Source organism: Capsicum annuum, chromosome 7 (assembly GCF_002878395.1).
Source record: "Capsicum annuum cultivar UCD-10X-F1 chromosome 7, UCD10Xv1.1, whole genome shotgun sequence".
Taxonomy (NCBI): domain Eukaryota; kingdom Viridiplantae; phylum Streptophyta; class Magnoliopsida; order Solanales; family Solanaceae; genus Capsicum; species Capsicum annuum.
In genome coordinates this window covers 21,860,391-21,932,479 of record NC_061117.1, presented here as the reverse complement: position 1 = coordinate 21,932,479, position 72,089 = coordinate 21,860,391, and positions in this window count along the sequence as shown.

The window sequence follows — 72,089 nt, the reverse complement described above, 5'->3', positions numbered from 1 at the left end:
CTGGCACGACAGAAATAGTAAAATAAGGGAAATTATTCCTAAAATATCTCATAGCATCCTACACATAAATGTGGCGTGCAACACACCTATGCATAAGATTCTACTAGATGTGGCTTTTTAGACTTTCTAGGACTCTATTGAACCTTAGGCTCTGATACCAAGTTTGTAATGCCCTGAATATGGTACCCAAAATGCTACACGATGCTCATGATCTCGAAGGACCACAGCTAACCCATGATTGATATTTGTACCTGAACACTGCATAATGTACTATATAAATGTGAAAATAAAGGCTGAAAGGCTATAAGGTTCAAAACATCTAATAAAACATAAATAATAATGTGGCATCACAATACCAAAATTGGATTTAATCTTTGAAAAAATCTAGTCTGAAAATACTAGTGTCTGAAAGCCTCTAAACTGTCTAATAAGGAGTTGATGGGATATGTCCCCAACTAACTCTAACTAATGAAATGTCTAAACTAAAATAATGAAATAAATAATCATATCATCCTCGAATAAGGAGGACTCACTGATTAATCAGGCTGCCAATATCTGGAATGCTACTAACGCTCTGGATCTCGTGCTTTGGAACCTATGGTTCAAGACACCATAGCGCAAGTGAAAAGTATGCATTAGTACGTTGAATGTACTAGTATGCAAGTGAGGTAAGGCTAAATGCATGAGGTTCATATACAGGAACAATACTAACTAACTGGATAACATGAACATGAAAATACATGCATAAATACGTAATAAATATAACTGGGATTGTGATAACATGATTACTGAATCTGAATACTAATAACATAAGTATATTGATAACTGAGTGACTGTATCTAACAGTCCTGATACTAATATAACTAGCTGAGTTTTGTACTGAACTGAGTAGACTGTATCTGACAATCCTGATTCTATAGAACTATCTGAGTTCTATTACTGAGAATAAGACTGTGACCATGGGAGGCAGTCATCTAACTGACATGCCCCTAATATAGCAATCTAGCGAAGTTGGGGTCCAATCTGTAACCCCAATTAGAAGGAGGGTCAATACCACGCCACTGTTAAGGGCAAACTTTGAATGATCCCTTATCTTCCAGGTACTCTAACGAGAATTGTGGGACCCTCATCTAATAGGTTAAGCCACCTCATCTACCCTCATCCAACAGGTTGGATGTCTCAACCAATGCTAGCTACGTAGTTTTGGAGTGCAAGGATTTCTTCTAAGAATCACACCCTTTACTAATAGGTGATTTCCCATCCTTGGACTCACTCGGTGTTGAATCCTACTCCCATCTGAATGAACACTAAACTGAATATATTGTACAGTACATAACTGAGTTTACTGTATTTCATTGACTGGCAAAATATTACTGAATTCTATAAAATGACTGAGTTCATGAGATTACTGAGATTCTAGACTGATACTGAGTCTACTGAGTTTTTCCTGAGTCATGAGACTGACTGAATTCTACTGATCATGTCTTGACTAAGAGTATCGTGAAAATATAACACTGGCTATAGACACATAGCTAAAATTTTAGGTACAAGTACCCCCAGGAATCGATAGCATGAAACTGACAAGACATAATACTTCTTGATTGCATAAATAAAGTTCACAATTCATAATACAATAGTTGGGGAATATCATAAAGTACTTGGTATTCATAATCTTGTACATGGAATTGAATGCATATAATCATGCCATGATTTCATACTTCTAATCTCATGGACATTTCATCAAGCAATCACAATGCATATCGAACATGGAAGTCATGTTGAACATGAGTTAATAGCATGCATTTGTTATTTAAGTCACAATTGAGTCATAATACATGGTTTCTATTCTACTGGGCATTTTATCAAACACTTTATATGCATAACTTAGGGCATAGGTAAAATCATCAAATTACATTTCATAAACAACTCAAATCATGGATTTCAACTTCCATTCTAGTGGTGCTTCTTGAAAACACATAAAGATTCCAACTTGGGAATCCTACAACAATAATCACATGAAGATAATCAACCCATATCATAAACATCATGAGTTGTAATTCAAAATGGGATTCTTAAGGTTGATAGATGAAAGGAATCCATGAATGAACACTAGACATACCTTATAAGGCTCTTTCTTAAAGATTCTTGATGAAATTCTTGGGGTTGACCTCGATTTCTTGAACTAGGGCTCTTTCCTCCTTAAGAGATAATGAGTATATTTTTTAGAGAGAGTGAGACAAATAATGGAACAATGGGTTATTTAAGGTTTAATTTTATGTTTGGGGCTAAATAGGGTGAAGGAAAATGTCTAATATGCCATTCTGATTTAAAATCCCATAATTGGCACCCGAATTTAGGCCTCACGGCGACACAGTGATAGGGACTTCGCTATACTCACCGCGACGCGGCCTAATCATGGTGAGCTACTGGAATTAATAATTGTTGAATTAAGTTTCTTTGCAATGCGATGTAGTTCTCATATATATACTTACCTCAACTCGGCCTTATCACGGTGAGCTACTGGAACTTGACATTTGCTGATTTGGTCTCCACCGCGACGCAGTGGTCTGTTCATTGGGAACATTGATACTGCAAATGCCCCAACTTCTTCACTGTGTGTCTGTTTTGGGTGTACCTTATATCGATGGAAAGATTATTAAATTTTCTACATGTTAAAAAGTTTAATTCTAAGGAATTCCACATGGAATAAACATCATTCACTAGTTTAATTCTAAGGAATTCCACATGGAATAAACATCATTCACTTTAAAATCTAATACATCACATTTTAGGGGCAAAATTTGCTTGGAAACTTTGGGGTATTACGAAGGATGACAGATACATATTGTGATCACTTAGCTTAGGTTATACTCCTTGAAAAAAGTATGACACCTCTCTTCAACGTGGGGTTTTCCCTTACGGTAACTAGACATTGGATACTATGATAGCTCACAAAGTGTATGACGGTTAGAAGAACCTCCCTAAATCTAAGTCTTATAAATAGAATAATAGAATAGCTTTTAGAAAACCAAGTGTAAAGGCTCACAAATTTACTCAAATATGGTCTTACTTAAGACATTACTTACAGAACTTCGACAGTAGTTTTCATATGATAAAAGTGAGTCCTTCCTACACTTAGCATGCATTGTTTATGAGAAAGGTATACATTCCATTATCTTTTTACTTATGCATTCACCTCCACATGCTTAGTACATTCAAAAAGTACTGATCCACATATACGTCTATGTGCTACATTGTTTAATAATGTAGTTACAGGTGCTAAATTTCAGCAACGTGAGTGATTTTGGGCATCTCCATCTATATCCTGATAGGTGGTGAGTCCTCATAGTTTAGGTTCCTAGTATTCAGACTTTCAGTTTATTTTAGTAGCCAGTTCAGTTATTTTCAGTTAGTTTGAGTTAGCTGGGGGTCTATCCTAGTGGCTCCCTAGTTGTTAGTAGTAAAGGCTTTTTTGACTATTAGATGTGTCTCAAATTTTTAGTATTGGTTATTCAGAATTTCTAGTTTACATGTTCTCAGACATTATGTTCAGCTAATCTCAGTATAGTTCAGACAAAATTTAGTATTTTTGTATTGATTATATTCTTAAATCCCTTAAATATTACCTATTTATCTTCCTGAAATAGAAGGTTTTATTCTAAAGGTTCATACAATCACTTTTTTTAACTAAACAAACTTAGGAGTTTAAAGATCAGGATTTGATGTTTCACATTCGACGTCAATCCAACATTTATTATCCTTTTCTCAACATTCTCTATCAAAGGAATGGTAAATGAAACATGGTGTTAATTAAGATATATATACTTTTTCCACTCAAGCAAATCAAACTTTCAGATTTTCTAATTAGATATAACCATTTTAAAATAACTTAGATGATAAAATAAAATTTTTTGCAAACAAGATGATAGACTTTAAGATAAAATATATGAATGATATCTTATTGATGAATGGATGTAAACTCATAAATAAACGTGATGTTTACCTAACAAATTTGAAGGATCATGCTGATAAGAATTAGTGACAATCACATCATCAGGGATGGGTGATCCATGGTTAATCTAGTCAAGAGACAAAATGAATTCATTATCAAATAATGCCTAAAGGTGGAGCTCAGCGAGCCAGAGGATGCATGGTAAATGATGAAATAGATCAAAGCTAGAAAAGCCAGTGCTTCTTTATACTTCTTTATGTTAAATAAGAGATGGAGAGTTAATGAGTCAAAGGTGCAAACAATGATAGATACTAGTATACCATATAAACATTCTATAAATTCTTCAACAACATTCTATATGGCAACAAATGCAAAAAAGAGAAGAAAAATACAAAAGGTCATTCAATAGATTTATTAGATACAACTTTTAATTGCCCTATATTTATGTTTTATTTGAGAAAAATAATCATGGAGGACATCTCTAATCTGATTCATTGACTAAAATAGATTACTATTTAACTTTAGAGTAACGGTAAATAAAAAAAGCCAAGAAAACATGTTAATGAAGACACAAAGTTGAACAAGTTGATCAACTCTTGATCATCAAAACATATTCACAGTTGCTATTACATAAAGGCAATGAACCAAAAACTCAATTCTGCAAGCAGGAGACCACAAGTCACAGTAAGCAATCAAAGATAATTAAAACTTTTAAAAATGAATTAGTAAAACTAATATTAGTTGATTCAACAAATCCCCCAATATCATTCTTCACTTCTCTCGTGACTCTTCTAAAGATCTTCTCCTACTGATATTCCCATAGAAAAGTAGAATAAGTTATGGGGTTGTGGCAAAGATTTCATGTTTACATATTTTTTCTATTAACAAACACCATTACTAGCATACCTCAAAAACTAAACCAGTTGGTATTTTCCATAGACCTTAAATATCTCGAGCAAAATGTTTCTCTTGTACAACAATAACCTAAAGCAATCATTTCTAAATGTCAGAGAAATACAAACACAAAAACAATCTGTGTAATATTATGGCATCTTATACTTAGAAAGTAGGAGTATTTATTAAAAGCTATGTACCTTATGTTTGTCGGTGATCTCAATACCACTAACTACAAATTGATGAGATGCATTTGAAGGAAATATGAAGGGATCATCAGGAAGCTAACAAGTCATCATGAGATATACTTTTTCTGGTGATGGTATTCAAAGCCATTGCTATCTAATTAGTAACTGTAGTGTTTGAGTTAAAGAAAGATATAGAATCAGAACCAAAAGGAACATGTTATAGACTTTATTCTTCATACTTCAAAAGCCAAAAAGTTAGTTAGAGTTTTTATATATAGTCTATGCCTTTACTGCAATAGGAACTAGATCATATTTATCAATCCACTAAACTTGTCGAATGACAAAGACAAATATTGAACCTTTGAGCATTTATCGATTCCCCAAAGGAATTTTACCATCAAATTCATTGTAAGAAAGTGAAAGTACAATAAGTTATAGGAGATTCGAGCATATATCGATAGGAAGGTTTCAAACAAATGATTTTTCATTAGAACTAAATAGTGTAATAGTGAAATATTGAAAACTATAAGTGGTAGAAAGACTGTTAGCTGATTTGGTCCCAAGCTCAACCAAGTCAATTTTTGAAGATTACCAATTTTATTTGGAATTTCCCTGATAAATCCCAAAACTAAACTCTCAAATTTGGAAGCATTATAAATGATCAGTTGAATAATACTTGTGAAATTGTTAAAAGCTAGATGGAAGTGTTGGATTTCTGTCAGAAAAGAGAACCATGTGGGAATATCTCCAGTAAACTTATTAGAAGTAATATTTATAAAATCCAATCTATTAAAATTAGCCAACTCTGATTGTAGAATTCCATGGAAACTGTTGTTATTGATATATATAGAAACCATAAAATAAATATTTTGTAAGTGAGGATGGATGGTACCTATCAACTCCATATAATAAATATCCAAGGATATGACTCTTTGATGGAAAGAGCCACAAGTGACTCTAATTAATTTACAAACAAAAGTAGTTGAGGTCCAATTGCTTGTCAAGATATTATAAGTATTAGAAGTAACATAGGACTTTAAAGAAAGTAGAGAAGCTTGATAAATTTTGAGAGTGACTTATGTAGTGTCCAATAATATCAAAAAATAAGGTCATATTGAAACGAAAAGAGGGAAAAAATAAGACCCTGCAAAATTTTAACCAATTTATTTTTCACCCTCCCGTGTGTGTAATGGTAAATTTTGAGTTGAATCATGATAAGTGATGTCAAAGGGTGTGTTGGGTAAGTTTCAAAATTTTTGGTAGGGGTTCGAGGTCATTTTGAGATCCCGAGGTAGTAAGGCTCTTCAATAGTGGCATGCCTGATAATGCTGAAACTACACCTCTCTTACGAGAATGTAAGCAATCGTTGTCAATATATAACTCAACTAGGTTAGGTCGAATACCACAGGGAATATGGTTTGAATTTAAGTTATTTGTGGGTTAATCAACTGATAGTTATCAATATCCTGTGAATGAGGGATTTTGGAAAGGTAACACATAATTACTTCTCAATTCATAGTTTGAAATCAATATGACAAGGAAAACCAGAGTTATGTTCACTATAGGTATTGGGATTTGACAGACACTAGTAACAGTTTAAGATTCCTGTGGTAGGTAGGAACAACAGACTATCCTTGTTGAAGTTATGTCTAAATGTTTCTCAACCTATTTAGACATTTAACCACCTAATTCTCTCAAACTTAGGGAATTTATATTTCATAGAAGGATGTTATCTCAAGTTAATTAATCTTGTTACAACATAAATTATTAAATGGAAGTTTGATACTTTCAAGTCTCTGTTAATAATTCACTTCTTACTAGGGTTTATTTCTTATCTCAAGAAAATCAACAGTAAGCAAGGCCTGTTGTTTGCAACCAATAGTCAAAGTATAAAATAATGGAATTAACAAGAAGTTTCTACCACCGTTAGAATCTTGAACACTTAGTTACGTTACAAACCCAAACCCATAGATCCCATAACTCGGGTTAAGAGAATTTAGCTACTCATAATAAAATAATCAAGACAACAAGTTGAATTCATAGTTTGATATATGACTTAAAGCAAGATAAATAGCAAAAAGTGTTTCTCAGATTTGATTCATAGTAGAAAACCCCAAAACAATTGTAATAATCTCTCCAAAAATAATTGTAAAGTTCAAGTCAGAAAACTAGAGAGAAGACATTCCCAAAACGTCAATTCCCCACCTTTGTTCTGATTAGAAAACCCTAACATATGCTTTAAATACTTCAGCCTAATTATGGAAACAAAATCATAGATCAGAGTATTTTCTCAGACAGGCGACGACGTGTGTGACGGCTTATCAGGAGTCTGGCGACTTATAAGGAATGTCATCAGATCCTCTTCACTATTTCTGCCTTAGTTTGATGATGAGATATGACGGCTTATCAGACATGTGGGAAACTTATCAGACTTATCATCAGTTTTTCACTTCAAATACCATTCCCTACCTAAGCCTAATGACGATCCCAGCAGCTTATCACCCTTCTGACGGCTTATAACAGATGTCGTCATGAATTCTAGTTGAAGCTCATTCTATGTCTAAGGCTGGCGGCAACGTTGATAGCATATCAAAAGGCTAATGACTTACCAGACAAGTTGTCAACTAGACTTCCCTCTTTACTTGCTCAGAAATTAACTATTTTACTTCCAATAGAACTCAGTGAACTCAGTCTAGTTCAATCAAATATACTCATTTTAGTGTCTATTCAGATAGGAGTAAGATTCAGCATCGAGTGAACCTAAAGATGGGAACTCACCTGCCAGCAGAGAATGTGATTCTTAGAAGAAGTCCTTGCGTTCTAGAACTACATAGCCAGCGCAGGTTGAAACATAATAACCTGTCAGTTGAGGGTTGATAAGGTGGCTTAAACTGTCAGATAAGGGTTCCATTTTTCTCATTTGAGAACCTGCTAGATGAAGGTATCTCTTCAGTGTCTTTATCAGTTGTACGATACTGGCACCCTTCCAACTAGGGTTACAGGTTGGACCCCAACTCTATATAAAAATGGGGCATGTCGGTTAGATGATTACCTCTCATAGTCTCAGTCTTAGTCTTTAGTGAAGAACTCAGATAGTTTTACAGATTTTAGGACTATCAGATATAGTTTCTCAACTTAGTACAGAACTCAGCTAGTTCCCTCAGAATTACGACTGTCAGACACAGTCACTCAGTTATCAGTTATATCAGTTATCAGTAATCTATGTTATCAGTAAAATCAGTATTGAGTCTCATGATAAACTTAGTTACAATTTATATATTCATGCATGTATTCCGGCGTAGTCATGTTTTTTTTATTCAGTCAGTTATAGTTCATGCATATGAACCTTTGTATTTAGCCTGCCTTACTTTGCATTCCAGTACATTCTTACGTACTGACCCATACTTTTATCTTGTGATATGGTATTTTATTCTATAGGTTTGGATGCTCAGGTTCCTAATCGCACTTAGCAATTCAGATATCAGTAGTTAGATTCAGTGATAAGTCCTCATAGTTCGAGGACAAGGTTATTTCATTTTTTAGTATTTCAGTACTTAGTCACATTCAATAGATGGAGTTAGTTGGGGAAATGTCTCGTTAACTCCTTATTCATACACTTTAGAGGCTTTCAGACTAGATATTTAGACTTCAGTATTTTTAGTATTTATGTTCAATTTTGGTATTGTTATACCACATTTAGTATTACTATTATTCACTTTTGAACCTTATAGCAGATTTTCACCAGATTTTCACATTTATCTCAATTATATTGTTATTATAGTATTACTATTATGCAGTGCTCATAGAAGGTACCAGTCATGGGTTAGCTAGTGGTCCTTTGGTATTGGTAGCACCATGTAGCATTTGAGTACCAGACTCTCGGAATTATAAACTTGGTATCAGAGCCTAAAGTTCAATAGTGTCCTAGAAAGTCTGAAAGTCGCATCTAGTAAAGTATTGTGCATGGGTGTTTTGTGTGCCATATTTATATATAGGAGGCTATAGGATGTTTTTGAAATAGTTTCCCTTATAACAGTATTCATGTCGTGCGAGTGAGCATGAGCTCTAGTTAAACTCTCATTCTAATCTATCCCTTCCTTTTATTCTCAAAATATGCCTTCCAAAAGGACTAACGAAAGGAGAAACAAAAATCAATCAGCACCTTAGCCCATCCAGACAGATTCTCTAGATGAACGTATCTCTCATGCAGAGTTCAGAGGTGCATTCACTACTCTTGCTAATTTATTTGCTGCTCAGAATGAACGTCCAGTTATCGTTCCAGCCAACCCAGTGGATAATTTTTCTGCAGCCAGGATTTGGGACTCCACCCAAATGAATCCTCCATCTTTAATCAAGTCTAAGTCAGATGAAGACCCTCAGGAGTATCTTGATCAGGTGTAGAAGATTAAAAATATCATAGGAGTGTTAGCTGTTATGAGTGCTGAGCTAGATGTATATCAGTTGCAGGATGTGGCTCATACATGGTTCAAATAATGGAAAATAGAGAGGGCCACGGATGCAAGGTCCATTGAGTGAAAGGAGTTTGCCACGGATTTTCTAGATAGGTTATTTTCCCTAGAGCTAAGAGAAGCTAAGGTGTTGGCTTTTATCAATCTTAGACAGGGAAACATTACAGTGAAAGATTATTCTCTTAAGTTTACCCAATTAGCTAGATACACTCCTCATGTAGTGGCAGATAGCAGAGCTAAGATGAGTAAGTTTGTTTCTAGAGTGAATGATAGTGTGATCAAGGAGTGTAGGACCGCTATGCTAATTAGTAAGATGGACCTAGCCAGGTTTATGATCCATGCTTAACATATAGAGGAGTAGAAGAATAATGAGAGAGGGAAGCAGAATAAGAAAGCTAGAACAGGTAGCTTCAATTTTAATCAGCCTAAGTCAGATGGTGGAAATCACTCTCAGTTCTACCCAAAGTCTTCAGTTCCAGCACCTTCCCCAGTCAATGCTCTAGTTCCGAAATTCAGAGATGGCAATAGGGATAGGGCATTAGGTCCTAAACCTCAGAGCATTGTTAGCAGTTCCCAAACTAATCCGCTTTATCAGACTTATGGAAAGAAGCATCAGGTTGGTTGTAGAGCTAGCAGTAATATGTGTTTTGAATTTGGAAATCTAGGCCACAGAGTCAGGGATTGTCCTCAGTTAGGTTTTCTGGGTCAATGTAACCATTCCTCAACTCAGTTCGATCGCCCAAATCAGTAGGGCGCCAATTCTAGTGCCACTAGTGACAATGTCCAAATAGACTCTGTACTCTTTAGTCTCGATAAAATTAGGAAAATTCTCTTGATGTGGTCACTGGTAAGTTACAGATCTTTTATTTGTACGTTTACACTTTGCTATATCCAGGAGCTTCTTTGTCCTTTGTTACTCCTTATATATAAGTGGATTTCAAAGTCAGTCCCAAAATACTAGAAGAGCCTTTCTCAGTCTCTACCCTAATGGGTAAATCCATTATAGCCCGACGAGTATATAGGAACTGTCCGATTATGTTATCTCAGTAAGTCACTCCAGCAGACTTAGTAAAATTAGAGATGACTAATTTTAATGTCATTCTCGGCATGGGTTGGCTTCATTCCTGTTATACCACAATCAGCTGCAAAAATAGAATTGCCCAATTTTTGTTTCTGAATAAACCCATCCTAGAGTAGAGGGGTAGTACATCAATATTCAGGGGTCAGCTTGTTTATTACCTACGGGCTAGGAAAATGATATCTAAGGGATGTGCCTATCATCTTGTTTGAGTTAGGGACTCTATTTTTAAAACTCCCAGTCTTGAATTAGTCCCTAGAGTGAATGAATACTTAGATGTATTTCCCAAATATCTCCCTAGAATTTCTCCCAAAAGGGAAATAGACATTGACATTGACCTTTTTCCAGATACTCAGCCCATATCTATTCTGCCATATAGAATGGACCAGCAGAACTCAAAGAGTTAAAAGAATAGCTGAAGGATCTCCCAGATAAGGGATTCATCAGACTAGTGTGTCCCCGTGGGGTACACCAGTTTTATTCATGTAAAAGGAAGACAGTTTTCTCATAATGTGCATAGACTACCATTAGCTCAATAAGGTCGCAATCAAGAACAAATATCCACTTCCCAGAATTGATGACTTGCTTCATGAAATCCCTCAATGATTGTATTATGAATTGTTGATTATGGTTATGTGTTGTGTTTAAAAAGTGCCATGTACTATTTATATTCATGCTATAGAGTCTTGGTAGTATTTAATATGCGATAATTTAGTTGTGTGACTAGGGCCAGTGTCAGTTTTCAAGATAATCTCATTCAATCCATGATCAAAAGAATTTCAGTCAGTCTCAGAACTGACAAAAAACTCAGTAGTATTTAGTTCAGTCCTCAGTATCTCAGTAAGTTAACAAAATTTAGTAGTATTTCTTCAGTCAACATAACTCAGTAAACTTAGTCCAATTCAATACAGTATACTCAATTCAGTTTCTATTAAAATGGGAGTAGGATTCAACCTTGAGTAAACCCAAGGATAGGAACTTACATGCCAGCAGATGGTGTGATTATTAGAAGTAGTCCTTGTGTTCTAGAACTACATAACCAGTGTAGGTTGAGACATCATAACCTATTAGGTGAGGTTTGATGAGGTGGATTAATCTATTAGATGAGGGTCCCACCATTCTCATTCAAGAACCTACCAGATGAGGGTATCTCTTTAGTGTATTTATCAGTGGCATAGTACTGACACCCTTCCAACTGGGGTTATAGGTTGGACCCTAACTCTATACAAAAAAGGGGCATGTCGGTTAGATAATTTCCTCCCACAGTCTCAGTCTCATTATTTAGTTAAGAACTTAGATAGTTATATAGATTTTAGGACTATTAGATATAGCCACTTAGCTCAGTATGAAACTCAGCTAGTTCCCTCAAAATTATGGACTGTCAAACACAATCACTTAGTTATCAGTTATATCAGCTATCAATAATCTATGTTATCAGTAAACTCAGTATTCAGTCACATGATGACTTCAGTTACAGTCAATATATTCATGCATGTATTCTCACACAGTTATATTCATGTTATTCAGTGAGTTGTAGTTTATGCATATGAACCCTTGCATTCAGCCTACCTCTTTTTCCATACCCGTACATTCTCATGTACTAACTCATACTTTTCTCTTACACTATGGTGTCTTATACCATAGGTTCGGATGCTCAGGTTCCCAATCGTACTTAGCAGTTCAGATATCATTAGTCAGAGCCAGTAGTGAGTCCTCATAGTTCGAGGACATAGTTATTTCATTTTTTTAGTATTTCAGTACTTAGTCACATTTAGTAGATTGAGTTAGTTAGGGAATGTCCCATCAACTCCTTATTCATATAGTTTAGAGGCTTTCAGACTAGATATTTAGACTTCAGTATTTTTAATATTTATGTTCAGTTTTGGTATTGTTATACCACATTCAGTATTACTATTAATCAATTTTGAACCTTATGGTAGGTTTTTGCCAGATTTCTGTATTTGTCTTAGTTACATTGTTATTATAATATTACTACTGTGTAGTGCTAACAACAGGTACCCGTCATGTGTTAGCTAGTGGTACTTCAAAATTGTTAGCACGGTGTAGCATCGGGGTACCAGACTCGAGGCATTACATTCATGAAGTCCAAAAAATCCAGAACTTATCCGAGAACACTTATTGACATTCATGATCATAAATCAATCTAAGAATTGACAATCTAAGGTTGCAAAGGTCGAAAATAAAGTCATAGAAATTTCAAGGACAAAAATGAGACTAAGTGTCTATACTTAGCTTGAAAGTTTCTAAGTCTGGGATCTCTTTTGGCATGATATACATGACTGAAATGGCTAGGATTTTTTGGGGTCTTACAATTGAAATACTGATCGCATACTATTTTCTTGCACTATGGTATCTTATATCATAGGTTGGATGCTCTGTTTCCTGATTGAGCTTAAGACTGGAACAATTAGCTAGCATCAGCAATAGTGGTGAGTCCTCATACTTTGAGGACAAGTTTATCTTATATTTAGTATATTAGAAGTTTAGTTATTTATTTAGTCTAATTTAGTTGGGGGCTTGTCTAAGAAAATCCACAATCAGTCAATTTTAGAGGCTTTTAGACATTTAAACAGATAGACAGTTGTTCAATTGTTTTTGCAGTATTTTTAGTACGTTTTCAGATGTTCAGAACTATGATTCAGTATTGTTATTAGTGCTCAGTTTTCGAAAACCTCATGGCATCTTTAGATTTCTTTCGCACATGTCTTTTATTTTTAGTATATTGTTCAGTACTCATAGCAGGTACCAGCTCATGGGTTAGCTTATGGTCTTTCAGGACCGTAAGCACTATGTTGTGACCAAAGTGTATTCTCAAGTCATTAATTTAGTTTCATGATATAGGTTTGGAAGAATTTTCTATTACTCCTATGCAAGATTAGGTGGTTTGGTATGTCGGTTGAGCTGTTATGAAGTTCTGAACCTCCATCTTTCGGAAGGCTCAATCATTTCATTAATTTCCCTACTGTCTTAATACTTTGTATTCTTTTTATCATATTCAGGGCCATGTCCTGACTTAGTTTGGTACTTGAGGTTTAGAGGCTTTTATGGATAGGTAGTAGTTGGATTATTTATTTTGATTCTTAGAATTTTCATTTGATTTATCTACTTTCTCATTATTATTGTGGTTAGCTTCTGCTATTTATTTTATTATGCTCTTGAGGTAACATTAAGGGAGTGGCATTCAACCTAGAGTTGGATTGAGATACCTATTATGGCCAAGCTCAATTCAGGTCATGATAATCTTAGAATCAAAGCATGGTTCGAGGTCGTTAGCTTTCCATAAAGATGTGTCCAATAGGTTTCTTTTTATGGGTGTGTAGTGAGACACACTTATATAGGGGATGCTACAAGGCATTTCAGAATGTTTTCCTTTCTTGTGTTCTATTTTAGCCTATAGAGTCTAGATAGCCTAATATCTCTCAAATTTTTGGCTTACTCATATGTTAGATAATGCATCTCCAAAGATTTGACAGTCGTAGGAAATCTATTGGCATCTCTGTCCCACCTAGGGAAAATATAGAGGGAATTTTTCTCGCTTATAGAGTGCAGACTAGGTGTAGAATCCTTGCACCTAACCATACTGCTCCACCTAGGGTTCCACTGCTCTCTACCAGTCCTCATCGAGCTTCTCAAGCTGGTGACACTCATGCTCAATCACCTTAGGGAGATACTTTGAATGTTTCTATTAGTTTATTCATATTCTTGCCTAGCCTGTGGCATCGTAGTCTCATTAGTCTGATATTATTGGTCCTATTTCTACTTTGTCTGAGGCTACTCAGTTTTATCAATTTTTAAGGTTGAATCCCCCAACCTTTATGGGATCTAAGGTTGAAGAGGATCCTTAAGGGCTTATTGATGAGATAAAGATGATCTTTAGGGTGATGCATACTAATGATTCAGAAGGTGTGGAGTTTGGTGCTTATAAGTTAAAGGATGTAGTTTATCAGTGATAGGAGGGTTGGGACGGACTGAAATATGATGATGCTGAGCTGACACCATGGAATAAGTTTTTAGGTGCTTTTCTTGATCACTTCTTTCCTTATGAGTTGAGGAAGGCTATGGATAAGGAATTTGTGAATTTAAAGCAAAGTGAAATAGGTGTTAAAGAGTTTGCTAAGGTACTGGTCTGACTCAGAGTTTGCTGAGTTTTCGTTGGGATCACTCAGTGTTGAATACTACTCCCAACTAAAAAGACACTGAATTGATTATACTGAACTGAACTAGTATGATTCAGAGTTTACTGAGTTTTCTTGAGTTTTGTAACTAACTGAGTTCTACTAAGTTCTGTAACTGACTGAGAGTACTACTAATCGTGACATGACTAATGCTATTTTGGACTAACACTGGCTCTATGTAAATAGCTAAATTTTCGAGTATTAAATACTTCTTGGACTCGATAACACGAAAAGTAAAGCATGGCATAATCTTGAATAACAAAACATTGTTCACTTGTTCATAATTCATTTATAGAGACATTTTATCAAACACTTGTAATGCGTCTACTTATACATGAATGGGGAATTCATGCTATCATGTTATAATGACAATATTTCGTTTACATAGGCATTTTATCAAACATATGGGGAGCATACTTAGCTTTTACAATAATAAACACATATAGTTATCATACCTACATCAATCAACTTGCAAATTGAAGGGTTTACCATGAAGATCATGTAACTCAACACATATAATGATTAATTTCATGAAAGCTTGTAATTTAACCATGGACTAAGAGCCAATATTAACATGAATATAAACATCAATTCAATTCAATTCAAGCATGGAAGTTCATAATTCAACAATCTTGTAGTTTGAAAATGGATTCATGGACTCTATGGGTGAAAGGAACCATAGATGAACACCAAAAATACCTTGGATTGGGAGTTTCTTGAAGTTCTTAGTGAAATTCTTAGGCTTGATCTTGATTTCTTAAAGCTAGGATTTATTTTTTTGAGAGAGAATGCCTTTTAATTTGGGGAAAAGTTGAATAATGCATGACTTAAAACATTTTTAGGGCTTTAATCTCACACCTAGGAGGAATAAAAATATAACATCTGTGATAATATTTGTAAAACTGTAAGCTATCTAAAAACTAGTCAAAAAAGCCTTTAATTCGAATCATCTAAAAGTGGAGTTGATGGGACAATCCCCACTAACTCAATCTACTGAAATACTGAATCTACTATAGAAATGAAATAAAGAATATCCTCGAATGATGAGGACTCACTACTAAATCTAATATGTTTGAATTTGAATATGAATCTATCTATGCGCGGTCAGGAACCAGAAAATCTGAACATATGATATGAGACATTATAGCACAAAGAAAGAGTGTACGTCAGTACGTACAATGTACTAGTATTCTAGAAGAGGTAAGGCTGAATGCAAGGGTTCACATGTATGAACAATAACTGACTAAAGATATAGAATAACTAAACATGACAGTACATGGAAATTTTACAACTTCTATAAATATTGGGTATGCAGTACTGTGGATACATATATATTGTAAGTGAGATTATCTGAAGCTAAGTACTGAATTCTGATATTTAGTAACTGATAATCTAAGATTACTGATACTGATTGACTGTATCTGATAGTCCTAATTCTGTAGAACTAAATTGAGTTCTATTCATAAGACGAAGACAGAAATTATGGGAGGTAATCATTAAACGACATGCCCTAAATAAGATAAGATTACTAAGTTGGGGTACAACCTGTAACCCCAATTAAAAAGGTGTTAGTACCGTACCACGGGTATAGACAAGCTGTGAGATACCCTCATCTGGCAGGTACTCTAATGAGAACGATAGAACTCTCATCTGGCAGGTTAAAACACCTCATCAATCCTCAACTGGATGGTTTGATGTCTCAACCTATGTTGTCTACGTAGTTCTGGAACACAAGGATTTCTTCTAAGAATCACACCTTCTGTTGGCAAGTGAGCCCCCATCCTTGGGTTCACTCGGTGTTGAATCCTATTCCCAACTGAAAGACACTAAACTTATTATACTCAACTAAACTGGACTGATTCTGAGTATAATGAGATCTATAACTGACTGAGTAAGATTGAGTTCTGTAACTGACTGAGAGTACTGCTTATCATGAAATAACTGATGCTATTTGGTAACTGACGCCGACTCTATTTAAATTGCTAAATTGTCGAGCATTAAATACCCCAGGACTCGATAGCATGAAAAGTAAAGCATGGAATAATCTTGAATAACATAACATTGTTCACTTGTTCATAATTCATCTATAGAGATATTTTATCAAACACTTGTAATGCGTCTACTTATACATGAATGGGTAAAATATGCTATCATGTTATAGTGACACGATTTCATTTACATAGGTATTTTATCAAACACATGGGGAGCATACTTAGGTTATACAATAATAAACACGTATAGTTAGCATGGCTACATCAATCAACTTGAAAATTGAAGGGTTTATCATGAAGATCATGTAATTCAACACATATAATGATTAATTTCATGAAAGCTTGTATTTTAATTGTGGACTAAGAACCAAAGTTAACATGAACATGAACATGATACAATTCAATTCAAGCATGGAGGTTTATAATTCAACAATCTTGTAGTTTGAAAATGGATTCGTGGACTCTATGGGTGAAAGAAACGCATAGATAAACACATAACATACCTTGGATTGGGAATTTCTTCAAGTTCTTGGTGAAATTTTTAGGCTTGATCTTGATTTATTGAAGCTAGGGTTTGTTTTGTTGAGAGAGAATGCGTTTTGATTAGTGGAAAAGTTGAATAATGAATGACTTAAACCTTATTTTTAGGACTTTAATATCACACATTGGAGGAATAAAAATTATGGAAAATGACTAGTTTAACCCTGGACATCATTTTAATTTTTTGTAATAATTTTCCAAACTAGGCCCCTGGCGCGACGTGCCATGATCGCGTCGGGCCGGTGGAATCGCGTTGCCCTTTTAATTTTGAATTGTGGACTCATCGTGATGCGGTGGTATTGCGTAGGAACACTGGAAAAGGACAATAATGAACTGATCCTATGGCATGACACGCCAATATTACGATGGAGCACTAGATTTGAAAATTTCCATTTGGGCATGCTCCGCGACTCGTTGGGTGCCAAATTGGCACACTGCTTTACTAAAAATGCTATAACTCTTCATCCAGGTATTGGATTTCGGTGAATTTTATATCGTTCAAAATATAATTCAATTTCCCACGCAATTGCCAGATCTAAAATGAAAAATACTAAGTATATCAAAAAAATTATATATGATTACTCACTTACTAAGATTTAATTTAGGCTAGGAAAATACGGGATATTACAATTAGCAAAGTAGGGTTCCAAGGCAAAGCATATCCACCCAGTCTTAGCGAGTCTAGCATGAAAGCTTGGGAACTTTTCCTCTACTTTATCTAAGCTCATACCCCATTTTGTAAGTAACTTAGTTCTTGGCAAGTCCGCATAGTTGAAGTTCTAGCATTAGGGGGCCATGAATCTAGAGTTGTCAAAATCTTTCATATTTGAGGATTAAAACCTATAAATAATGTAACTTAGACCTTCATTAGCATTATCATACCAAAAATCTTGATTTCTTGAAGCTAGGATTTATTTTTTTGAGAGAGAATGCCTTTTAATTTGGGGAAAATTTGAATAATGCATGACTTAAAACATTTTTAGGGCTTTAATCTCACACCTGGGAGGAATAAAAATTATGGGAAACGACTAGTTTAACCCTTGACGTCCTTTTAACTTTTGAAAATTTTTTTCTGAACTGGGACCCTAACGTGATGCGCCAATATCGCGATGGGGCTCTGGATTTGACAATTTCCATTTGCGCATGCTCTGTGACGTGTTGGGTGCCAAATTGGTACACTTCTTTACTAAAAATGCTATAACTCTTCGCTCGGGTATCTAATTTGGGCGAATTTTATATCATTGGAAAAATAATTAAATTTCCTATGCAATGGAAAGATCTACACTAAAAAATATTAAGTATATAAAAAATCTTATATAATATTACTCATGTACTGAGAGTTAATTTAGGCTAGGGAAATATGAGGTATTACAATATATCCTCCTTGGGAACATTAGTCCTAGAATGAGACTGATTAAGCTGAGAAACACTGATAGGCTGAGCTATCACACTGAACATGCAATCTGATTATGAATACATGACTGAACTACTGACAAATTGAGTTCTTATACTGAACATGCATATCTGATGTATGGAATACATGACTAAAGCTACTGATAAGCAGAATTTTTATACTGTACATACATATCTGATGCATGAGTACATGACTAAACTAATTCATGAACGCATGACTGAATACACAATGTTAATGGATGCCAGGTTTATAATTATTCTAAACTTGGAACTGAGAAAAGCTAAGGAAGACTGTTACCTTAAGCTGGATATGAGTTAGCATAGAAGAGGTAGGGATAATTGGTTTGCATATCTATTTCTGCTTCCCAAGTAGCTCCCTACACCAACTGATTCCGCCAAAGAACTTTGACTAAGGGAACTTCTTGTTTCCTCAGTTTTTGAATCCGATGATTGAGGATCTAGACTGGAACCTCTTCAAAAGAGAGATCATTCTGAATATTTACGTCCTTTAAAGGAACTATGACTGCTGGATACTAATGCAGTTCTTTAGTAAGAAAAAATGGAATACTAGATGTACTGAAGCTAGATCTGAAGAAAACTCGAGCTCGTAAGCTACTTTGCCGAAACGATTGAGAATTTTGTATGGACCAACATATTAGGGACTGAGCTTTCCCTTCTTTCCATGCCTTTTTACTTCTTTCATGCAAGAGATTTTTAAGAACAATAATTCACCGATCTCAAACTTGAGATCCTTTCTCCTCACACCTGCATAGGATTTCTATCAGCTTTGAGAAGCCCTAAGCCTTTCTCTGATTAACTAAAACTTCTCTAAGGCATCAAATACTAAATCAGGCCTACAACTGTAGCCTCATCTACCTCGAACCAGCCAATTGGAGATCTGCATCTCCTATCTCAAATAGAACCATCAGAATACTGTAATGATAAAAGTTATTATATGAAAATTTGATCAAACAAAAGTGGTCATCCCAACTACCCTTAAAATCAACAACGCAACCTCTCAGCATATCTTCTAGAGTTTGAATGGTCTTTTCTGCTTGACCATCTATTTGATGGTAGAAGGTTGTACTAAGATAAACTTAGGTACCAAGACCCTTTTGGAATGCTTTCCAAAAGTGAGAGGTAAAATGGGTACCACTATATGAGATGATGGATACTGGAACTCTATGTAACCTGACCAACTCTCTGACATAGAGTTTGTCATAGTCCTCGACTGAATAGGAAGTGTGGACTGGAAAGAGATAAGCTAATTTGGTCATCTTGTCTATGGTAACCCATGTAGAATCATGTTGGCAAGGAGTACGAGGCAAACCCTTCACAAAGTCTATGTCCACTTCTTCCTATTTCTATATGGGAATAATGAACTCCTGTATGGATCCACTAGGCTTCTGGTGCCCAATATTAACTTACTGACGTATAGATAACTTAGTGACAAACTCTGAAATGTCTCTCTTCATCCCACTCTACCAATAGATCGTCCCTAAATTGCGATAGACTTAGTGGCCCCTGGTTGAATCGAGTAACATGAACCATCACTTCTACAAGAATTTGTTGCCTCAAGTCGTCTACACCCGACACACATATCTAACCCCAAAAATGCAATACGCCATCTCCCCCTTGGTAGAAAACCTGTGATTTTTTATCTATGACTAACTCTTTCAACTTCACTAGACTGGGATCTCTATCTTGCTTTTCCTTTACTTCAAAAACTATAGATGATTCTATACTATTCTGAAACTACACACTACCTTCTGCTGAATTGACTAAGCGAACACCTAGTCGGGCAAGCTGATGAACTTCCTAATCTAACTTCTTCTTACCATCATTAACATAAGTAACACTACCTATGGATAATCTACTGACAGCATCAGCCACTGCATTGGCCTTGCCCGGATGATACAGAACACTTATGTCATAATATTTCAATAAATCTAACCACCTCAGACACAAATTCAAATATTTCTGAGGGAAAACATACTGAGGGCTTTTTTGATTTCTGAACACATCTAAATACATCCCATACAAGTAATGCCTCAAAATATTCAAAACAAATACTACAGCTGCTAACTCAAGACCATTAGTCAGGTTATTCTTCTTATAAGGTTTAAGTTGTCTAGAGGAATAGGCTATGATCTTACCTTTCTGCATGAGGACACAACCCAAACCTACTCTATATGTATCAAAGTACACAACAAACCTATCTGAACCATCTGGTAAATTCAAAACTAGGGTTGTAGTGAGTCGAGTCATAAACTCCTAAAAACTATTCTCATAATAACTTACCACTAGAATTTGACTTTCTTCTGAGTCAATCTAGACATAGAGGATGCAATAGACAAAAATCCCTCAGTACACCTTTTGTAATAACCGACCAAGCCAAAGAAACTCCTGATATCTAATGGAGAGATGGGTCTCAGCCGATTTCTCACCACTTTGGTCTTTTGAAGATCAACTCTATTGCCATAATCAGAAATAATATAACTAAGGAAAGCTACTGACCTTAGCCAAAATTCATACTTACTAATTTTGGCAAACAATTGATGAGTTCTTAGAGTCTGAAGTATGATTTTGATATGGTCTACATGATCATTCTTGATATAAGAATAGAAAAAAATGTCATCGATGAAGACTATAAAGAACATGTCCAAGTATTGCTTGAACACTAGATTCATTAAGTCCATGAAAGTTTTTGGGGTATTAGTAAGACCAAAGGACATGACTAGAAACTCGAAGAGACCATACAGGTTTCTGAAGGCTATTTTTGAAATGTCACATTCCCTAACTCTGAGATGATGATAGCTTGATATGAGGTCTATCTTAGAAAAGTAACTAGCACTATAGAGTTGGTCGAACAATTTATCGATTCTACGAAGTGGATACTTATTCTTAACTATGACCTGGTTCAACTGATAGTAGTCTATACACATTCTGAGAGAACTGTCTTTCTTATGCACAAATAAGACTGGTGCACCCCACGAGGAAATGCTAAGTCTGATGAATCCCATATCTAGGAGCTATTTTAACTATTTCTTTATCTCTCTGAGTTCTACTAGTGCCATTGTGTATGGTAGAATAGATATGGGCTGAGTATTTGGAAAAAGGTCTATTCCCAAGTCAATTTCTTTAACAGGAGGAATTCTAGGAAGATCTTCTGTAAACATATCTGAGAATTCATTTACTACTAGAACTGATTCAAGATTGGGAGTTTCTAAAGTAGAGTCCTTGACTTACATAATATGATAGACACATCCCTTGGATATTATTTTTGTCACTCTAAGGTATGAAATCAACTGACCATTCAGTGTTGTGGTACTATCCCTCCATTAAAAGATTGGTTTATTTGGAAATAGAAAATCTACTATTCTATTTCTACAGTCAACTGAGGCAGAGCATGAATGGAGCCAATCTATGTTGAGAATAACATCGAAATCTTTCATCTCTAATTCTATTAAGTCTGCTGAAGTAACTTTTTGAGATATCATAATTGGACAGTTCCTGTATACCCATTTAGCTATTATATACTAACCTACTACGGTAGAGACTGAGAATGGTTCTATTAAATTACTGTTTTGACTTTGAAGTCAACTACTATTTAAGGAGTTATGAAAGACAAAAAAGCTCCTGGATTTAATAAGGCATAAATATGTAAATGGAAGATCTATAATGTACTAATGACCATATTAAGAGAACTTTCCGGATGTTGTCTGGACTAAAGTGCCTAAAGACTATTTGGATGTTGCCCACTGGTGGCACTGAAAGTAGCACCCTGCTGATTCGGGCAACCAAACTGAGCTGGGGACGATTATACTAACCCTGAGAACCTGATTGAGGAAAATCTCTGACTCTATGGCCTAGCTTGCCACACTCAAAATAATCACCACTACTAGCTCTGCAGACACCCTTATGGTTCTTGCCATAAGTCTGACAAAGAGGATTTATTCGAGCACTGCTGACACTACCCTGAGATTTGGAGCCTGGCGAACTATCTTTGTTACCATTTCTAAACTTAGGGACTGGAGCACTGGCTGAGGACGTAGTTGGAACTGAAGACTTTGGATGAAATAGGGAACAGTTATCGCCCTCTGACTTAGGCTGATTGAAATTGAATCTACCTATTCTAGCTCTTTTTTTCTTCCTCTCTCTCCTTAAACTTAGCCTCTTCTACGTGTTGATCATGGACCATGCCTTGATATATCCCATCTCCCTAATCGACATCATTGTTATTCACTTCTTTACCATACTATCAAATACCCCTGAGATGAACTTGCTCTTTTTGAACCTACTATTTTGCACCACATAAGGGGCATACCATGATAACTGTGTAAAATTGGGGGAATACTCTTTCACACTCATACTGCCTTGCCTGAGGTTGATGAGCTTTAATACCTTAGCTCCTCTCAACTCTAAAGGAAAGAATTTGTCTAGAAAAGCAGTAGCAAGCTTTTCCTACTCGATGGGCTCTACATCTGTGCCCCTGTCTATCTTCTACTGCTTAAACCATGTATGAGCTACATCTTGTATCTGATAGTCAGTTAGTTTAGAACACTCACTTGAAGTCACTCCCATGATATCAATGACTTTCAAACCTGATCCAGGAACTCCTGTGGATCCTTTTCTGACTTAGATCCTGAGAATAGGGGAGGATTTATTTGGGTGAAGTCCCAAATCCTGGCTGCAGTGGTATTGGACACTGGGTTGGCCAGAACAGTAGCTGTCCATTCATTTTGAGCTATTCTGAATTAGCAAGATTAGTGAATACAAATCTAAACTCTGGAAGACATGCTCATCCAGGGAAATCTACCTGAATAGGCTGAGGTGCTGATTGATTTTTAGTTCTTCTTTCGTTAGTCCTTTTTGGAAGCATGTTCTATAAATGAAAGGAAAAAGTGGATTAGACTCAGATTTTAACTTGAGCTCATGCTCACTCGCACGAAATGAATACTAAAAGAAGGGAAACTTTTCCAAAAACATCTTATAGCCTCTTGTACATAAGTGTGGTGCACTACACACCCATGCATAAGGCTCTACTTGATACAAATTTTGGACTTCCTAGGAAACTGTTGAACTTTAGGCTTTGATACCAAGTTTGTAATACCCTGAGTTTGTACCTCAGATGTTATATGGTTCTTACAACCCTGAAGGACCACAAGCTAACCCATGACTAATATATTCTCTAAGCACAGAAACATGATACTATAATAATGCAGAAAATAGGCTGAGATGCCATTAGGTTCAAAATTTGAAATACTAATAAAATATAACATCTGTGATAATATTTGTAAAACTATAAGCTATCTGAAAACCAGTCGAAAAAGCCTCTAATTTGAATCATCTAAAAATGGAGTTGATGGGACAATCCCCACTAACTCAATTTACTAAAATACTGAATCTACTATAGAAATGAAATAAAGAATATCCTCGAATGATGAGGACTCACTACTAAATATGATAAGTTTGCTGAATTTGAATATGAATCTATCTATGCGCGGTCAGGAACCTGAACATCTGAACATATGATATGAGACATTATAGCACAAAGAAAGAGTATGCGTCAGTACGTACAATGTACTAGTAAGCTAGAAGAGGTAAGGCTGAATGCAAGGGTTCACATGCATGAACAATAACTGACTAAAGATATAGAGTAACTAAACATGAGGGTACATGGAAAATTTGCAACTGCTATAAATATTGGGTATGCAGTACTGTGGATACATATATATTTTAAGTGAGATTATCTAAAGCTAAGTACTGAATTTTGATATTGAGTAACTGATAATCTGAGATTACTGATACTGATTGACTGTATCTGATAGTCCTAGTTCTGTTGAACTAAATTGGGTTCTATTCAAAAGACTAAGACTGAAATTATGGGAGGTAATCATTAACCAACATGCCCCAAATAAGATAAGATTACTCAGTTTGGGTACAACCTGTACCCCAATTAGAAAGGTGTCAGTACTGTACCACGGGTATAGACAAGCTGTGAGATACCCTCATTTGGCAGGTACTCTAATAAGAATGATAGAACTCTCATCTGGCAGGTTAAAACACCTCATCAATCTTCAACTGGCTCGTTTAATGTCTCAACCTATGTTATCTGCGTAGTTATGGAACTCAAGGATTGCTTATAAGCATCACACCTTCTGTTGGCAAGTGAGCCCCCATCCTTGGGTTGACTCGGTGCTGAATCCTATTCCCAACTGAAAGACACTAAACTTATTATACTGAACTAAACTGGATTTATTCTGTGTATACTGAGTTCTATAACTGACTGAGTAAGATTGAGTTCTGTAACTGACTGAGAGTACTACTTATCATGACATGACTGATGCTATTCTGTAACTGACACCGACTCTATTTAAATAGCTAAATTGTCGAGCATTAAATACCCCAGGACTCGATAGCATGAAAAGTAAAGCATGGAATAATCTTGAATAACATAACATTGTTCACTTGTTCATAATTCATCTATAGAGATATTTTATCAATCACTTGTAATGCGTCTACTTATACATGAATGGGTAAAATATGCTATCTTGTTATAATGACACTATTTCATTTACATAGGCATTTTATCAAACACATGGGGAGCATACTTAGGTTATACAATTATCAACACATATAGTTATCATGGCTACATCAATCAACTTGAAAATTGAAGGGTTTATCATGAAGATCATGTAATTCAACACATATAATAATTAATTTCATTAAATATTGTATTTTAATAGTGGACTAAGACCCAAAATTAACATGAACATGAACATGATTCAATTCAATTCAAACATGGAGGTTCATAATTCAACAATCTTGTAGTTTGAAAATAGATTCGTGGACTCTATGGGTGAAAGAAACCCATAGATAAACACATAACATACCTTGGATTGGGAGTTTCTTCAAGTTCTTGGTGAAATTTTTAGGCTTGATCTTGATTTACTGAAGCTAGGGTTTGTTTTGTGGAGAGAGAATGCCTTTTGATTAGTGGAAAATTTGAATAATCAATGACTTAAAACACTTTTTTAGGGCTTTAATATCACACATTGGAGGAATAAAAATTATGAAAAATGACTAGTTTAACCCTAGACGTCATTTTAATTTTTTGTAAAATTTTTCCAAACTAGGCCCCTGGCGCGACGTGCCATGATCGCGTCGGGCCGGTGGAATCGCGTTGCCCTTTTGATTTTGAATTGTGGACTCATCAAGATGTGGTGGTATTTCGTAGGAACACTGGAAAAGGACAATAATGAACTGATCCTATAGCATGACGCGCCAATATCACGATGGAGCACTGGATTTGAAAATTATCATTTGGGCATGCTCCGCGACTCGTTGGGTGCCAAATTGGCACACTGCTTTACTAAAAATGCTACAATTTTCATCCAGGTATCGAATTTTGGTGAATTTTATATCGTTGGAAATATCATTTAATTTCCCACGCAATTTCCAGATCTGAAATGAAAAATACTAAGTATATCAAAAAAATTATATATGATTACTCACTTACTAAGAGTAAATTTAGGCTAGGAAGATACGAGATATTACAATTAGCAAAATAGGGTTCCAAGGCAAAGCATATCCACCCAGTCTTAGTGAGTCTGGAATGAAAGTTTGGGAATTTTTCCTCTACTTTATCTAAGCTCAAACCCCATTTTGTAAGTAACTTAGTTCTTGGCAAGTCCGCATAGTAGAAGTTCTGGCATTAGGGGGCCATGAATCTAGAGTTGTCAAAATCTTTCATATTTGAGGATTAAAACCAATAAATAATGTAACGTAGACCTTCATTAGCTTTATCATACCAAAAATATGCTATATCAAACAAATAAATGATGTGTTAGTGTTATTGAAAGTTATGGGGGAAAAATTGGACGTACAAAAATTTTTGATTCCTGCAGACTGTAATCCCCCGAGAAATTTTACGTTGAAATTTTGTGCGTAAACGTGTTGGGTTCTATCTTCTAGAATGAATTATAAATTTTTCGTGCGGAATGTCTTAGCTTATGACCCACCATTGCATAGAGTATCGAATAAGCTTTCCAAAGATATGTGGATCATCCAAAATTAACACCCGAGCGACGAGTTATTAACATTCCGATCGAATCATGAATAGTAGTGAACAGTAAAACGTGCAGGAAAACGTATTGAGGCTTGGCGTATTTTTGCTCCAACTTTAAACGATCATAACTACTTGTACATAATTATATGGGTGATCTACTATATATCAACGGAATTCTCTACGAGTCCTCTTTCCAAGGAAATTGGTTTCATCCAATTTGTCTATCGGAGCAAAAAGTTATGGTTGATCTACTTTAGACTATCAAAACAGTCCACCAAAGGACTGATTCAAGAATTATTTGATTTTTACGGGAGTTTTGGTCATTCTCCCTTACCTAAAATCCATCTAAACCCTATATTAAATCCTATTAGAAGCATTATATGTTATATTTCATCAAATTCTCTCAAAAAGAAAATCCTAAGCTCCTACATCCAACTTCAGGAACCAACAAAGTTCACCATTAATTCTGCAAATTCATTCAAGATTCCAGGTTCCTTGTTCAAGAACTCCAAGAAGCATCGTTCATAGGCACGATTAACATCTCAAAAACGAGTATCAATCTAAAGTTCATCATTCAAGGTATGTGGGGGTTTTCAATAAGAACTCTCTTTTGTTCTTGTGCCCAAAAGTAATTTTCTTTACAAAGGCATGATTTTTATTTAATTTTTATGAATTTGATGCATGAACCCATATCTTATGATGATTATTATGAAATCTCGATATTTATGATTTTGAAAGATGAATTTACAAGTGTGGAGATATAAAGCATGAATCTTGAACGATATTTATCGTGATTTTGATATTTGGCTCGTGAATCCCCATTGGAAATTGTATTTTTTTGACAAAGTGTATGTTATAAGTACGTTGATGTTGAATATTATAGATATTTTGAATAATTTGACCTTTTGGTGTTAATGGTGTTGTTTTGAACTCGAGTGTGAAAAAAATTCACAACGTGGTTGATTTTGATAGATGGGAAGCATGATGGCTCCCGATGTATACTTATATATTACTAAAATTGTTTTTTTGTGGATTGCCTTTGAAATGATCTGAGATAAGTCCGGGAGAAATCTTTAGCACCAAGAGGGAGGTATAAAGTGACTTTACTTCCCTAGAACTATGTACCCCCATAGTAGTGAGCCTGAGGCTGATTTATATAGTGATCACTAGTTTGTATGGATTTGATATCGATAGTCCTACTCCGATGGCAAGGATAGGACGGCTCTCCCCAACGTGGGTTGTACGTTGGACTCCATGTAGCTCACATGATTTATATCGGTTATAGGATCTCCCAGTGTGCGTGTGTTTCCTTATGTCTATGGTGAATGGTGAAGTGATTTGAAAGTGGGATTGTAAAAGTTATTCTTTCAATAGATTTAAATGATATTTACATTATGAGAAATGATATTCTTAATGAACTTAAAGTGATTGACAAATTATATGATGACTCACATATGTTATTGTACTTATTTCATCCTCTCATGATTATGATGATTTTCTTTAGGCTATGTGAGTCTTTCATACATCCTGCATATTTCTTATAAATATTTATGATGATGATGTTTATAAAACTACATACACCCCCATATACTCGGTTCCTTTCTATGGTACTGACCCACATCTTCGAATATGGGCTATATTTTCTCAGAATGTAGGTTCAGGTGCTCAGTTCTAGGTTCGACAGTAATTTTTTGGGCACACTGTTCTACATCATTTGTTGTGGTGAGTCCTCATGTTTTGAGAATGTCATGTGTGATGTTGGTTTCACAGAATTGTTTACATTTGATAACTGAGTATGAGTCAGTTGGGGCATGTCTCAATGGCTCGATGGTTTTATTGATTTTCTTAGAGGCTTATTAGACTAGTATAGATGTTGGTAGTTGACTAATAAGTCATATTTTGTTATCTTTCTGAAATTCTTTTATTCTTGGATGATGATTACTCTGTTGATATTTGAGAGTTATTTATGAAAACCCCATTGATTTGTGTTGAACTGAATGAAAATGGCTCAAAGGGTTAGCTTGGGGCTACTCATAGCCTCAAGCACCGTGTGACACTCCGGGACCCATTTTTTGGGGCGTTACAAACATGGTATCAAATCCTAAGGTTTTAAGGTGTCCTAGGGAGTCCGAAAAGCCGTGTTAAGTAGAGTCTTGATCATCGGTGTGTAGTGCGCCATATCTATGAGCAAGAGGCTACAAGTCGTTTTAGGAAAAAATGTGATTCTTTCTTTCAGAAGTCTATCATGCTTAAAGTGTCTCTCTGCTTTTATTTCGTGCTCTCCTCTTTAAGAAATATGCCTCCACTTCAAGCGAGTAAAAATAATGATGGTCAACAACCTCAACCCGCTGACCCATTGAATGAAAACCTGTGTCATACTGAACTTCAAGCAGCCTTTCAAGCGCTGACCCCAGCTGTTACTGTAAATATTCAGGCTAACCCGGCTCAGGCTTCACAGCAGCAGGGAGGTGATTCAGCTGCTGCCAGGCTAATCCACCAGAATTCTATAAGTCCAAGTCTAATGAGGATCCACAGTTGTTTTTAAAGGAGATACGGAAGATTACTCAGGTGATGCATGTATCTGAGGAACATAGTGTGGACTTGGCTGCGTATAGGTTGAAATACCTTACTTATGACTGGGTTGTTGCTTGGAGGAAAGGTAAAGGTGACAACAGTTCCAGGATGCATTTCTGGATAAGTTTTTCCCTTTCGAGATGAGGGAGGCAAAGGTAGAAGAGTTTATGAACCTGCGACAGGGCTCTATGACTATTAGGGAGTACTGTCTAAAGTTCAATCAGTTGGCCAAGTATGCTCCTGACTTAGTGGCTGATAATCGAGCTAGTATGAGTAAGTTTGTGACTGGAGTGTCTAGTTATGTGGTTAAGGAGTGTAGGTCTGCTATGCTGAATAGTGAGATGAATCTTTCTAGGCTGATGACTCATGCCCAACAGATTAAGGCAGACAATATTAAGGAGAGAGATAAAATGAGAAGGAATAAGAGAGCTAGGTCTGAGCAGCACAAATAGGTTCATACTAGATGGCAGGGAGGGAGTCTCCTTCAGTATCAGGATCGTTCGTCTATGCCAGCACCGTCATCTTCTAGTGCTCTCGTGCCTAGAGGTAGGCAGGAGCAAGGTAGCAGGTCATATGCATCTAGGTCCCAGTACAGTGCTGGCAGTAAGCCAAATCGTCCCCTGTGTCCTAAGTATGGTAGGGCTTATTCGGGTGAGTGTTGGGGTGAGAAGAGGGGTTATTTCCAGTGTGGTGACATGGGTCATAGAGTTAGAGATTGACCACAGGATGGATAAGGGCGTCGTGACTATCGCCCTCAGACCCAGACTTAGACTATTAGTGCTCCAGTTCCAGTGACTCACCCAGTCCCAGCTCAGGGCGCCTATCTAACAATGCTGGCAGGCAGCGCCAAAATAGATTCTATGCTTTACCATCCTACCAAGAATAGAAGGACTCTCCCGATGTTGTTACTGGTATGCTTCATATATTTCAGTTTGCTGAGTATGCTTTGTTGGATCCTGGATCCAGTTTCTTATATGTTACATCTTTGATTGCTGTGAATTTTGAAATGAGTCCTGAGATTATTCCTGAGCCTATCCTAGTTTCTACCCTAGTGGGTGATTCGATTGTTGCCCAGAATATGTATAAAAAATGTCCTGTTACCGTTCTTCATAAAATCTTGTTGGCTGATCTGATTGAGTTAGACATGGTAGATTTTGATATGATTCTGGGTATGGACTGGTTGTATTCTTCTTATGCCTCTATTGATTATTGGACCCGAGTGGTTAAGTTTCAGTTTCTGGGTGCATCTGTGTTTGAGTGGTCTGGAATTCTATGTCACCCAAGAGTCATTTTATCTCTTACCTCAAAGCTAGAAAGCTTATTTCCAAGGGGTGTATTTACTATTTGGTTAGATTCAAAGACACTAAGTTTGAGACTCTGACTGTCCAGTCGGTTAACGTCGTTAATGATTTTTTTGATGTCTTTCCAGATGATCTCCTAGTTATACCTCTTGATAGAGAGATAGAGTTCGGGATTGATCTTTTTCCTGATACTCAGCCCATTTCTATTCCTCCTTATCGTATGGCCCCTGTAGAACATAAGGAGTTGAAAGAGCAACTCAAATATCTACTAGATAAGGGTTTCATAAGGCCCAGTGTTTCTCCTTGGGGTTCTCCTATGTTGTTTATAAGAAAGAAAGATGGCTCTTTATGTATGTGCATTGATTACCGCTAACTGAATAAAGTCACCATAAAAAATAAGTACCCCCTTCTAAGAATAGATAATTTGTTTGACCAATTCCAAGGTGCAAGTTATTTCTCAAAGATAGACCATTGTTCCGACTATTATCAACTCAAAGTTAGGGAGTGTGACATCCTAAAAACTACTTTTCAAACTCGTTATGGCCATTATGAGTTTCTTGTTATGCCTTTTGGGTTAACTAATGCCCCAGCAGCTTTCATGGACCTCATGAATTGAGTGTTCAGACTATATCTAGATATGTTTGTCGTAGTGTTCATCGATGATATACTGGTGTACTCCCATAGTGAGGATGAACATTCTGATCGTCTCTGAACTATCTTGCAAACCCTTAGAGATCACAAGTTGTTTGCCAAGTTCAGTAAGTGTGAGTTTTGGCTAAGGTCAGTTGCGTTTCTGGGTCATATCATTTCTTCCGAGGGTATTAGAGTTGATCCCCAAAAGATTGAAGCTATTAGAAATTGGCCTAGACCTATTCCTCCGACTGATATCTGAAGTTTCTTGGGTTTAGCTGGCTATTACAGCTGTTTTGTTGAGGGTTTCTCCTCTATAGCATCTCCTATGACTCGGTCGACCCAAAAGAAAGTAAAGTTCTTGTGGTTCGAATCTTGTGAGAAGAGTTTTAAGGAGTTGAAGACTCGACTTACTTCAGCCCCTATTTTGACTTTGCCTGATGGTGTTGATGGTTTTGTAGTGTACTATGATGCTTTGAGAGTTGGGTTGGGTTGTATATTGATATAGAAGGGTAAGGTGATAGCTTATGCTTCTAGACAGTTGAAACCCCATGAGAAAAATTACCCCACCCATGACCTTGAATTGGTTGCTGTTATGTTTGCTTTGAAAATCTGGAGACACTATTTGTGTGCTATCCATGTTGATGTTTTCAATAATCATATGAGTCTGCAGTATGTGTTTACCCAGAGAGATTTGAATTCTAGGCAGAGACGATGGTTAGACTTATTAAAGGACTATGATATGAGTGTGTTGTACCATCCGGGCAAGGCCAATGTTGTAGCAGATGCCCTAAGTGGAGTGTCCATGGGTAGTGTTTCGCATGTGGTAGAAGGTAAGAAAGAGTTGGCTCGTGATGTACATCATTTGGCTAGATTGGGTGTTAGGTTGTTTGACTCTGCTAAAGGTATTATAGGGGTTTAGAGTAGTTCTGAATCCTCCTTGGTTTCGGAAGCAAAGGAAAAGCAATACTTAGATGCTAGTTTGATCAGACGAAAGGAGTCAGTCAAGGACCGAAAGTGTGTCCCGAATGTTGATGATCTGAGACAGTGGATTATGGCTGAAGCGCACGGGGCATGATATTCTATTCATCCTGGTGCCACCAAGATGTACCGACACTTTCGGGAAATCTATTGGTGGAGTGGCATGAAGAAAGATATAGTAGCGTTTGTAGCTATGTGTGCAACATGGCAACAGGTTAAGGTTGAACACCAAAGACCTGGTGGTACGATGCAAGAGTTTAGTATTCCCACCTGGAAGTGGGAAGAGATAAATATGGACTTCGTGATTGGTTTACCTCTTTCCCGATGCCATCATGATTCCATTTGGGTTGTGGTTGATAGGTTGACTAAGTCTGCTCATTTCTTGCCTGTTCATACTTCATATACTACTGAGGATTACGCTAGATTGTATATCCGAGAGCTAGTCAGACTGCGTGGAGTTCCCTTGTCTATCATTTCGGATAGGGGTACTCAGTTCACTTCACAATTTTAGAAAGTTTTTCAGAAGGGTCTTGGTACCCAAGTGCTTTTGAGTTCTGTTTTTCATCTGCAGACCGATGGTAAGGCTGAGCGGACAATCCAGACCTTAGAGGATATGTTGAGAGCTTGTGCACTTGACTTTAAGGGAATTTCGGATGATCACTTACCGTTGATAGAGTTTGCTTACAATAACAGTTTCCACTCTAGTATTGGCATGGCTCCGTTTGAAGCCTTATATGGAAGGAAGTGTCGATCACCCCTAGGTTGGTACGAGGTGGGTGAAATGGCTGTGAGTGGTCCTGATTCGGTATTTGAGGTTATGGAAAAAGTTAAGTTGATTAGGGAAAGGTTGAAAACTGCGTAGAGTCGTTAGAAGTCATATGCAGATGTTAGAAGGAGAGACCTTGAATTTGAAGTTGGTGACCTAGTGTATCTAAAAATTTCACCCATGAGGGGGGTGAAGAGATTTGGAATGAAGGGGAAGCTTATTCCCCGTTATGTTGGTCCTTACAAAATTCTTAGTCGTGTTAGTAAGGTATCTTATGAGGTCGAATTCCCTTCCGAGTTGTCCTCTGTTCATCCAATACTCCATGTCTCCATGCTTAGAAAGCATATTAGCGATGCTGTGGTAGTGGATTCCTCTATGAGTGCTGATATTCAAGAAAATCTTTCTTTTGATAAGATTCCTGTTGAGATTCTTGATTTCAGTGTTCGAAGACTAAGGAACAAAGAAGTTCCCTTGGTCAAGATGTTGTGGCGAAACCAATCTGTTGAGGGTGAAACTTGGGAAGCTGAGGCGGATATGCGATCCAAGTACCTGCACCTATTTTCCACAAACTTTGATCAATCCGAAGGTACCATTCTTTCCTAAATCAAGCACTTTTGATAAAAGTTGCAGCAGTTCAGATGTCATTTATTATGTGTTCAGTTGTAGTTTCTTGAATTTATGCATTCTATGTTGCATTCGGAGTGAGAAATAATGTGGTGATGAGTCTAATGAATGGTTTCATATGGATGCTCTATTCCCTATCTACTCTTGGCATGTCTAGCGTCATTCGAGGATGAATGTTTCCAAGGGTGGGATGATGTAATACCCCGGCAAATTTTTCGTTGAAATTTTGTGCGTAAACGTGTTGGATTCTATCTTCTAGAATGAATTATAAATTTTCCATGCGTAATGTCTTAGATTATGACCCACCATTGCGTAGAGTATCGAATAAGCTTTCCAACGATATATGGATCATCCAAAACGGACACCTGAGCGACGAGTTATGAACATTCCAATCGAACCGTGAATAGTAATGAACAGTAAAACGTGCCGGAAAAAGTACTAAGGCCTGGTGTATTTCTGCTACAACTTTAAATAATCATAACTCCCTGTACATAATGATCTGGGTGATCTACTATATATCAATGAAATGAGTTTCATCCAATTTGTCTATCGGAAAAAAAAGTTATGGTCAATCTATTTCAGACTATCAAAACAGTCCACCAAAGGACAAATTCGAGAATTATTTGATTTTTAGAGGAGTTTTGGTCATCCTCCCTCACCCAAAATCCGTCCAAACCCTATATTAAATCTATTAGAAGCATTATATGTTATATTTCATCAAATTCCCTCAAAAAGAAAACCCTAAGCTCCTACATCCAACATCAAGAACCTCCAAAGTTCACATTAATTCTGCAAATTTATTGAAGATTCCAAGTTCCTAGTTCAAGAACTCCAAGAACCATCATTCAAAGGCACAATTAACATCTAAAAAACAAGTATCGATCTAAAGTTCATCATTCAAGGTATGTGGAGTTTTTCAACAAGAACTCTCTTTCATTCTTGTGCCCAAAAGTAATTTTCTTTACAAAGGCATGATTTTTATTTGATTTTTTAAGAATTTGAAGCATGAACCCATATCTTGTGATGATTATTGTGAAATCTTGATTTTTATGATTTTAAAAGATGAATTTACAAGTGTGGAGATATAAAGCATGAATTTTGAACGATATTTATCATGATTTTGATATTTGGGTCGTGAATTCCCACTGTAAATTGTGTTTTTTTGAGAAAGTATGTGTTATAAGCATGTTGACGTTGAATATTTCAGATATTTTGAATGATTTGACCTTTTGGTCTTAATGGAGTTGTTTTGAACTCGAGTGTGAAAGAAATCCACTACGTTGTTGATTTTGATAGATGGGAAGCATGATGGCTCCCGATGTATATTTATATAATACTGAAATTATTTTCTTATGGATTGTCTTTGAAATGATCTGAGCTAAGTTCTGGAGAAATCTGTAGCACCGAGTGGGAGGCATAAAGCGACCTTACTTCCCTAGAACTACGTGCCCCCCTAAGAGTGAGCCTAAGGTTGATTTATATAGTGATCACTAGTTTGTGTGGATTTGATATCGATAGTCCTACTCCGATGGCAAGGATATAACGGCTCTCCCCAATGTGGATTGTACGTTGGGCTCCATGTAGCTCATATGGTTTATGTCGGTTATAGGATATCCTAGTGTGTCTGTGTTTCCTTGTGTCTATGTTGAATAGTGAAGTGATTTGAAAGTGGAATTGTGAAAGTTATTCTTTCGAAAGATTTAAATGATATTTACATTATGAGAATTGATATTCCTGATGAACTAAAAGTGATTCACAAATTATATGATGACTCACATGTGTTATTGTACATGTTTCATCCTCTCATGATTATGATGATTTTCTTCGGGCTAAGTGAGTCTTTCATACATCCTGCATATTTCTTATTAATATTTATGATGATGATGTTTATACAACTGCATACACCTCCTATACTCGGTTCCTTTCCATGGTACTGACCCACATCTTCAAATGTGAGCTGCATTTTCTCTGAATGTAGGTTCAGGTGCTCAATTTCAGGTTCGACAGTGATTCTTCGGGCATGCTGTTCTACATCCTCTGTTGTGGTTAGTCCTCATGTTCCGAGGACGTGATGTCTGATGTTGGTTTCATGAAATTTTTTACATTTGATAACTGAGTATGAGTCAGTTGGGGCATGTTTCCATGGCTCGCTGTTTTTATTAATTTTCTTAGAGGCTTGTCAGACTAGTATAGATGTTGGGAGTTGACTAATAAGTAGTATTTTGTTATCTTTCTGAAATTCTTTTATACTTGGATGATGATTACTCTGTTGATATTTGAGGTTTATTTATGGAAACCCCACTGGTTTGTGCTAAATTGGATTAAAATGGCTCAAAGGGCTATCTTGGGGCTACTCATAGCCTCAAGCACCGTGTGATGCTCCGGGACCCATTTTCTGGGGTGTTACAGAGACACTATCTTCAGGTATGGTGATCGTGGAGGTTTGACCCTGACCGCGGTACCATAATCGTAATCATTAGGAACGCCATCATAGTACATAAGACCATAGTCTACAGTTCTACACTTCTATCAAAACACATAATTTAATCCCCAAATTGGTGTTCCACTAGGAATGCAAACATTAAGACTAAGGGACTTAAGCCTGGCTATTATGATTATACCGCAAAATCAAGGAATTTAATATAGAATTCAAAGTGGCATTGAATTGAACACATGCTCTTTTATTCCAAATTCTGAGTACTCTAGACTTCTTCAGTAGTTTGTACACCAACTATAACAGTTAACCATAACAATAATCATCAACAAGTATGCCTTTTTGTAATTAAAACATTAATATAGGCCTTTACCTAAACTACACATTCTAAGCATGTAATTACACTAGGAACAAGGGGATTCAAACAACCTACCAAATTCAATGATGCAAAAAATTCAGATGAATTCTTGGATATGCAACAAAAAGCCAAAAATATGAAAGAATTTGAGAGAATTTTGAAAAAGAAGTTTGTGGGAAAGTGTCATTCGGATGGCCATTTAAAATTATTTGATCGCTATTGCGGTCCTAGTTCTGCAATTCTTGTCATGCAGCCTTCGAGATTGTGGTGGCATGGACCGTGGTTGCAGTAACTGAGACCAGACAATCGGATCTCCTACACTTCTTATTCAGTCCAGACTTGCCAATTTCATATATTTCTCTTATAAAGCTCAATTAATATTCCTCCTTGTGCTAACTTTACATGGATTATGCATGAACAAAAATAAAACAAATATCTACTCTATCATTCATAAATAAAAGGATATGTGCCCCTTTTCAAGGCGTAATGGGTTGCCTCCCATCAAATACTTAGTTTAATTTTGTGGCATGATGCCTCCTCCATCTCCTTTTATGTTTCTACTTAGAAGAATTGAATCTCCATGTTAGCTTTCGTTCAGTTTGCAATGAGCGACAGAGTGCCAGAAGATTCAAATCTCCCTAGATAAAACTTGGAAGATGTGAGGGAATGGCAAGAAATCTTCGATCTCAATATTTTGATGACTTAAACATTTTACCCAACTTTATATCAAATTTCTATATTGGCTCCTTGTGCAAAGGTGAAAACATCAATAGGCCATTTCTTATACATTGGAAGTTGAATTCCTTTGCCATTGATGGATGGGGTTCCGTGTGCTCCTTTGAAGTATCAAATTCCAACATAGAGGAATCGTACTACGTCTCCCCACAATCCATCATTTGTCTAGGTGGATGGATTCTCATCATATCCTCTAGGCATAATACTGAAAAGTTGTTTGAACGAGGTCTAACCCCTATTTCTAAAATTATCTCCTTCGAAGCATCTTTACCCCCAAAATTAAATAGAGTCATCATAAGGGATTTTCCTTGATTTTTCTTTTGACTCTAGTGCCATTCCTTTTATTTCAACATCTTCTTCCCCATTTAATCGGTTGATTGTGAAATCACCGATGAGTGTTTTTTGGCTAAGCTCATCATAATAGCTTTGTTTCTCTCTTGGCCAACCTCCTCTTGGAAAATAGTCATGGTAGTGATGATTTCAAGACTTTTTTCCTTTCCCATTTTCTCCATATTGACACTTTCCCATCCTAATGCCTCGTAGGATTGATGCATGTCATGAATATTATCCCCCATTGCTCCAAGACTAGTGAATCCGATGTGTTTCTCTTTCATCTCTTCATCATAAGACCTATCAAACTCTTAAGAAGAACTAGTAACTTTTTTAGCATAATAAAGGGAGGGGGTATTTGACAATCACTATAATGTCCATCTCGACTACCACACAAAGAACAACCATACTCCTGATAAGGTCGAGATGGTGATTCCAATCTCTCTATGGGGAGCATAGTTACAATATCTCCTGAAGAGGGGTCCATCACAATATGGATATGGGTCATAAATATAGGCCTTCGTACTACTAAAATAATATTTTTCAAAAGATGACATAGAGTAAAGTAAAATAAAATAAAAATCTACCTATAAAAGAAAAATCACAAATAAATATTTACAAGCTTGAATTCAAGCAAGTAAGCTAAAATTCCAAACTAACTTAATGTGGAAAATTGTTCTTCGACAGCGATGCCATTTTGATAATGCTCAACTTACAAGTCAATTTAACTGCAAGAAAGTTGTTGTCAATATATTTACCCAACTTTTGGGTCGGGATCAAAACCATGAGGAAAAATGTTAGTGGCAATCAAGTTAATTCAAAATAATATATACAAGTTAAATTCAAATCAATAGTACAAAGAGATAAGAACATAGGAGATAGGTATCTAAACTAATGTTTATTTTTGGATTTGTTAGTATAAATTTGGGGTTACGAATAATTTGATTCTAGTATAAATTCTTAAATTTGAGATTATGTATTACTAAGGGGAGTGACATGTGGATGCTAATAGTCAAATTTATTCTAGTAGGTCAAGTGTGGGTAGGTTCGGTTATAGGTTCTGATGCTAGTATTTCAACAAAACACCAAACTTTCACCCATTGATTCTTTAGAATACCTAATGGATGTGTTCCACAATTGGTAATTGAAACTCAATTTAGGCATCCCTATTTTCTAGGATAATACCCATAGTATAGTTATCTTCACAACCACCCTTATGTCTACGATAATTATAGATTAGAAAACTACACACATAATCATCCACTATTTCTTTGGTCTCCATATCCCTCTTTCAAGGATGCTGTGAATTCCTAAAGTTCACCCAAAGCCCTTATTTAGAAGATGGCCTTGAACTTTCTAGAGCTTAGAGTTTTCACTCATCAAACCCATATATGTATTTGGGGCTTTCACCCAAAAATCTCAATCAAATTGATCAAGTAATGATAAAACCCATCAACATGAACTACCAAATAGAAGCTAACAATAAAAAACCACACACATCTTAATACCTATTCACACATAACCCCAAGAGAAAGATCTAGCTTCAAATAAGATAAATAAGTAAAGATATACCCATAATCTCAACTGATATGATTTATTGAATCTTAAGTGAATGTTACTTCAAACTTTAGACCCCCACAAATCTCCAATGGAAGTGAGATTTTCCTCCACTTAGAGGCTACTCCAATGTATTCTTCACCCAAAATTTATACAATATTTTCTTCTCCAAAAATCAAGGCTAACCACGTGCCAAAAACCTAAAGAACAAAACCTAAATAATTGGGGAAGATGGAAAATGATGAATTAAATTAGGGTTTGAGTATTTTTTCCAAAAATTATAGGTTAACCATGTGCATTTATAGATTTTCCCTTGGGATGCATTCTTCCGCTAAGCCGTGATCGCACGGGTGTGGCCACAACAGTGGATACATAATCGAGGTTGCTTGAATTTTCCTTGACTAATGTGATTGCTCTTACTAGACTACAACGTGATAACCGAGGACATTTATCCCCAGGTCTTTTGGTGCACTTTTCTTGCTTTCTTTTAATCATTTTTAGCTACAATCGATATCTTTCCCTCTCACGAACTATGTTCCTGCAAAATATGGATATTAGTGCATTCAATTATACTTATTTCTCTATTATTCATTCAAACCATGGTAATGTGCATGATTTTTGAGTTTAAATGAGTGGTAAAATCACCACTCATCACCTTGTTCTAGTAATCAAACTCATCTCGCATCCGATCCCTCAGACTTAAAGGCACAAATCTCTCCAAAAAGGCCTCCACAAATTGATCCCAAGTCATCTCAAAATAGTCACAGTGTATACAACTAACAAATCACCACAACCAATCTGTAGCCGCATACCTAACATACCTGGGAAAATACGTTCTTGAAGTTTCTTGATGGATTTCTTGAGAAATGCTCTTGATTCTTGAAGGCTAGGGTTTTGTTAATTGAGAGAATACTCTTGATTTTAGGAGAAATTGAATACAAGAATGACTTAACTAGGTTATTAGGGCATAAATCATGCGTTTAGACTAATTAGGGCCATGGAGAAACACCAAATTACCCCTTAAAAAATTTACTTTCCATCTTAAAAATCCCAATTTTGGCTGTCATCGCAATGCGGTGGCATTGCGGTAAGCCACTGGAAGTTTGCTAAAACTATTTAAAAATGAAAAATTATGAAAATGGACTTTGGCGAGACGTGGTGAAATCGCATTGGTCCACTGGAAGTTGCCAATTCTGAAAAGGCACCTTGGCGCGATATAGTGCTATCGCGGTACCTCACTAAAAAAATGACAATTGTGAAATGGCACTTCACCGTGACGTACTAGAATCGCGTTGACACACTGGAAATGCCAATTGGGAATTAGAACTTCACTGCGATGTGCTGGAATTATGGTGTCTCATTAGAAACTGATGAATGCTATTTGGACCCTTACTGTGATGCAGTGCTACTCAATTTGACATACTGTTTCACTAAAAGTGCCATAACCTTTCATCCAAACATCGTATTTGGACAAAATTTATATCGTTAGAAAGATGAATGAATTTCCTACACTTTGCTAAGTCTTAAACTGGAAAATTCTAAGTATATTGAAAGTTATATATTGAAATTCTCGTGTACTAAGAGCTGAACAGAGCTAGGAAAATATGGGGTATTACGATAACTTCCCCTTGGGAATATTCATCCTCTAATGAGACTGATTAAGCTGAGAAATACTGATAGACTGAGTTTATATACTGAACATACATAACTGAAGCATGATTACATGACTGAAACTATAGATAAACTAAGTTTTCATACTGAACATGCATAACTACTACCAATTTTGTAACAATAACTAAACTTGGAACTGAGTAAATCTAAGAAAGACTATTACGTCAAGTTGAGTCTAAATTTGCAAAGTATAGATGAGGATACTTAGTCCACATATCTTCTTTTGCTTCTCAAGTAGCTCCTTCAATGGACTAGTTCGGCCAATGAACTTTGACCAAGGTAACTTCTTTGTTCCTTAGTCTACAAACCTGATGATCAAAGATTTGGACTGGGACCTCTTTAAAAGAGAGATAATTCTGAATATCTATGCCCGCTAAATGGACTACGACTGCTGGGTCACCAATACATTTCTTTATCAAGGAGACATGGAATACTGGGTGAACTAACGCAAAGTATGAAGGCAACTCAAGCTCGTAAGCTACCTTTTTGAAACTGTTGAGAATTCTGTAAGGATGGACATATCGGGGACTGAGCTTCCCTTTCTTCCTAAACCTCTTCATCCCTTCATGGGAGATATTTTTAAGTACACAAAATCGCCAATCTCAAACTCGAGATCCTTTCTTCTCATATTTGCATACAATTTTTGTTGGCTTTGGGCTGCCCTAAACCTTTCTCTGATCTGTTGAACCTTTTCTAAGGCACCAAACACTAATTTGGTCCCTACAATAGTGGCCTCACCTACCTCAAACTAACCAATTAGAGATCTATATATCCTACCATAAAGAGAATCAAACAGAGCCATCTGAAAACTAGAATGATAGCTAATATTATACGCGAACTCGATCAAAGGAAAGTGGTCATCCCAACTACCTTTAAAATCAACAACGTAAGCTCTTAACATATTTTCTAGAGTATGAATGGTCCTTTCTACTTGACCATCTATCTGAGGGTAAAAAGAAGTACTGAGGTGAACTTTGGTACCAAGACCCTTTTGGAATACTTTCTAGAAGTGAGAGGTAAACTAGTTACCTCTATCTAAGATGATGGATACTGGGACTCCGTGTAACATGACCAACTCTCTAATATAGAGTTTGGCGTAGTCCTCGGTGGAATAGGTAGTATGGACTGTAGATAAATGAGCAGATTTGATCATCCTATCTACCATACCCTAAATCAAATCATGCTAATGACGAGTATAAGGCAAACCCATCACAAAGTCCATGTTCACTTCTTTCCATTTCCATGTGGAAATATTGAACTCCTGCATGGACCTAGTAGGATTCTGGTGTTGAATCTTAACATGCTGACAAGTAGAGCACTTAGCTACAAAGTCTATGATATGTCTCTTCATCCTACTCCATCAATAGATCTCCCATAAATTACAGTACATCTTAGTGGCCCTTGGATGAATAGAGTAGCGCGCGCCATGCTCTTCTGTAAGAATTTATTGCCTCAATCCATTTACACATGGCACACACAGTTGACGTTGGCAATGCAACACGCCATCTCTTCCTTGGGAGAAAGCCTCTACTTTTTTATCTCTGACAGAATCTTTTAACTTAACTAGACTAGGATCTCTGTCCTACTTTTCCTTCACTTCAGAAACCATATATGATTTTAAACTATTCTATGCCCACAACTACTCTCTACTAAATCGACTAAGCGGACAACTAGTCAAGCAAGCTGATGAAATTCCTAAAATAACTTCTTCTTACTATTATCAACATGAGCAACACTACCCACAGATAACCTACTGAGGGTATTTACCACTCTATTGGCCTTGCATGAATGATACAGAACACTTATATCATAATATTTCAACAACTCTAACCACCTTCTCTGAAGCATATCCAAATCTTTTTGAGAGAACACATACTGCAATCTTTAATGATCTGTGAACACATCCATATGCACTTCATACATATAGTGCCTCTAAATCTTAAAGGCAAACACTACTACCGCTAACTCAAGGTCATGGGTAGTATAATTCTTCTTATAGGGGTTAAGATGTCTAGAGTCATAGGCTATGACCTTAATTCTCTGTATTAGGACAAAGCCCAAACAAACTCTAGATGCATCACAGTACACAACAAACTCACCTGAATTATTTGGTAAAGTCAAAACTGAGGTTGTAGTGAGTCGAGTCTTTAACTCCTAAAAAACTCTTTTCACAAGAATCTAGCCACTGAAACTTGACTTTTTGATGAGTCAATCTAGACATGGGGGATGCAATAGATGAAAATCCTTCAACAAACCTATGGTAATAGCCAGTAAAACCTAAGAAACTCTTACTATTTAATGAAGAAATAGGTCTAGGCCAATTTCTCACTACTATGGTCTTTAGAGAATCAACTCTAATGCCATCACCGAAAATAATATGACTTAGGAATGCCACTGACCATAGCCAAAATTCACACTTACTAAATATGGCCATCAACTGATGGGCTTTACTTGTCTGAAGCACGATTTTGAGGTAACCTGCATGATCATTCTCGCTATAAGAATAGACAAGGATGTCATCAATGAATACTATAACGAACATGTCCAAGTACTTCTTGAACATGATTCATTAAGTCAATGAAGGCTACTGGGGCATTTGTGAGACCAAAAAACATGACTAGAAATTTGAAATGCCTCATTATCTAACTTTGAGCTGATGATAGCCTGATCTGAGGTCTATCTTAGAAAATTAACTGACACCTTCAAGTTGGATAAGCAAGTCATCGATTCTAGGAAGTGGGTATTAATTTTTAACTGTGACTTTGTTCAACTGACGGTAGTCTATACATATGTTGAGTGAACCATCTTTCATATGCATGAATAAGATTGGCATGCTCTATGGGGAAATGTTGGGTCTGATGAACCCTTTTTCTAAGAGGTCCTTAAATCATTCATGTAACTCTTTGAGTTTGGATGGTGAAATTCTATACGGTGAAATATAGATAGGCTGAGTGTCTAGAAGAAGGTCTATTCCAAATTTAATTTCCCTTTTGAGAGGAACTCTAGGAAGATCTTCAGGGAACACACCGAAGAATTCATTTACTATTGGAATTGACTCAAGACTAGAAGTCTTTGAACTAGAGTCTTTGACTCGTACAAGATAATAAACAAATCCTTTGGATACCAATTTTCTTTCTCTAAGGTATGAAATCAACTATTCCTTAAGTGTTGTAGTACTACCCCTCCATTCAAGGACTGGTTTATTTGGAAATTAAAAATAAACAACTCTGCTCCTATAGTTAACCGAGGCATAACATGAATAGAGCCAATCTATGTCGATAATGATGTCAAAATTCATCATCTCTAACTCTGCTAAGTTTGTTGAAGTGACTTTCTGAGATATCATAATCGGACAGTTCCTGTATACCCGCTGAGCTATGATAGACTAACCCATTGGGGTAGATACTGAGAAAGGTTATGTTAAAATTTCTAGTTTGACTTTGAAATTGATAGCTATGTAAGGAGTTACAAAATATAGAGAAGCTTCTAGATCTAACAAGGCATAAATATGTAAATAAAAGGTCTATAATGTACCAGTGACCACTTTAAGAGAAATTTCCTAATCTTGTCTAGACTGAAGTGCATAAAGCCTATTTGGGCGTTGCCTTCTTGTGACACTTAAAGTGGCACCCTGCTAGTTCGGACAACTGAACTGAGCTAAGGGACGATTATACTGACCCTGGGAACCTGACTGAGGATAATCTCTAATTCTATGGTCTGGCTTGCCATACTCGAAACATACATAAGTGTCAGCTCTGCAGACACCCTGATAGTTTCTACTATATTTCTGGCCAAGAGGATTTGTTCGAGCACTGCTAACACTACTTTGAGATTTAGATCCTGGCACCTGTCCATGTTACCGTTTTTGAACTTAGGTATTAGAGCACTAGCTGAGGACGAAGCTGGAACTAAAGATTTTGGGCAAAATTAGGAATTTTTTCCGACCTCTTACTTAGGCTGAGAAAAATTGAAGCTACCTGTTCTAGCTCTGTTGTTTTCTCTCTCTCTTTTTTCTTATTCTTAGACTTTTCTATCTGCTGAGCATGGACCATTAGTCTAGATATGTCCATCCCTTTAATAAACATCACAGTTCTATACTCTTTAACCACGCTCTCTGACACCCAGGCATAAACTTGCTTATCCTGGACCAATTGTCAGCTACTACATAGGGAGCATACCTGGCTAACTGAGTAAACATGAGGGAATAATCTTTCACACTCATGTTTCCTTGCCTAAGTTTAATGAAATCTAACACCTTGGTTTCCCTCAACTCTAAGGGAAAGAATCTCTCAAGAAAAATAGTATCAAACTCTTCCCACTCTATGGGCTCTGCATTTGCTCCCCTATCTACCTTCCACTACCTAAACCACATATGAGCTATATTTTATAGCTAATAGGTAGCTAACTTAGCACTCTTACTGGAAGTCAACCCATAATATCTGTAACTTTTTGCACTTTATTGAGGAACTTCTATGGACCCTATTCTGACTTAGATCCTAAAAGTAAGGGAGGATTTATTCGGGTGAATTCCCAATTCCCACTCTCTCCTTATTCTTAGCCTCTTATATCTTCTGAGCATGGACTATTAGCCTGGATATATCCATGTCCTTAATTAACATCACATTTCTACACTCCTTAACCATACTCTCTGATACACTAGACATGAACTTACTTATCCTAGACCTATAGTCAGCTACTACAGGGAGAGCATACCTATCTAATTGAGTAAACTTAAGGGAATACTCTTCCACACTCATGTTTCCTTGCCCAAGATTGATGAACTATAAAACCTTGGCTTCTCTCAACTCTAAGGGAAAGAATCTCTATAGAAAAGTAGTAGCAAACTCTTCCCACTCTATAGGCTCTGTATCTGCTCCCATGTCTACCTTTCATTTCTTAAACTACATATGAGCTACATCTTGTAGCTGATAGGAAGCTAACTTAGCACTCTTACTGAAAGTCACCCGCATAATATTTGTGATTTTCTACACCTGATCGAGGAACTCTAGTGGATCCTCTTCAGACTTAGATCTTAAAAATAAGGAAGGATTCATTCGAGTGAGTCCTGAATCCTAGATGCAGCCGTATTGGCCAATGGGTTGGCCAGAATAATAGCTGGCAGTTCATTCTGAGCTGCTATAAAATGGGATAGAGAAGTGAATACATCTCTGAATTCTACATGGGAGATATGCTCATCAAGGGGATCTACTTAAACGGTCGGAGGTGGTGATTGATTTTCATTACTTCTTCCATTACTTTTCTGGAGGCATGTTCTGCAAATGGGAGAAAGAGATGAATCAGACTAAAAGTTAACTAGAGCCCATTCTCACTGGCAGTCCATGAATACCAAAAGAAGGGAAAATTTTCCTAAAATATCTCATAGCCTCTTATCCATAAATGTGGTACGCTTCACACCCATGCAAAAAAATCTACTTGACAGGGATTTCAAATTCCCTAGGACTCTATTGAACCATAGGCTCTGATCCCTAATTTGTAATGCCTAGAGTCTTCAGCCCAGACGTCACACAGTGCTTGCGACCCCAAAAGACTAATAGCTAACTCATGAATGGTACCTAGTGTGAGTACTGAATAATAATACTGAAATAATGTCGAAGTTAGGCTGATGTGATATAAGGTTCATAATATGAATATTGATAATAATAACAACTGATAATAACATCTGAAACTAAATTCTGTCTGAATTAGTCTAGTCTAAAAGCCTCTAACTGAATAGTCTATTTGTGGAGCTGATGGGACAAGACCCCAACTAACTCCGACTAACAAAATACTGAATCTACTATAATATTGAAATTATAGAATATCCTCGATAGATAAGGACTCACTACTAAATTGTTACTGCACACTAAATTTAGCTATGCGCGGTCAGCAACTTGAGCATTTGAACCTATGATATGAGATATCATAGCATAAGAAACAAGTATGCAATCCATGTGTGGAATATACTGATATGCTATATAAGGTAAGGATTAATTCATGGGTTCATATGTATGAAAAATAACTGACTGAGTGATATAAATATAACTGAATGAGAATACATGGATAACTGAAGCTACTGTAAATACTGAGTCTGGAATACTGCACATATACATATATACTATATCTGAGATTTATACTGAAACTGAGTACTGAGTTCTAATAGCTGATTAACTAACTAATTGATAACTGAATTACTGATAACTAGGTGACTATTTTTGACAATCCTGATTCTGTAGAACTAAACTGAGTTCTATACTGAGACTGAAACTAAAACTGTGGGAGGTAATCATCTAACTGACATGCCCCTCTCTGAACTAATTGGGGTCCAACCTGTAACCCCATTTGGAAGGGGATCATCACTGTACCACGAGTAAAGACAAGATAAAGAGTCACCCTCATCTAGCAGGTGCCCTAAATAAGAACGGTGTTACCCTCAATTGGTAGTTAAGCACCTTATCAACCCTCAACTATCAGGTTGATATCTCAACCTACGCTGGCTATATAGTAACACAAGGATTGCTAGTTAAGATCACACCCTCTACTGATAGGTGAACCCCTATCCTTGGGTTCGCTCGATGCTGAATACTACTCCCAACTAAATGATACTAATTATTAAACCGAATTGAATTAGACTGAGTTTCACTGAGTACTACTGTTCATCATATTACTGAAACTATTCTGTAGCTACTTTAATTCTAGGTAAACAACTAGATATCAGGTATTAAAGACCCCCAGGACTTGATAGCATTGATGTTAAAGCATGACATGATCTTAAAAGTATACTAATAGTTTCTTGTTAACAATGCATTCATTTAGGCATTTCGTCAAACACTTGAGAGGCATGAACTTGTACATGAATGGTAACACATGATAGTATGCCATGATTTCACAATTATATTTACTTAGGCATTCTATCAAATACTTGGGGAGCATAAGTAATGCCCATGATAATGGTCAACACATAAGTATCATGAATACAATACTCAACTAGCCATTTCAAGGGTTTAACATGAGAATCACATAATTCAACATACATACTATCTTAATTTAATGAAACTTGTAATTAATCATGGATTGGAACCCAAACAACATGATAATCATGAATATAATCTAATTCAAGCATGAAAATCATAAATCTAAAAACTTGTATTTTTAAATAGGATTCTTGGACTCCATGGGTGGTAAGAAACCCAAGGATGAACACCTAACATACCTGGAAAGATGAGTTCTTGAAGTTTCTTAATGGATTTATTGAGAATTGCTCTTCATTATTGAAGGCTAGGGTTTTCTTAATTAGGAGAATGCTCTTGATTTTGCGGGAAATTGAATTGAATAATGACTTAACTAGGTTATTAGGGGTTGAATCACGTGTTTAGACTGATTAGGGCCATAGAAAAATACCAAATTACCCATGGAAATAATTAAATTTCCATCACATAAAATCCCAATTTCCACCTTCACCACGACGCGGTGAGCCACTAGAAGTTGGCTGAAAATCATTTAAAAATGGAAAATTGCAAAAATGAACTTTGGCACGATGTGTTGGAATTGCATTGAGCCACTGAAATTTGACAATTTTGAAATGGTACCCTAGCGCGACATGGCACTATCGCGGACCCTCATTAAAAAAATGACAATTGCGAAATGGCACTTCACCGCGATGCACTAAAATCGCGTTGACATACTGAAAATTGCCAATTGTTAACTGAAACTTCACCACGATGTGTTGGAATCGTGGTGTTTCACTGGGAAGTACAAATTCCATTTTGACCCTCACTGTGATGCGGTGCTGCTCAATTTGATATACTATTTCACTAAAAGTGCCATAGCTTCTCACCCGGACATCAGATTTGGGAAAAATTCATATCGTTGGAAAGTTAACTGAATTTCGTACACTTTGGTAAGTCTTAATATAGAAAATTCTAAGTATATTCAAATTTTTATACATAAATTATCATGTACTGAGAGCTAAACTGAGCAAGGAAAATATGGGGTATTACACTCGCCCTCTGTGATAAGGCTCTGCATCTCTAACATCGTAAGTCCTAGTCAACACTATATGTGCAGAATGAGTGAAACATAGCTTAAAACAAAAGATATGAAATAAATTTTCATGAAAAAGAATAAATTCAGTGAAGTTTCCTAAAGGCATCCTATAGCCTTTAGAAGATAGATACGAACGCCTATATATCCTTCCACAAAACTCTATTAGACATCTCATACTTACTATGTTAAGTCTATTAAACTTGGTTGATCTGATACAAAATTGTCATGACCTAAAATCAAAGGGCCATTTTGGCACTTGTCGTGGCAAACCTTAACAAGTAAGCCTATCATCCAAATTGATACACTAAAGGGAAAAGACAGAAATAAACCCTAGGTAAGTCTACTAGAGCGAAGCCGAACCATGCAAGTAGAATAATTTTAGAATGAAATATAACAAACGATAATTTCATAATTCCCAAAACCTAATGTCCATAGTGTAAGAACTACTAATATATCTCGAATCCAAAAAAAATACATAAGATTTATAAAATAGGATAAACTCTATCTCTGAAATACAAGTAAAGAAAGTGTCTAGTGAAAAAAGGTAGTAGATAACATTCGGACACCTCAAAATCAATCACTACCTTAAATGCTCCAAAATTCATTTGAATCACGCAATGGGAGACGCACACGAACAAGAATCTGCACCGAAAAGGTACAGTAAGAGTGGATAGTATCTACTTATATTTAGTATGTGTCATAGGCTGACAAAGAAAAGTAGAAAATAGAGCATACAAAATACATATTAAAGGCTATCACCTACAATCTAAAAATATCCCACAACGCTAGCCCACACAACTTGCACTAACAGTTTTAATATATTACAGATATTGCAACAAGACACTAGAAAAGACCAAAAGTATAAAAAATACTACATACAAGTAGAACAAAAAAGGACAACAAATATACAAGATCATTAAGTACAATTATAAAAAAGATAGAATAATTAGGAATGTAACAAGTCAATATAGAAGCACAAGCACATCACAAGCATAATTAAGTAAATAGAATAAGAGTGATAATGATTCATGTGGTTTTCACAAATATCCAAAACCATTGTACATTCTTTGTACACACCTACAGAGCTAAAAATTCCTGATATATAACCCATATGGGGTTCTCAACCTGTATATAATCCTCAAATATCATATCTTCTCCCATGAACATCCCTTCGAGAGGATTTTGATAGATGTCTCATTTTTTATCTGAAATGGTGTTTCTAGTGTTTCTAAGGTGTTATCATAGTGTTACCAATGTTTCATAAATGAATATGATATAAGGATGTAATGCTTACAACTAATAACAATGAGTATTTCTAAAACTAACCATATGATGTATTTCCAAAACCAGCCACAATGATATATTTTCATAATTACGTGAGCCAATATCCACTCATTATTTCTAACCCGCCATGAATTTCCACATCTTTCATATGCCAATATAGTATGAATATATCACCATACACAAATGGTACAATAATAGGCTATTTAATCATACAAGATATATTATCATTATGTATTCAATGCTATCACTATTAAATAGGACCCTACCCACAGTCACACATAACATATAATACTTCCAAAACTATCACATAATATCACTTATAAACTTACACACGAGATCAAAACATTAAGATAACAAAATTCATGATTAGTTTATATGCCCTTAACATGTTTTTGTATACAAATTAACAACCCCGCCCAGTCTAAAAGAGTTAAGTCATTACCTAAGTCGAATGCCAAAAACATCAACAACAATTTCAATCACAAAGCCTTAATTCTTAAGAACGGTACCACACTTAACAAACATATAAAAATATGGAATCTATTAATCAAAACAAATTGAATGAAACCCATATCACCAATTTTAATGAAACCCCAACAAAGGTTTTTGACAAAGAAGAGCAAGATCATAATTTTATTTCAAAAATATGTTCACCATATTTTTAGGAGTCTACAACTAAAAACCCAAGCAAGAAAATGAATCCAAAATGAGGTCCAAATTGAAGAAAAACCATTTTAAAGTATTACTGGGTAAAATCTTAGAAATCATTTGTAAAATCGAGAATCAAAGTTGTTTTGAAAATAAAATCAAGGATGAATTGATAATTATTGGATTAGAAACATCGTTCAAGTCAAAAGGGGTCAAAATTGGGGTTTAATTTGAAGAAACAAAAATTTGGCCTTCGGGGACAAAATCCTAATTTTCACTTTGAAATTTGGACTAGTTAATGAAAATGATTGAAAAAGTTAATTAAAATAAGTGTTATGGAACCTAACCAATATTAGAAGAGGATAAAATAGCTCAAAATTGCAAAACCCTAATCTCCAAGTATCAAAATTTATGAAAAATGGCAAAAACATGGATATTTATACACTCAGGTCCCACAATTGCAAACTAGGGTCGCGATTGTGGTACCTTGCCTGGAAAAGGAATTATGATCACAAACTAGGGTCATGATCACGACATCCCCCTGCTGGACTAGTCATGATCATGACATATTGCTCGCGATCACGGGTGTACCGGCTTTGGACTAGGTTTAATTCAAAGTCTTCATGGCTCCTCGAGATTCACCTAAAATACCATGAATGAAAAAGAACTACAATATCCTATAAAATTCAATGGTTCAAAGCCAGTGGTGATATCAAATTTTTGAAAAAAATATCATTTTCAAAAAGTTGACCCTCAAAACAAAAAATCACAATTTTCCAATCTGAGGGTCGAAATGAGATTTAAAATCCCTCAAATCACACCAAACATGTTACAACCCTAAAATCAATTGTTCTGGATCTTTTTGTGTGGTTTGTTCAACCATTCATCCTACGGGTCAAAAGATAACCACTAAAGTCCATAATAAGGCTCTCAAAGCCACTAAAAACCATAATATTACTAAAATGGAGCCATAATGTATCATGAAATATACCATTCATACCCACACCCAAAAAACCACAATCCAAATATTTCACATGATTCATCAAATTTAAGGTCCTTATATTAGAGAATTACTTAAAACTGCCCAATGTCGCCAAAAGTCTTATGCGAATGTGAGGTGGAGGGAGTTGGAATTTAAGTTTTATGGTTGGGTATTCATAAGGATTCTCTTATGGAAGGATTTATGAGTATTGGGAAAAAGGAGAAATACACCAGGTGTTGGTTCCTGGAAAATTCTGAGTTCTGATCTTTCTACCCTAACAACGACTCCCTTGCATGATGTAGGGAGTCTTGATATATCATAGTGAACAAGTCATAGCCTGAACAATGTGTGTGCCTAAGTGTTATTCTCTAAGTACGAGTGGCTCCCAACGAGTCGTAAAGACTCATGACTAGTCATTAGGTCCAAATTGTAGACTGACGAATTTGCTTCCAAAATATTCTCTCTTAAGTAAAACTAGACTTAGCAACTCATAATAGGTTTATATATGTCATAATATGGCAATATACGCAAATGATTTCTTTGTTGACTACAACTGGTTCCTACGAGTCCTAGGTTCTTATTACGAGCCATAGTGTACGAGTTATAGGGTCAACAATGGGTGTGCTTGGAGAAACTATCTTGACTATGACTCATGGAGACAAGTCATAATTATTTTTAACAAGTTATTATGAGACCTGTAACGACTAGCGACCAATTTCCATCTTTTAATCTGAGGGCACTTTGGACATTTTTCTCATATTATAATAATAACCCACGACCTTTAAGAATACTTGGGACCCTATTTTAATCTATAATATGCATCAAATACACTATTTCTCTCTCAAATTATCCCAAGCATCAATACTTAAGGTTTCCAAGAAGTGGGTCCAATAGAGCTTTAAGGGATGAATTCTCTTCATAATCTGTGATGTGTTGGGCATGTATCTCACCCCAAAATTGTTTTTGAAATTATGGAAAAAATTTCTTGGTATTCACATAGTTTTGATGTTGGGTCTTGAATTATGGGTTGAGGGTTTTTGAATACAAATTGTTTGAATTTTTTCCCATATCAATATTAATTTTTTATGCATTGAATTATTAGTTTGTACACTTACTGGACTGCATAAGAATGGTGAATGAATTTAGGGGTTAAAACATTCCCCAAACTTGTGAACAATGTAACTAGGGGTACAAAGATTCTCCAAATACATGGAATTTGGCATTGAAATTGATAAGATCTCCAACCTACTTGTATAAATGAATTTGGAATATGGAGTATCTTTATGTTTTGATTATTTATTAAAACTAATATAGGGAGTAAATGGTTAATTAGATAATACTAATGATCTTGTAAAATTTATGGGGTACATGAGAATTACCCATGTGATTTTTAATAAAGGAGTTTGCAGGGTACAAAGGAATCCCCAAAGTCATGTCTTAATAACATTTGCTTCCAAGCTATAGTCAGAATGATGATACCACCTAATAATTCCTTAATAATTGACTCTCAAAACTTGGGGGATGGGTTATGTGTTAAATATTTTATTTGGGCACTAATGATAGCAGGCCGTGAAGATGTAAGTCATAGGACTGATAATGAAACTCATGTTTACCGACGTGAGGGTTGGTCTCGATGATTGTGTGCTAGTGGGACACAAAGGAATCCCCAAAATGTATACATATAATTTTATCATGGTTGACGAAGAGTACATAGGAATCCCTAACCTCTAACAATATCTCCATGTTGTGTGGATAACATACATTAGGGACCATCGCGGGGGTGACAATTTACCCACAAAGCCTATGGGTTGATTTCATGATGATCAAGCTGCTTAATCCAGGTTAAGATTTTAAAAGTTCATGTTAAGACTTGTTCCCTACCCCGATATGTGATATATATCGATGTGTACTTTTATTAATGGTGTGCAAAAAATTTGACTGGTTATGAATTGTTACTCATGACGTTATTTATTCTCTTATCCTTGAGTTACAATATAGCGCTCCAACCACTAATCATCTTAAAACATTATATTCCCATGTGATATAGGGTTCGAAGGCAAGTCAATCTTTCCTACGCAATGATCATATGTTTGTGGATAGTTTGTTAGTTGAATTAAGGTGGTGTGCTTCCATCCTTCAGAAGTCTTTATTACAAGTTTTGGTTTCTTATGTCTCTGACTTTGTTTCAAATATTTTTTTGGCTATGGTCGGGGCATGTCCCGACACTTTATTAGCATTTAATTTTTTTAGAGGCTTTGTAGGTACTATGTACTTTCGTGTTGTGTTGGTAGTTGGTATTGGTTATTAGTATTGGATGGTAGTTACTAATAAAACTTTGAATCCTTGAACTTATGTTACTCTATTTTGTTATATGTTTGGACTTTAATCTACATTAGAGTGCATTGTGTTCTGGTCACTAGGAAATGGTGGTGCTCTCCAGTCCTCGAAAGACTTGAGATTTCTATCATGGTCAGGCCTGGTTTGAGTAATGACAAAGTTGGTATCAGAGCCTAGGTTCATGGTCAATTAGGTGGCCACATAAAAGTGACATTAGAGTCTCTTTTATGGGTTTCTAGTGCGCCATACTTATAATGGAAAGGCTATGAGGCATCAAGGAATATTTCTTTTTTTTGTTGTCTTATTTTTTGAGTAATACAATATAAGGTATTGAATATCTCTAATCCCTATTTGCTCGCCTTTCAAATCATACCTTCAAGAAGATCTAATATTCATGGAAAGTCTTCTATCCCATTTGAGGACAATATGGATAGAGCCCATCCTACTTCTGTGGTATAGACCAAGTCTAGGAATATTACTTTTGATTGCCCCTATGGAGTCCCACTAGTCTCTACTGATCCTACTCCAGAGGGTTACACTCATTCTTAGTCACCTCAAGGATATATTTCCAATACTAAGTTATGTCGATCTATCCATCTGTTGATCTAATTAGTGATATCTCAGTCATAACAGTTGGGTTCTACTAGTTTGATTTGATTTTTTTTAGGCTACTAGATTTGGACAATTTATGAGGCTGAGTACTCCAACTTTCACTAGTACCAAGGTTGGGGAGGATCTTTAGTGTTTCATAAATGATATGGAAAAGATATTTTGGTTATTCATGAAACTAAAGTAGAAGGTATGGAATTTGATGCTTATTAATTAAAAGATATAGCATACCAATGTATGAAGAATGGGAAAAGTTTAGGGGTGATGATGCTATGTCAGCCCTGTTGGATAATTTCTCTAGTGCTTTTCTTGATTTCTTCTTTCCTTAGGAGTTGAGGGAGGCAAAAGATGAGAAGTTTATAAACTTGAAGCAAGGCAGGATGATGGTAAAGAAGTTGCCTTAAATTTCCATCAATTATCGCATTATGCACCTTAGTTAGTGTCTAGCATAAGGACTAGAATAAGGAAATTTGCTTTTAGGGTGTCTTGTGATTTGATTTTAGAACTCAAGGCTACCTTATTGAACAAAGATATGGACATCTCAAGACATGTATTTTATATTCAATAAGTTGAAGAGGAAAAGAAGAAGTAAGAAAATATAGGAAAGAGGCAGATTAAGAGATTTAGACAATCAAAGCAAGGTGAAGGCCAACAATAGAGTAGTAGAGATAAAGGGAAATGGACTCAAAGGAAGAATTGGGGGAGTCCTAACTTTTATTTGATAGCTAGTGCTCCTTACCCAAGGTCATTTGGTGATCATCATTTTTAGAGTGGGGAATTGGTTATACAGAATAGAGTGCCCAATCTTAGGCTAGTGGGGCCAATAAAGTCCATTATATCCTCTTTGCAGATTATGTGGTTAGTTATGTCATAGTTTCTATGATGAGTGAAGGATAAGGCGTTTCAACTATGGTCAGTCGAGACTTTCTTTTGAGGTGTAAAAGTTTCTTGTTTCCTCTTCATCAGCTCCTACATCAAAGGATTCCACTTTTAATACCAACACTGGTCAGAGCAATCTCTATGGTTTTGCTACTCGTATAGAGTCCGAGGCATCTTTGGATATCATCACTGGTACATTGAAATTCCTCTCTCATTATTTGCATTGTCCACTTGATCTCGGGTCTACTCTTTCTTATCGGACCCCATTTATGGCTAGGCATTTTGGTTTTAGTCCCAAGCGTATTTAGACCCTTTTTCTATTTTTATCTTGGTAGCTGACTCTATGGTTGCTAGAGGAGTCTATAGTGGTTGTGTTGTATATGTTTATGGTAGGTAGAATTTGGTGGATTTGATTGAATCAGACATGATTGATTTTGATGTTATCCTTAGGATGGACTGGTTGCACTCATATTATGCCTCTTTAAAATTTCAAACCCATAAGGTCATTTTCAAATTTCCTAATGCTATTATTATTGACTGGGAATAAAGTCCCTTACTTCCTAAGGGGAGGTTCATATCATATCTTAGAGCTCGAAAATTCATTTCTAAGAGGTGTATTTATCATTTCTTGATAACTGTGCCCATGGTTAGTGCATTTCTTGATAACTGCCCTAATGATTTTCCTGGTGTACCTACTGATAGGTAAATTGAATTTAGGGTTGATATTATTCCAGGCACTCGTCCTATATTCATCCTTTCCTATAGAATAGCCTTAGTTAAGTTGAAGAAACTTATGGAGCAGTTGAAAAATCTTCTTGATAAGGGTTTTATACAACCTGGTATATCTTCATAGGGTGATCCTGTTCTCTTCATGCATAAGAAATATGGTATCCTCCAGATGTGCATATATTACCACCAATTAAATATGGTGATGATGAAGAATAAGTATTCTCTTTCTAGGATCAATGATCCTTTGACCATCTTTTCGGTGCTATATTCTTTTGTAAGGTCAATCCTTGGTTTGGGTACCATTAATTAAAGATTAGGGAAGTAGATATCCCTAATATTACCTTCCATACCCGATATAGACATTTCGAGTTTCTGGTGATGTCCTTTATTTTGACTAATGCCCCACCATATTTATGGATCTTATGAATTAAGTGTTTCGTTAGTTCCTTGATTTGCTCTTCATTATGTTTATTGATAATATTTTGGTGTATTCTAAGAGTGAGGCGGATCATGCTGACCACTTTTGTATTATGTTATAGATCTAAAAAGATCAGTGGTTGTATGCTATGTTAATGAAGTGTGAGTTTTTGTTGAATGTTGTTACTTTCCCAGGTCATGTTGTTTCTAGTGAAGGGATTAAGTTGTATCCACGAAGGTTAAGATGGTTAAGAAATGACCTTGAACCATGACTCCAACTGATATTTGGGGCTTCTTGGGTTTAGCCTTGTATTATAGGTTGTTTTTGGAGAGTTTCTCTTTGGTTTATACACTTTGACTAAGTTGACCCAAAAGAAGGTGAAATTTTTATGGTCGGATGCTTGTGAGGGAACTTTGATAAACAGAAAGTTAAGTTGACTTCTTCTTTGGTTTTGACCCTAGCAAATGGTAGTGATGGTTTCATAGCTTACTATAATGCGTCCTGTATAGGACTTGGTTGTGTATTAATGCGGCATGGCAAAGTGGTAGTATATGCTTCTATGAAGTTAAAAGTTCATTAGAGGAATTATCTGGATCTTGACTTAGAGTTGTTGGCTGTGGTGTTTTCATTAAATATTTGGTGGCATTATTTATATGGAGTCCATGTTGATCAGATCATAAGTGTTTTCAATTTGTTTTCACTCAGAAGGAATTAAATCTCAGGCAGATAAGATCGCTTGAGTTTCTTAAGGATTACTCCATAAGTTTCCATTATCATCTCGATAAAGCTAAAATGGTTGATGATGCTCTTATCAGGTAATCTATGAGGATTTTGTCTTATGTATATATGAAAAAGTGAGAATTTGTGATGGATATTCACTATTTAGCTAATCACAGAGTTCGTCTTTTGGATTCCAAAGATGGTAGTGTGATTGTACACGAGGGGTTGAAATCATCTCTTGGTGTTGAGGTAAAGGAGAAACAAGTGTTGGACCCTATGTTGATACAAATCATAGAGGATGTGTAGGCAAAAAGTGATGGCTTTCGAGATTGCTAGGAATGATATCTTATGGTATCAAGGGAGGATATGTGTTCCCATCATTCATAGGTTGTGAGGAAGAATTTTGACTGAACCTCATGAGTCTTGTTATAATGTTCATCTTGGTTCGACGAAGATGAATCATGATTCTTAAGGTGATTTATTCGTTGAATAATATGAAGAGAGATGTGGCTAATTTTTTTGGCTAAGTGAATAATGTGTCAGCTAGTGAAAGTTGAGAACTTGAGGCCTAGAGGGTTATCTAAAGAAATTGAGTTACCTGTATCAAAATAAAAAATGATAAATATGGATTTTGTTACTAGTCTTCCGCAGTTTCAAAACCAGTTTGATTCTACTTGGGTCATTGTAGGTAGGATGACTAAGTCTTCCCACTTCTTGCCTATAAGGACAAATTATTCTAGGGATAATTATGCTAAGCTTTTCATTCAGGGAATCGTAAAGTTGTATGATGAACTAGTTTATATTATCTCTATTGTGGTGCTAAGTTCTCATCTCATTTTTAGCAATTATTTCAGTGAGGTTTGGGGACTAAGGTAACCCTTAGTACCACTTTTCACCCGCAGAAGGATTGATAAGCAAAAATAATAATTTAGACCTTAGAAGATATACTTTGTGCTTGTGTGATTGATTTTGGTGGTAGTTGGATTGACCATTCCCCCCCTCATTGAGTCTGCGTATAATAATGGCTACCACTCTAGTTTTGATATGGATCTATTTAAGGTACTGTATGGTAGGAGGTTTAGATCTCCTATTGGGTTGTTTGTAAGTTGGGGAGATGAGATTGTTTGCCAGGATTTGGTTCACTAAGATATGGAAAGGGTAAAGCTGATTTGGAATGATCTTAAGACTGCCCAAAGTCGCCAAAAGTCCTATGTAGATATGAGGCAAGAGAATTTGGAATTTAATGTAGGTGATTGGGTATTCCATAAGGTGTCTCCCATAAAGGAAATGATGCAGTTTGGAATAAATAGGAAGATTAGTCCCCGTTATGTTGGTCTGTATTTGCTTTTGAGGAGTGTTGGTAATGTTTCATATGAATTGGCCTTCTAACTTGGGTTCTATTTATTTGGTCTTACATGTTTCGATGTTGAGGAAGTAAATGGGTGATCCTTCGTTGGTTGTTCATTTAGAATCATTGGTATTTTGAATTCCTTGTCTTATAAGGAAGTACCAGTGAATATTTGATCAGTAAGTTCGTCAGTTACGAATAAAGAACGTGTCTTTAGTAAAGGGTCTATGGTATAACCAAATGTTTTAGGAAGCTACTTGGGAAGCTGAGGAGGACATGAAGTCAAAATATCCGTTATTGTACCCCTTTCCAGATAATCATGCGTGAGTTACGTGTTTTCCCTAACATCTTAATTTTTTGACTTTGTTAAAGGAAAGTGTGGATATATGGTTGTATCAAGTCGTTCCTATACATGCCTTGACCCATCATTTGAGGATGAATGACCCTTCGGTGGGGGGGGGGGATGAAACACCCCAGGTGTTGGTCCTTTGAAAATTTTAAGTTCTAAGCTTACTAACCTAACTACGACTCTATTTGAGAGTCGTAGAGAGTCTTGAAGAATTGTAGAGACCAAGTTGTAGACTGACCATTGTGTGTACCTAAGTGTTCTGTTCTGAGTACGAGTAGCTCTCAACGTGTCATAAAAACTGATGATGAGTTGTTAGGTCTCAATTGTAGCCTGACCAACTTGTTATCAAAACATTCGATCCTAAGTACGACTAGACTCAACAAGTCATAATGGCTCTATATGAGTCACAATGTAGCAATGTAAGGCTTCCAGTGTATATCCAAATGGTTTCTATGTTGTCTTCGACTAGACCATATGAGTCATAGGGTCTCATTATGATCCATAGTGTACGAGTTATAGGGTCAAAATTTGAGTGAATGGTGACACTATCTTGACTACAACTCATGAAGATGAGTCGTAATGTCTTAAAGAGTCGTTATGAGACCCGTAACGAGTGGCATTTAATTTCATACTTTTAATCTGAGGGAATTTGGACATTTCCTTCTTATTCCAATAATAACCCATGACCTGTAAATAAACTTGGGACACTATTTTAATCTATAATAGGCATCAAATACACTTTCTTCTCTCTCAAATTCTCTCCAGCATCAAGACTTAGGGTTTCCAAGAAGTTGGTCAAGTAGAGCTTTAAGGGTTGAATTCTCTCCATAATCTTAGGTTTTTCAGGCATGTATCTCACCCCAAACTTATGAAATTCAATGAGGGGAGGGGGTGAATTGAAATTTTTTTGTGAGTTGACTACTGACTACTCATAGTTGACTCACCTGCAGATCAATGCACTTCACAAGAAAATTAGATTTAAAACAATCAAGCAAATAAATAACTGAACATAAAGTAATAACACAAAGATTTATACTAGTTCAAAACACCAATTTGGTGCCTACTTCAGACCCCTTGGGTTTCAAGGTTTCCTTAGATCGTTTAATGTTGGGCTCGAGTACAATGATTGGAAACAAGTTCTGAAGACTTATTTTGCTCTTCAAATCTTGTGACACAGCTTCAGTTGATGTTACAAAGTTGACTCGAACATACTCTTTATATAATAATTGTAAAATAAAGTTATAAAGTCTTGTGAGACTTAGATTGAGACACTTTGAATTTTTTTCTTGAAGTTGTGTGACCTATGTCTGTTTTCAGTCTTCATCCTTTATAGTCTTCGGCTGCTACTACTTCATAAGGAAACCAAAGATATTTCTTCTCACTTGATTTATGAATGTAGCAGTATGATTTTTCCATATTAGATATATCCATACACAACTTTGGATTATGTCCATATAGGATATGTCCGTGATCTATTTTCCTTTTAGACTTGTATAGATTAATCCCTTTCCAAATGTGCTTGTGATCTTTACTTCCTTTTCTTTAGTCGTTAATGATCAAATTTGTCGAGACTTATGGGATTGAGATTTTCCTTTTATTTGTCCTCATCTTGATTAATTCTATTTGATTCTGCAGATAGTGAGTTAGTGTATCCTTCCATTGTTGGAGCCGACTTCCTTTATTAGTAGTCTTTAATATCCTACAAAGATCCATTTTTTAGTTTGTCATTATTAAAACATAGACTTCAGAGGCTAATAATCTCCCTCTTTTTTATAATGACAAACATGAGTAAACATTATTTGACTTATCTGTCTATCACCTTGCTCCCCCTGACTTGTAGGCATCTTTGCTACCTTAAATTTCTTAGGTATCTATCAGCTTTTGTTAACCAAAATTTGACTTGCTCCCCCTGACTTGTAAGCATCTCTACTGTCAAAAGTTTCTTGGATGTTAGTTGACCTTTGTGTGTCGATAGTTGACTTATGATTCCTGATGTTCATGTATTTCTCCATCTTTTGGCATAATAAAACAGAATAGTAGAAAAATAAAACACATAGATAGAGTACTACACGGGAAGCAATAGATAACCATATGCAGTCATGATCTATTAACTAGGTAGGGCAAACCAAAATGTTAGATAGTATGATAAAGATTATCTTATAACTCATCAACATAAGGGTCAGGACCTCTTTTTGAATAAAAAAGTTCACAGTTCACCATTTTGCCTGGAAGTATGTTAGGGTGTTATGAATATTTTGATGAAACTTGCCATAGGATTTTTCAACATTCTTGACAAAGGAATAAAAGGAGTTTTGAACAGAGACAACAAGATAATCATTCGAGGAAGAGACTTGGGATTTCAAAAAGTCTATGCGAGAGAGTACTCGAGAGAATACCTTTACTCCTTGTGTAAGCCCATCAAGCCCCAGTCAGAACACATTATTATCAGGGCTTGTACTTTTCCCAAGGTGCAAGAGTTTGGCAGTGGAATCTTGGAGTTGCATAGTACCTTCCTCAATGGCTTTGAGTTACTACATTGAGCTCTTCGAGTTCCTTCATCAAATTGATAGAGGGGTTAGAAACTGATTTACTTATATTTAGAGGTTCAGCCTTAGCATGAGAAAACTCCTTTCTGCACTATTCATCTTTCACTAAGACATATCGTATTCTGCTAAAAATTCTTAAATCATAAGTTGCAGCAACTTTTATAGGAGGATTACTAGAAAGATCAATGGATTAGAACAATAGGATCTAGGTGATAAGTAGCCATATGGAAAACTGGCAGAGGCATTGACTTTCCTTGCACTCCTAAGCATGTACTCACGTATACAAGTTGCCCGATTGATTTTGATCTCTTGACCAGACAGTACATCATGATGACATCATGACAAGTTATGTTGCTTAGGGATCCATTTTGTAGAATCAGAGTGGTGGAAATAATTTGGTACATGATACGAAATTTGAAATATTAAGATAGAGACCAAAGCTAGTTGACACAGAGTCAGGGTCGGACAAAAATCTATTAGCTTCTTATAAGTAAACTTTGAAGTCCTCGGGCTAGCTACTGTTCATAAAAGGGACCATGCCAAAAAACTTTGTATCAAACACGTTTTCAAACAAGAAGTTGCTCAAAACAATTCTTGTGCCCAGATAGAGTTTTGAATTCACTACTGTCCGAGGAATATTGGAGATTAGCATAAAACATACGGACAGGATCTTCAAAAACATGGAGTCCACAGAGGAGAAAAAGAAAGGACATATCTTGACATTTGAAAAGTGACTAACATTGCAAAAGGCGTCTTTTAGTTGACCAAGATTGATGATGTGATCGGGAACAATGGAGATATTTTTAAAGAAGAGGAATTTTCTTTGTAAGGGTTTGTCAAGAATTGGTACATTTCTTATAGAGAAAGGGAGTTAGAAGGAGTGGAATGAGGTTTTTTGATAGAGAAAATAGGGATGTAAGAGGGTTGTCATCTCTTGAGAAGAGTGGATGAGACAAAGATTCATCAGAGGATTCAAAAAGAATAATGGGATCATCAGAAGAGATTCTTGATACATTGGCTATGGAGCGGGATTTTGTTATGAGGGAGGGAGGATAAGAGATTTAAAGGGAGGGAGAGAGAGGAGGAGAGACGTTTAAGAGAACTTAGAAGTAAGAGGCGACTGTTCGAAAGGAGATAAGAATGGGAAAAGGAAGGGGCGTAAAGTGAAAGGGGAACTGATGGAGGAGAAAGGACACTGCATGGGAAAAAGAAAAGCGTAATAGAGGTGGTGAGTGAAATAATGGAGGTAATGATGACTTCCATTTAAAAATACTTTTACATAAAATAGGTAAAATTGGACTAAGTAAAAAAAATTGTGAAAAAATATGACTAATAAATCATTAATGCCAAATCTTTTTCAAAAAAATTAAGATATTTCTTCTAGTAATGGTCCTATAAAAATAAGATTGGACCAAGTAAAAGATTTGTATCCAAAAATATGACTCATAAATCATTAATGTGAAATATTTTTCTCAGAAATCAAGACCACTATTTTGGTAATTTTTTAAACTTTGAACATGATCATGAATAACATAAGGCTTAATCGTTAATATGCTTTGCCTTAGATACACAAAACATTTAAAAGGACTCAAATTACAGTATTGGCACACATTCTAGGAACTGATTCAAAAAAACAAATTGAAGTAAAGTATTTCACACAAGAGTTAGAGAATTTAAGTACAACAACTTCCAAAGATTTGTATACTGCTCTAGTTGTTAGCTAGTCAACTACAGTTTTCTCCTTGCTGAGTTATGAACTTTGGGTATTAATTAGGTGACAAGAACTTTCATCAGAATAGCAAACTTCTCAAAGAAAAATGTTAGATTTATCAGGAATAATATTAGAACATATGCATTAAAAATTTAAGACTTAGAATTGATCAAAATTACCCATTTAAAAAAAATTGGAATTATTCAATTTCTCTATTTCAGAAACATAGTTTTGAGTATAACAGATTTTCAAATTCTAGAAATTATCTTTCAAAATTTTATTCATGAATAAAACCTTATGAAGCGGCTTAAAACATTTGAGGATAGCAACAAATAAAGAGAATTGGTATTGATTCTGTCCTTCTCATAGGGACAAAGATTTTGTAGAAGTCAGTATCTTCTTCGAGGGGATAGCGTTGAGCTATATATATGTATCCATTCCAGTTTCAAATTTTTAGATATGAGAGTCTTCTCTGGAGGGGGTATAGTCGACTATCTTGTGATGGATCAGAGATCGTGCAAACATTATCTCTAGATTATAAATTTCTTACTTGATTTTCATCACTTCCTTGTTATGCTTTATGCGCTTTTCATTTTAGGTGTTCACCAAAGAGCTAGATATCAATGTTGTCATATTTAATGAACCAATTTTTGTTTGAAGGAGATTAGAAACATATTGTCACACTGTTGAACGATGCTCAGTGGGTTATACTTGAGTACTTCTACCACCGGTACTTTAGTAGATTTGCATGAGAAGTTGAGCTTTACAAAGTCGATTTTGGTTACATTACCTCTAGCATTTTCACTGAATTCATTTGATCTTTCAACCGCATTATAAAGTAGAGGAGCCTTATTTCTTTTTAGACATGTATTTGGAACTTTCGCCATAAAGAGCCCATGTTTTCTTTTTACGTTTTTCACGGATATGTTCCTGTAAAATAAGAAGATTAATCATTCTTAGGTACCCAAGTGGCCTTGGGTACTTGTGGGTTAGATGTGCTTCTTTTGGGATACCAAATCCACACACTTTTTGACTTATGCCTGTAACTCTAGGATTTGTGCCCTTTTGTCCACAGATAAAACAAATGGATCCTCGATAGGTGTAAGAGATCTCAGATGATTTAAACAACCCTGAAGAGGAACTTGAATAGTTTTTGGAAGAATTTGATCTTTTGAAACTGCGTCTTGGGGATGTTTTAAAACTATTTAATTTTTTTGCATCATCAAGCTCTTCATGAAGTAGGTCAATTTCAATTTAATATGCTTTAATCTCTATTGGACAGTTTTGTCGTTCCTCTTCGAGTTTTTGTTTAAATTATGTTTCATAACTTTTCTTCTCTTGAGCTAGTTTATTATAGTTATATTTGAATTTTTGAAGCTCGTCGGTTATCATATCCAAATTAAATTCAAGAATATTATAGTTATGACAATCGTGTTATCTTACATCACTAGATTCACCTATTGCCATGAAGTATATACCAACTTTTGTTTCTTCTTTGATTTCATCTTCATTACTCCATGCTCCAAAATTATGGTTCAACCTCTATGTTCTTTTTAGTTTTGGATAGTTTTTTTGAAATGTCCAGGCTTTCCACAATAATAGCAATGTTCATCATTCCTAGCGGAATCATCATTCTTGGTACCTTGGGATCTTTGTTGTCTCTGTCTCATGATTTTCCTTACTCCACAATTTATGAGAGCTATTCCTACACTGTTAGCATCTTTAATAATGCCCACTTCCTTTGTTGGAGAAGATTTGAAGGCTACTGGTTTCGTTTTTTCATCCTTGTGGTACCTATTAATATAGTTTTTCTAATATGCGATAAAGTTACCTCGTAGTTTGTCATATGTTACATTGTGAAAATCTTCGTCTTCGAAAATGATATCCTTGGATTCCCAAACCTTTGGGAGACTTTAGAACAGCTTCTGGACTTTCAGGTTGTGTGGATAGATCATCCCCAGTTATTTAGTTTACACACAATTTTACTGAATGTGGTAAATATTGTTTCAATATCCGCATTCTCTTCCAATTAGAATAACTCGTATTCATTGACAAGGGCAATAATTTTTTACTTCTTGACTTTGGTAGTTCCTCTATTGGTTACCTCTAATTTGTACCACATTTTTTGTTACGATTTCACTGGTTGATATCTTGTCATATTCTTCTCAGCTAACTGCACAGAAATATAAACTTATAGCTCATGTATTAGTTTGGATTACATCTTGTTGTTCTTTCGTGACCTTAAAGCTTTCAAGATTGCCTATGTTGGAAGTGATTGATTCTTTTTTATTAACCTTTGACTTCTCCTTGAATACTGTAATCAACTTTGGACACTTCTTTATGACAACCCATGCTTGGAAGCCATTTAATTGGACAAAGATTCTGAACTTGTTCTTCCAGTAAGAGTAATATTGTCCATTAAAGTATGGAGGTCTTGTAGAGAAGTGACCATCCTAAAGGAGAGCACCTGGAATTTGATAATCGGCTGATTATTCTTTGATCACTTGCAGTTAAGCAATGCCATTTGTGAGATCTACTCTGATACCAATTTAAATTAAAGAGGGGGGTAAATTAAAATTTTCCTATGAGTCGACTGCTGACTCATCACAATCGAGTCACCTGTAAATTAGTGCACTTCACTAATAAATTATATTTAAAACAATTATTCAAATAAATAACAAAATATAAAGTAATATCAAAAGATATATAATGGTTCGGAACACCAATTTGGTGCCTACTTTCGTCCTCTTGGGTTTCAAGGTTTCCTTAGATCATTCAATGTTGGGTTCGAGTATAATGATTGGAAATAAGTTTTGAAGACTTATTTTGTTGTTCTGATCTTATGACACAACTCCAGTTGACGTTACAAAGTTGACTCAAACCTACTATTTGTATAATAATTGTAAACTAAAGTTACAACGCCTTGTGAGACTAAGATTGAGACAATTCGAATTTTTTCCTTAAAGTTGCATAACCCATGTCTGTTTTCAGTCTTCATCCTTTATAGTCTTCGACTGCTACTTCTTCATAAGGAAACCCAAGATATTTCTTCTCAATAAAGGATTTAAATTACTTACTTAACTTATGAATATAGCCCTATGATATGTCCATATTAGATATGTCCATACACGACTTTAGATTACGTCCATATCAGATATATCTGTGATCTATTTTCCTTTTAAACTCGTATAGATTGATGCCTTACCAAATGTGCTTGTGATCTTTACTTTCTTTTCTTTAGTCGTTAATGATCTGATTTGTTAAGAATTTTGGACTAGTGACTTTCCATGATTGATCTTATTTTCGAGACTTTTGGGAATGAGATTTTCCTTTATTCGTTTGTATCCTGATTGATTCTCTTTGATGCTGTGAATCCTGAGCTGGTGTCTCCTTCTATTTCTGGAGTCATCTTCCTTTATCAGTAGTCTTCAATATCCTTCCAAGATCCACTTGTTAGTTTGAATTATTAAAATATAGACTTTGGAGGCTAACTACTTGTGTTTTAGACTATGACATAAGTTGCTTGGTATTCATATGGTTTTGATGTTGGGTTTTAAATTATGGGTTGAGTGTCTTTGAATATAACTTTATTGAATGTTTTTCCCATTTGATTTATTTTGCATTGAATTGTTGGTTTGTAGACTAATTGGGGTATGTGGAAATGGTGAATGAATTTAGGGGTACAAGGATTCTCCAAATTTGTCAACAATATAATTAGGGGTATGAGGATTCCCCAAATACATGGATTTTGGTATTGAAATTAATAAGAACACTAACCCACTTGCATAATTGATTTTGGAATATGCATCATTTTGGGTTTGTCATATTTATTAAAACTACTGCATGTAATAAATGGCTAATTGGATAATACTAATAATCTTGATAACCTTGAGGGGTACACGGGAATCCCCCATGCATCTTTTAATAATGGACTTCGTGGCGTACAAAGGAATCCCCAAAGTTATGGCATAATAACATTTGAATGTAAGCTATAGTAGGTGTGACGATACCACTTAATGATGCCTTAGTAATTGACTCTTGGATATTGGTGGATAGGTTATGTGTTAAATGTTTTAACCGGACATTAATGGGAGCTGTGATAGCATGCCGTGAAGGTGTGAGTCCGAAGGACTGATACTGGAAACTCATGTTTGCCGCCGAGAGGGTTGGTCTGATGACCATGTGCTGTGGGGTACAAAGGCATCTGCAATATATATATATATACACATATATACACACATATATATGTGTGTGTGTATATATATATATATTTATGTGTGTATATATATATATATGCATATATATATGTGCATACATATATATATGTATATATATACATATATATAGTTATATATTTATATATACACATATATATATATATATGCATATATATGTGTGTGTGTGTGTGTATATACACATATCTATATATATATATAATTGTATCATGGTTGTCGAAGGATACATGGGAATCTCCGACCTTCATAATACCTTCAGTTTGTGCAGCTAACACGCAATAAGGCCCATCCTGGGGGTGACACTGGAACCATATATTCGGTGGGTGGATTTCATAATGGTCAAGCTGCTTAATCCCCGTTATGATTTTTGATGTTTAAGCTAAGCCTTGTTCCTTACCCCGATATCTGATATATATATATATATACACATATATACACATGTACTTGGATCGATGATGTGCATGAGATTTGAATGGTTTTAAATTATTATTACTCATGGCATTATTTATTCTCTTATCTCTGAGTTACATGCTAGCGATCCAACCAGTAACCATCTTTGGATATTGTATCCCAATGAAATGTAGGGTCCAAACGCAAGTCTATGTTTCCTGTGCAGTAATCTTGTAAGATCCCGCAACATCTTACATCTAAAATAAGCCCTTAAAACTCTTTAAAAGCTCCAACATTTAGAATATTTTAGTTAAGTCTAAAAGACTTATTCTCATTTAAGCCTCCGAACTTTGGGGATTTATTTGACGACCTTTCCGACCTCCGTTTTTCAATTTTCAAGTTGCATCATAATAGGGAAAGTCAATAGTACATCTCGGGTGATTTTTGAGATTTTTGGAATAGCATAAGGGCATGTTTGGTTCCCCAAACTAGTAGCTAAAGGTGCTGGTAAGGCACCACCCAGGCCGGGCGATCGGTCTAAGAAGGGCGCCGCCCAGGCTAGACCACCGGTTTAAGTAGGGCGCCTCCTTGGGTAGTCCCACTAGGCCAATTTTCCTGTATTCCACCTCCTATTTTAAAGGGAAATGGGTTATTTTCCACCCATATATATACCAAAAACATGAAATTCAGCTATTCAAAAGAAAAATATACTTAATTTCTTTCAATTTCTCTCAAGAACAGGTTAGAGTTTTCAATTGGGGATTCAATTTCAAGAAAATTCCACCATCAATCTTCGTAGAATCAAGAAATATGGTATGTCAAGTGTTGATTCATGGATTCCTTTCATCCATGAAGATCAAGAATCCTATTTCAAATTATGAACCTCGATGTTTATGTTGTGGATTGTATATAATCAAGTTGATGATGTTGAATGATTCTCAAGTTGGAATCTTTATGTGTTTTCACGAAACTACACTAGTAAGTGAGTTGAAATCCATGAATTGAGTTATTTACAGTGTGTCAAGTTGATGATTATTCCTATGCACTAAGTTATGCATGTAATGTGTTTGCTAAAATGCCTTAGAGGATAGAAATTATGCATTATAGCTTAATTGTGATCCAATTGACAAGTTCATGCTTTACCCTTATGAACAAAATGACTTCTATGATATTGTTATACATTATGAATGTTTGATGGATTGCTCATGATACTAGATTGATGAAATTATGACATGTTGATATATGCATTCCCATTCATGTATAAGATTATGATAATCATGTGCTTCCTGAAATCCCCAACTTATGGTATTATGAATTGTGGGCTTTAGTCCTATGATCAAGAAGTGTGTGTCTTGTCAGTTTTATGATATTGAGTCCTGGGGGTATTTATACCCTACAATTTAGTTGTGTGCCTAGATTCATGTCATGTTTTTACGATACTCTCACTCAAGTCACGATCAGTAGAATTCAGTCAGTCTCATGACTCAGCAAACACTCAGTAAGTTCAGTATTAGTCCAGTAATCTCAGTAATCTCATGAACTTAGTCAGTTAATAGAACTCAGTGATATTTCATCAGTCCAAGAAATTCAGTAAACTCAATCCAGTTCAGTCTAGTATAATTAATTCAATGTAGATTCAGATGGGAGTAGGATTCAGCACCGAGTGAACCCAAGTATGGAAACTCACCTGCTAGTTAAGGGTGTGATTCTTAGAAGAAATCCTTAACTATGTAGACAGCATAGGTTGAGATATCACAACCAGATAGATGAGGGTAGATGAGATAGATTAAAGTATTAGATGAGGGTCCCATAATTCTTATTAGAGTACCTGCCAGATGAGGTTCACTCATAGCTTGTCCTTACCAGTGGTGCGGTATTGACACCCTTCCAATTAGGGTTATAAATTGGACCCCAACTCAGCTATATTGCATTATTTGGGATATGTTGATTATATAACCACCTGGCATAGTTACAGTCTCAATCTTATAATAGAACTCAGATAGTTCTATAGAATCAAGACTGTTTGACGCAGTCAACTCAGTTCAGTACGAAACTCAGATAGTTCCATTAGTATCTGGACTGTCAGATACAGTCACTCAGTTATCAATCATAATAGTTATTAGTAAACTCATGTTATCAATACTCAAACTTAGTAATCATGTTATCATGAACTCAGTTATAGTTATTATATATTCATGCATGTATTCTAACATTCATGTTATCCAGTTAGTTAGTATTGTTCATACATATGAACCCTATGCATACAGCCTACCTCACTTGCATACCAGTAAATTCTCTTGTACTGACGCATACTGTTCTCTTGCGTTATGGTGTCTTATACCATAGGTCCAGAAGCACGAGATCTAGAGCATCAGTAGTATTCTAGATTCTAACAGCCAAATTTAGTAGTGAGTCCTCATTATTTGAGGATGTTATTATTTAATTATTTCACTCGTTCAGTATTTAGACATTTCAGTAGATAGAGTTAGTTGGGGACATGTCCCATCAACTCCTTATTCAGACAGTTTTAAAGGCTTTCAGACGACAGTGTGTTTTTAGACTATCACATTTTTGGACAATTTATTTCATTGTTAGGTATTTATATACCTCGTGTAAGAATTATTTGATAAGTTATTTTATAGTTTTGAACCTTATGGTCTTACATCTTATATTCTGTATATTTTTAGTTTATTATTTAGTGCTCAGTTATAGATATCCGTCATGGATTAGCTAGTGGTCCTTCGGGATTATTAGGACCATGTAGTATTCTGAATACCAGATTCGAGGTGTTACAAACTTGGTATCAGAGCCTAAGGTTCCATAGAGTCCTATCAACTCGGAAAGCCATGAGAGTTCCATAGAGTTCCATAGGTTCCATTTATGTGCAGGAGCCTATGAGATATTTTAGGAACATTTTCCTCTCTTTTAGTATTCATGCCATGCCATTGAGCATAATCTAAAGTTAATCTCTCAGTCTAATCCTTTCTCTTTCATTTACAGAACATACCTCCCAAGAAGAGAACTGGAAATTAGTCAGCCCCTTAGCCCAAAGATCCTTTGGGCGAACATGTTTCTCATGCAAAGTTTAGAGTTGTATTCACTACTCTTGATTAGTTAGTTTTTCCTCAGAATGAATGACTAGCTGTCATTCCGGCCAACCCAGTGGCCAATTCACCTGAAGCTAGCATTTGGGAGTTCACCCGAATGAATTCTCCTTTTTTTTGGGTCTAAGTTAGATGAGGACCCTCAGGAATTCCTTGATCAGGGTCAAAAGATTACAGATATCATGGTGGTTACTCCTAGTGAGAGTACTGATCTAGCTGCATATCAATTGCAGAATGTTGCTCAAACTTGGTTCAAATAGTAGAAACAAAGCAGGCTAGAAATATAGGGCCTATTAAGTGGGAGGAGTTTGTCACTGCGTTCTTAGATAGATTCTTTCCCTTAGATCTTAGAGAATCTAAGGTGTTAGAATTTATCAACCTCAGGCAGGGCAACATGATGGTGAAAGAGTATTCTCTTAAGTTTGCTCAATTAGCTAGACATGGTCCTCATGTGGTGGCAGATAGCAGAGCTAAGATGAGTAAGTTTATTTTAGGGGTGAATGACAATGTGGTCAATGATTGCAGATTCGCAATGTTGAATAGTGACATGGACATAGCCAGGCTTATGATCTATGCTCATCAGATAAAAGGGCAAAAGATTAAGATGAGAGAGAAGAAGAAGAAGAGAGCAAGGACAGGTAGTTTTAACTTTTCTCAGCCTAAGTCAGAGGTAGGAAACCATTCTCAGTTTCATCCTAAGTCATCAGTTCTACCTCCTTCTTCAACTAGTGCTCCAGTGCGGAAATACTGAGATGGTAACAGAGATAGGGCACCAGGCTTTAAGTCTCAGGGCAGTGTTAGTAGTGCCCGCACCCATCCTCTTTGTCAGACTTATGGCAAACACCATCATGGTATTTGCAGAGCTAACAGTGATATTTGTTTTAAATATGGCAATCTAGGACACAGAGTTAGAAATTATCCTCAGACAGGTTCCCAAAGTTAGCATAACCATTCCTCAGCTCAATCTGTTCGCCCAAATTAGCAGGGTGCCACTTTCAGCCCTA